At 42.2% G+C, this 72,089-nt stretch overlaps 4 protein-coding genes across 4 annotated transcripts; all 4 read left to right on the top strand.

Moving 5' to 3' along the window:
- Positions 1 to 5,789: 5,789 nt before the first annotated feature.
- On the top strand, positions 5,790 to 13,500 carry LOC112257424 (zinc finger and SCAN domain-containing protein 2). Its single transcript, XM_024430964.2, has 2 exons — positions 5,790 to 6,051; positions 11,380 to 13,500. Exons 1-2 carry the CDS (start codon positions 5,880 to 5,882, stop codon positions 12,312 to 12,314), a joined length of 1,107 nt encoding a protein of 368 aa, XP_024286732.2. The 5' UTR covers positions 5,790 to 5,879; the 3' UTR covers positions 12,315 to 13,500.
- An 11,874-nt stretch (positions 13,501 to 25,374) lies between these two features.
- On the top strand, positions 25,375 to 31,716 carry LOC112257421 (zinc finger protein 8). Its single transcript, XM_024430959.2, has 2 exons — positions 25,375 to 25,643; positions 30,040 to 31,716. The coding sequence occupies exons 1-2, from the start codon at positions 25,481 to 25,483 to the stop codon at positions 31,011 to 31,013; spliced, it is 1,137 nt and encodes a 378-aa protein (XP_024286727.1). The 5' UTR covers positions 25,375 to 25,480; the 3' UTR covers positions 31,014 to 31,716.
- Positions 31,717 to 39,165: 7,449 nt separating this feature from the next.
- LOC121847141 (zinc finger and SCAN domain-containing protein 2-like) lies at positions 39,166 to 44,373 on the top strand. Its single transcript, XM_042326593.1, has 2 exons — positions 39,166 to 40,014; positions 42,169 to 44,373. Exons 1-2 carry the CDS (start codon positions 39,840 to 39,842, stop codon positions 43,110 to 43,112), a joined length of 1,119 nt encoding a protein of 372 aa, XP_042182527.1. The 5' UTR covers positions 39,166 to 39,839; the 3' UTR covers positions 43,113 to 44,373.
- Positions 44,374 to 53,985: 9,612 nt separating this feature from the next.
- LOC112257422 (zinc finger and SCAN domain-containing protein 5B) lies at positions 53,986 to 59,818 on the top strand. The gene is made up of 2 exons (XM_024430961.2): positions 53,986 to 54,241; positions 58,488 to 59,818. The coding sequence occupies exons 1-2, from the start codon at positions 54,067 to 54,069 to the stop codon at positions 59,420 to 59,422; spliced, it is 1,110 nt and encodes a 369-aa protein (XP_024286729.2). The 5' UTR covers positions 53,986 to 54,066; the 3' UTR covers positions 59,423 to 59,818.
- Positions 59,819 to 72,089: the final 12,271 nt, after the last annotated feature.

Here is a 72,089-nt window from a genome sequence, read left to right on the forward strand (position 1 = left end):
AATGTTGTGGATCTCAATGTTTTTCCTCATAATCCTGGACTATCGGACCACCATTTTATTACGTTTGCAATTGCAACAAATAATCTGCTCAGACCCCAACCAAGGAGCATCAAAAGTCGTGCTATAAATTCACAGACAACACAAAGATTCCTTGATGCCCTTCCAGACTCCCTCTGCCTACCCAAGGACGTCAGAGGACAAAAATCAGTTAACCACCTAACTGAGGAACTCAATTTAACCTTGCGCAATACCCTAGATGCAGTTGCACCCCTAAAAACTAAAAACATTTCTCATAAGAAACTAGCTCCCTGGTATACAGAAAATACCCGAGCTCTGAAGCAAGCTTCCAGAAAATTGGAACGGAAATGGCACCACACCAAACTGGAAGTATTCCGACTAGCTTGGAAAGACAGTAACGTGCAGTATCGAAGAGCCCCTACTGCTGCTCGATCATCCTATTTTTCAAACTTAATTGAGGAAAATAAGAACAATCTGAAATGTATTTTTGATACTGTCGCAAAGCTAACTAAACAGCAGCATTCCCCAAGAGAGGATGCCTTTCACTTCAGATCATGATTATTAGAAAGCAAATTACAGACTCCTCTTTAAATCTGCGTATTCCTTCAAAGCTCAGTTGTACTGAGTCTGCACAACTCTGCCATGACCTAGGATCAAGAGAGACACTCAAGTGTTTTAGTACTATACTGTATCTATTGGCACAATGATGAAAATAATAATGGTCTCTAAACCTTCAAGCTGCATACTGGACCCTATTCCAACTAAACTACTGAAAGAGCTGCTTCCTGTGCATGGCCCTCCTATGTTGAACATAATAAATGTCTCTCTATCCACCGGATGTGTACCAAACTCACTAAAAGTGGCAGTAATAAAGCCTCTCTTGAAAAAGCCAAACCTTGACCCAGAAAATATAAAAAACTATCGGCCTATATCAAATCATCCATTCCTCTCAAAATGTTTAGAAAAGGCTGTTGCGCAGCAACTCACTGCCTTCCTGAAGACAAACAATGTATACGAAATGCTTCAGTCTGGTTTTAGACCCCATCATAGCACTGAGACTGCACTTGTGAAGGTGGTATATTACCTTTTAATGGCATCAGACCGAGGCTCTGCATCTATCCTCACGCTCCTTGACCTTAGTGCTGCTTTTGATATCATTGATCACCACATTCTTTTGGAGAGATTGGAAACCAAAATTTGTATATACGGACAAGTTCTGGCCTGGTTTAGATCTTATCTGTCGGAAAGATATCAGTTTGTCTCTGTGAATGGTTTGTCCTCTGACAAATCAACTGTAAATTTCGGTGTTCTTCAAGGTTCCATTTTAGGACCACTATTGTTTTCACTGTATATTTTATCTCTTGGGAATGTCATTCGAAAACATAATGTTAACTTTGTTAATTATGTGGATGACACACAGCTGTACATTTCAATGAAACATGGTGAAGCCCCAAAATTGCCCGCGCTTATGTTTCATACATAAGGAAGTGGATGGCTGCAAACGTTCTACTTTTAAACTCGGACAAAACAGAGATGCAAGCATTTGGTCCCAAGAAACAAAGAGATCATCTGTTGAATCTGACAATTACTCTTAATGGTTGTACAGTCGACTCAAATAAAACTGTGAAGGACCTCGGCATAACTCTGGACCCTGATCTCTCTTTTGACGAACATATCAAGAATGTTTCAAAGACAGCTTTTTTCCATCTACGTAACATTGCAAAAATCAGAAACTTTCTGTCCAAAAATGATGCAGAAAAATGTATCCATGCTTTTGTTACTTCTAGGTTAGACTACTGCGATGCTCTACTTTCCCGCTACCCGGATAAAGCACTAAATACACTTCAGTTAGTGTTAAATACGGCTGCTAGAATCCTGACTAGAACCAAAAAATGTGATCATATTACTCCAGTGCTAGCCTCCCTACACTGGCTTCATGTCAGGGCAAGGGCTGATTTCAAGGTTTTACTGCTAACCTACAAAACATTACATGGGCTTGCTCCTACCTATCTCTCTGATTTGGTCCTGCCGTACATACCTACACGTACGCTACGGTCACAAGACGCAGGCCTCCTAATTGTCCCTAGAATTTCTAAGCAAACAGCTGGAGGCAGGGCTTTCTCATAATGAGCTCCATTTTTATGGAATGGACTGCCTACCCATGTGAGAGACGCAAACTCGGTCTCAACCTTTAAGTCTGTACTGAAGACTCATCTCTTCAGTGGGTCATATGATTGAGTGTAGTCTGGCCCAGGAGTGCGAAGATGAACGGAAAGGATCTGGAGCAACGAACTGCCATTGCTGTCTCTGCCTGGCCGGTTCCCCTCTTTCCACTGGGAATCTCTGCCTCTAACCCTATTACAGGGGCTGAGTCACTGGCTTACTGGTGCTCTTTCATGCCGTCCCTAGGAGGGGTGTGTCACTTGAGTGGGTTGAGTCACTGATATGATCTTCCAGTCTGAGTTGGCACCCCCCCCCCCTTGGGTTGTGCCTTGGCGGAGATCTTTGTGGGCTATACTCGGCCTTGTCTCAGGATGGTAAGTTGGTGGTTGAAGATATCCCTCTCGTGGTGTGGGGGCTGTGCTGGCCACAGTGTCTCCTGACCCCTCCTGTCTCAGACTCCAGTATTTATACTGCAGTGGTTTATGTGTCGGGGGACTAGGGTCAGTTTGTTATATCTGGAGTACTTCTCCTGTCTTATCCGGTGTCCTGTGTGAATTTAAGTATGCTCTCTCTAATTCTCTCTTTCTCTCTTTCTTTCTCTCTCTCGGAGGACCTGAGCCGTAGGACCATGCCTCAGGACTACCTGGCATGATGACTCCTTGCTGTCCCCAGTCCACCTTGCCGTGCTGCTGCTCCAGTTTCAACTGTTCTGCCTGCGGCTATGGAATCCTGACCTGTTCACCGGACGTGCTACCTGTCCCAGACCTATTATTTGACCATGCTGGTCATTTATGAACATTTGAACATCTTGGCCATGTTCTGTTATAATCTCCACCCGGCACAGCCAGAAGAGGACTGGCCACCCCTCATAGCCTGGTTCCTCTCTAGGTTTCTTCCTAGGTTTTGGCCTTTCTAGGGAGTTTTTCCTAGCCAACGTGCTTCAACACCTACATTGCTTGCTGTTTGGGGTTTAGGCTGGGTTTCTGTACAGCACTTTGAGATATCAGCTGATGTATGAAGGGCTATATAAATACATTTGATTTGATTTAATGACTCCAACCTAAGTATATTTAAACTTCCGACTTCAAATGTATATTATCAAGCATTTCACACATATTATCCAGATAATATGACTGACTGTTAGCACTTGGTGGTCTATAGCATCTTCCCATAAGAATTTTGGTGAGGCAGATGACCCTGTAGCCATTTTACTTAAATTGTGTTTAACATGAGATCTTCTCTTAGCTTTACAGGAATGTGGCTCTGAATATAGAAAGCAACACCCCCCCCCCCCCCCCACCCCCCCTATTGGCATATCTGTATTTTCTGTAAATGTTATAACCGTGCATTGCTACCACTGTGGGTAATCACCTCACTATTCAGCCCATTGACTGGTGAGCTAATGTGGCTCATTTCACATTAGTGTCATTTCACAGTGGTGTCAAAGTCCTGCAATAAGAGTTATGACCTTAATGTTTGTGTTAACTCTTCACAGTTGTGTTCTGTGGGTGTCACTGACTAGACTGATATGTATGGATCTTGGGTCTATGAAATTAGGTAAGGCTGTACATTGCAATATGAATGTTCAGTACACAGTAGGTTGACTGGTGAGCTAATGCCAAGAGTGTGTACAGCTGTCATCAAGGCAAAGGGTGGCTACTTTTAAGAATCTCAGTTATAAAATATATTTTGATTTAACACTTTTTTGGTTACTACATGATTCAATATGTGTTATTTCATAGCTTTGATGTCTTCACTATTATTCTACAATGTAGAAAATATAAAAAATAAAGAAAAACCCTTGAATGAGAAGGTGTGTCCAAACTTCTGACTGGTACTGTACACACACACACACACACACACACACTTGAAGTAGTGGCAAGGGGAACCACTACTTCAATGTGTCAAAGCGAGTGATGTCACCGATTGAAATGCTATTAGCGCGCACCACCGCTAACTAGCTAGCCATTTCACATCGGTTACACTAAGATGATTGGAAAATGAACACCTAACATTTTAATGTTGCTTTCAAAACCTATCATTATTAGATCCTGTTCAGAGAAGTACACAAAGTCAATGATAGGCAATATGTCTAAGGTCATGACTGTTATATTGCCTGCAGTACACTTGATGGCTGGCAGGTAGAGTAAGTGCATCTGTTTCTGTTATGCCTTGTTTACATCAAGACATATTTCATTACGCCATATGTCATCTTCACGGAGTCTTGCCCCACTACTGAATGGACAAGTGTAACGCAAGATGCAGGAGAGCCTGTCACTCATTAAATATACAAATATTATTCAATACAGGATAAATATATTTTTTAAGTGGATAATATTTAATTACTTGTTCCTCAACTTGTTTCTCTAACTTTATATCAAGTCAAGCTAACTTGCAATGTAGAGCAGCTAGCTAGCTAAAAGCTAGGCTTGGTTGAAGATACAGTATCTTCAGCCTAGCTTTTAGCTAGCTACTGTGCATTCGGAAAGTATTCAGACCCCTTGACTTTTTAAAAATGTTGTTACGTTACAGCTTTATTCTAAAATTGATTAAATTGCTATTAGCTAGCTAGCTGCTTTGCAGCCTCCCAAAATAAATCTGGTCTCTGAGAGACAGGCTCTCCTCCACCTTGCTACAAACTCTACAGTTGTCCGTTCAGTAGCGGGGCAGAAAATGGTGCAATTGTGGAATCTGCAGAAACCCCTCATTATACTTCTATTGGTACATTTTAAAGCTAGGACAGGCAGAAAGCAGGAGCGCTCCAGTACAGTAGGTGGCATTAATGCACAATAACATTGGATGCCAGCCGCCAATAAACCCCACAGAAGAAGGGTCAGGGGCGACAACAGTAGCTAGTTAACCAGCTGTAGATGATAGACAGTGTTCTTTGTCCCCGCCTGTCGGGCACTGTTTTCCCGTTAGTTCTGATAATGACATGAGGGCAGGTGTTTGGCAGGTAGGAGCGAAGGACCCACATTCAAAAGTGTCACAAGTATGAAGACAAAGACAGTACAGTATGAAACTCTGATGAAATGTTCTGCTCGAGATGGGGGGGCGTTCATGCTGTAACCAATGGGATGCTTGAGGGGGGTGTTCATGAAGGAACCAATGGGAACGCCCCGAATGCAGGCTGCGGTAGCACACTAACAGCGGGTAAGACTCCGTGAAAATGACAAACAGTGTATTGAAATGCGTCACGATGTAAACTGTGCATTAGACTGTAATCAGTGTCAGCAAAACGTTGCATGGATGAGGTAATGGTCAGTACTGCATTGTTATCAAAACATTCCTATTGATATGATTAACCAATACTATGAATGGTTATTTTGAATAAACTTAATGAATTATTAAGTATCCATTCATTAAAAAAAATATATATACTGCAAAGCACTGTAACTGTAATAATTAATGCTTTACTGGTTGAATTCAGAGAGAGACACTCCTTAGGAATGTGTGTGTCCCCTATCAGTAACCACATACAGGAAAATTCAGCAGCTGCCCAAGAAGATAATCAATCTGCTCAATTCTTCCTGTGTGATTGTGTCTGTTCACTGTGACAGAGATTAACAATTAATTTGACGTTCCTATGGTGAATGTGACTAGAGTGCCGACGTCACTTCCGTGCGCACAGCGTTCACGTTTGACAACAAGCTGCGTGTATTTCGGGAAGATATTTTGCCTCCTATAATCGTCCAACGATGACTAAATTACAATATCTGAATGTGTATCTAACTGAGCGTTTGATGCAAGCTGCGGAGGAGATACTTGGAGTGGTCGGAGACACGATCTCCGAGTATCAGGAAGAAATAGCCCGGACAAAGAGAGAAAACCAATACCTGAAACAACACTTGATCACACCGGTCTTACCGGGTATGTAGCTAGCTAGATTACTTTACTGTACTTCTCATTTACACGAATTAGCTAAACAGCTAGAAAAGTTACATTGTTTTCTACAATAGTTGACTCTGTGGGGCAGAAAGACGGTGGATGCCTAGCTCTCAAACTCGTAAGCAGCCAGAAGGCTTCTCCTATAGTTTCAGCCATTAGCTTCGCCCACGACTACCTCACGTGAACTACAATCCGGACGCTGTTTTAACGTTTAGAAACTTCAATAAACATTGCTTTCGATACATATGGCTCTTATCTTTCATCAGCGCGAAATACCGGAGTTCCCACTCGTGCACTAGTGATGGGTCGTTCGCGAACGAACGGCTCTTTTTGGTGAACGTTGGGAATCGCGTCGGTGAAAGAGCCGTTTATTTGGCTCCCTGATTTGCATACTGCTAATACTGCTTTTTGAGCTTTAAAAAAATATTATCTGCAAATAGGGTACAAAATCATTCTCCGAATATGGTAAGTTGGAGACAGCGGAACAATTTGGTGCAGGATTTTTTGGGCCTAATTTAGATATGTTTCTACTTACAATTTCCAACATTTTGGTAGGCTATTTCGAGAGCTTGGGACAAAGTTCTGTCTGCATTTTTGTCAAAAATGAGTTGACATAGCCTTGTTCTGTTCAATGATCTCTACCTATATAGTACTCTAAATACCCCAATCCATGTTGATAAGCTTAAAAGAATCAAATATAAAAATAGCTGACACCATTTAAACCAATGAGGGTTTGGAACTTTAAAGCCAATTATCTCAGAATCATCATCTTGCAGATATAACCTTATAGTCCCAAGCTCTTGATGTGTTAGTGAACTGTCTATAATTAGATACATGTAGCTTCTCTTCTGTCATTATATGTTGCCCTATAAGACTAAATAAACCCTTGCTCACCAGAATGTCATCAATTGATAGATGTAATGCTTCAATCTAGTTGACATTGGTAAAGTTCTCTTCTGCTTCTTTTGTAGAGCAAAGACCTTTAGGCACTGGTGAGAAAATGCAACAACTCAACAAAAAAACGGGACAGGTTTTGTAAAGTTACTAAAATGACATCAGATTGACCGGTTGTAAGGAAATGGAAAGCTATGAAAATGACCCAACATGTTTCTAATACAATTTCAGTTTGGCTTGGATGCATGTTTTATGTGGTTGAAATATTAGCTTTCATGATGCCGATAAAGATAGCACCTCTACAGACTGTGCATTTACATTCTCTCAAGATGCTGAAATAAATCAATCATATTTCTCCACTCCTGTTCCTGAGTCATTTCACATTTGTTGTATAATTTTACTGCAATTAATGCTTAATTCCGCAGGAGTTCATATTAAGGCTATGTGAAAGGTTAGATCTACAGTCAGTGTCCAGATTTCAGTTTCCATTTAAAACATCTGATCAGTAGGCTACAGTTCCCTTGATGTGCCCGTCTTGTGACTTCAAATTTTTATAGCGCCTCACAATGATCACACATAAGATAGCAGTGCTGGCTATCATCCTCTTTTACCACTTCACCAAATCTTTCATTACTTTTCTTGCCCTGCCTTCTTGTTATTTTCAACTCTGAATTTTAAAGCTTTTCTCTTATTGAATTCAACTCAGACATTGTCTTTTTATCCTCCGTGTATCAACTAACTTTTTCTGCCCCTTCACAAAAAACATTTGGTGATTGGCGTGTAGGCTATTTTGCACAGAAGCTTATAGGCTCACGTACTAATGCCAGAAACCCTAAAAAGAATGAAAGAAAAACTTCAATGTACAAGAATAAATTGTACAAAAATGTTATTTTTTTTATGTATCGTTTTCTCTTCATTCAACCAGCCTGTCCTTCATCCACACAATATTTCATGACCCTAAACCTGCCTACACTGCAAATATATCAGCGTGGACAGCTGGTTATGAACTAACCCCCACATCACTACAATAAACCCATCAACTTCAGGACACACTTGTGACTTGAATGATGGAATTCCTGTTCCACTTTTTAAAATAATAAAACATGCATGAAATTCAAAAGAATATATCCCCCTGTTGTTTAACAAGATATAGGGCATTTGGAAAGTATTCAGACCCCTTGACTTTTTTCAAATTTTTGTTATGTTACAGCCTTATTCTAAAATTGATTAAATTGTTTTTTTTCTCATCAATCTACACACAATACCCCATAATGACAAAGCAAAAACAGGTTTTTAGAAATGTTTGCACACACAAAAAAAATGGAAATATCACATTTACATAAGTATTCAGACCCTTTGGCAGCAATTACAGCCATCAGGTTTCTTGGGTATGACGCTACAAGCTAGGCACACCTGTTTTTTGGAGTTTCTCCCATTATTTTCTGCAGACCCTGTCAGGTTGGATGAAGAGCGTCGATGCACAGCTATTTTCAAGTCTCCAGAGATGTTTGACCAGAGTCTGGCCTCTGGCTGCTCAAGGACATTCAGAGACTTGTCACGAAGCCACTCATGCGTAGTCTTGGCTGTGTGCTTAGGATCATTGTCCTGTTTGAAGGTGAACCTTCACCCTGGTTTGAGGTCCTGAGTGCTCCGGTGCAGGTTTTCATCAAGGATCTCTATGTACTCTGCTCCGTAGGGATGGTGCCAGGTTTCCTCCAGACGTGACGTTTGACATTCAGGCCAAATAGTTCAATTTTGTCTACATCAGACCACAGAATCTTGTTTCTCATGGTCTGAGAGTCTTTAGGTGCCTTTTGGCAAACCCCAAGCGGGCTCTCATGTGCCTTTTAGTGAGGAGTGGCATTCGTCTGGCCACTCTACCATAAATACCTGATTGGTGGAGTGCTGCAGTGATGGTTGTCCTTCTAGAAGGGTCTCCCATCCCCACAGAGGAACTCTGGAGCTCTGTCAGAGTGACCATCGGGTTCTTGGTCACCTCCCTGACCAAGGTCCTTCTCCCCTGATTGCTCAGATTGGCTGGGCAGCCAGCTCTAGGAAGAGTCTTGGTGGTGTTCTTGTGCACCTTCCGTTCTGCAGAAATGTTTTGGTGTCCTTCCCCAGATCTGTGCCTTGACACAATCCTGTCTCAGAGCTCTAAGGACAATTCCTTTGACCTCATGGCTTGGTTTTTGCTCTGACATGCACTGTCAACTGTGAGACCATATATAGACAGGTGTGTGCCTTTCCAAATCATGTCCAATCAATTGAATTTACCACAGGTGGACTCCAAGCAAGTTGTAGAAACATCTCAAGGATGATCAATGGAAACAGGATGCACCTGAGCTAAATTTTGAGTCTCATAGCAAAGGGTCTGAATACTTAGATAAATAGGGTAAAAAAAAATTTAAAGCCTGTTTTTGCTTTGTCATTATGGGCTATTGTGTCTAAATTGAGGAAAAATACAATTTAATACATTTTTGATTTAGGCTGTAACGTAACAAAATGTGGACAAAGTCATGGTCTGAATACTTTCCAAATGCACTGTATATAGGGTACTGTATCAATCAATTGTTAATTAGTTAATGTCATTGCACAGCATACGAGTCATTCAATGATTTTAAATGCAATCAAGCATTTTTGCTTTAACAAAATATAGCGTCCCTTGAATAATTAGCATAAACAATAAATAAACCACTCCATTTCGGCAATTGCATTCACGAATGCGTGCGACTGTTTTTAGTCTTTGCTGTAATTAAGGCTTTATTTTTTTTACATACTCTCTGGTACTCTTCGAATTTATTTACTGTTGTTTTCATTGTTTCTGAACGGTCAGAAAATTACATTGTAATCTAACAGCACCTGTTTGACACATAATATGCACACAGCACTTGCTCCTTACCTTATTTTTTATTTATCTCCAGTATTTTCCACAACTACTCAAATTTATTCCACACATCTGACTTCCCCTTTACCTCCTTAGCAACCAGTAAACATTCCCCCGTTTCGAGTTTGTCACCTCCTCTGCATCCATTTTGCTGTGATGTGTTACGGTTCAGAGTTTGTTATAACCAATTTATTGATGTGATTATGATATGCTATAGGGCAGGCCCAATAGGTCACGTGCATGTGATTAAAAACATTCCGAACATCGATTAGTTTAAGAACTGAACTCTCGGGCGGCAAAGTTTTTTTTTTTAAAGTCGGGGACAACCCTACAATCGCGGGAAAACAGTTTGGAAAGCAAATGGCTATTGCTGTAAAGAGAAGATCATGAAAAGACTGTCTTTTAGTCATAAAAATTCTCAACTTAATTGAGCGAACAGTATAGCCTACCTTATTGGATAGTCTATAAGCAATATCAGATACGTTTCTTCTCCTTTCAACTGGAAAAATCTGGCATTTTTATAAACACATTTCATGCCTTTCTACTACGCTTTATATGACTGGAGACATAGCAGAATAATTTTTTAAATAACAAAAGGTTCAGGGTAGCCTACTCTGCTAACAGCTTTGTCTGATTCATATAATAGCCCTATAAGAAGGGGAGAAACAAATACAATGACATCCATCTACCATAGAGGAGGAAATTATTGTCCAAAAATAAACATTCAAGTGGCACTGACCCAACAATGATAGAGTGAATGTGTGCGCTCATCGGGGATATGGCCAATGCTCTCCGATGGTGCCCTACTCTACGCGTTCAGCCATGCTTTTTAAAAAAATATATTATGAGCCAAAATTATGGCTATCCAATCTTTTCATCACATTAGGAATAGCAGGCTAACTAACATAAGTTTGCAAATGTGATGATGTATGGAATGCATTATTACAAAAGGCGCATTTTTAATGGTGACAATTAACTTCAAACTCACTGGCCGCCTATGCGCTGGTACAACACACTCAAATAATGCAGTGCCGTGGCTTGATCCAGGTGGTTATCGGAGGGTCTAATTAAATCCTACACCAGGGGTTCCCAAAATATTTTGGCCTGCGACCCCATTTTGATCAACACTTTTCCGCGACCACACAATGTATAAAAAAAAGAGAGTGATGTAATCAACGGCCAATGTTTACCTTTTTAAATTGGGGATATGACAGTCTATTACAAATCAGTCTGACAGTACTTTTGATAGTATTTCAATTTGTCTGTTTCTTTTTTTCGAACTCTAGTTTGGGAAACGCTGCACTACACCCTCCATAAATTTCACTCCCTCAGCTTTGGTACACTTGTGTGTATGGCAGACGTACGCGTGAATGCCCAAATGGATGGATGGGTGACGGGAAGAGATGACATGGGATTCAGCCAGAGACATAGCTATGTCATTCCCAGAACAAGCTAGCTAACTCACTCAATGGTGGTCTTGCTAATCAAGCGTCAACAGCTGTCATTGATGTAAATTGTCTTCTTTCCCACAGCTCCTCAGCCCATTGTCTCTTGGGTCTCAGAGCAGCAAACTCCCCCTGAGCAACAGCGCTGTGAGCAGGAGTGGAGCCCCAGTCTGGGCCAGAGGGACACAGAGCACATACAGATTAAAGAGGAACAGGGTGAACTCAGGACCCGTCAGGAGGTAGAGCAGATTCAAGGGCCGGAGGCTGATACCAAAGAAGACTCCATAACCATTCCTCCCTGTGTGAAAAGTGACTGTGATCAGGAGCCACCTCAGTCCACACATCTTCTCCAAACTGTGGAGAACAGAGAGAAGTACTCTCTACCGACCAACACAACTGGACAGATCAAAACAGAACCTGATGGAGAGGGCTATGGAGTATCACTATCAGAACCAACCAGTGACTCCCCTCAGTCTCAGTCCCTCTCTGCAGTAAATCCAGACTGTTCTAGAACACAGAGTGAGAACACTGAAAGTGTTCCGAGAGATCCAGAAAGGAGACCAGAGGAGGACACCCAGACACACTCATGTACTCAGTGTGGAGCCGTGTTCTGTGAGCTTTCCCAATTGGATGCACACATGCTATCCCACACAGTACCACACAGTGGTGACACTAGTCACAGGCAAATCCTCTGCACAGTCTGTTGGAAGTCATTCACCTCTACCAGTTACCTCAAGGTCCACCTGTGTTCTCACAATAAGGAGAAGCCCTTCCACTGTGGTGTGTGTGGCAAGAGTTTCAGCTACTCAGGCAGGTTCAGGGAGCACCAACGCATCCACACGGGAGAGAGACCGTACCGCTGCCACGTGTGTGCTAAACGCTTCAACCGGTCTGCCCATCTGAAGACCCACCTGAGGGTCCACACAGGGGAGAAACCCTACTCCTGTCCTGTCTGTGGGAAAGGATTCAGTCAGTCCAGCCATATCAAGGGACACCTCAGAACTCACACCCGAGGGAGGTAGATGAAAGATGCCTTTTTTTATTAGGATCGCCATTCTCCGACGCCAATGGCAACAGCGAGTCTTACTGGGGTCCAACGAAAAAGACATTACAGACAAAAGACTTTACACTTAAACATTAACATGTAGTGTGTGTGCACTCAGTTCCACATACATGTTAGTACATACACGCAACAAGTAGGTCAAATGGGGGAGAGGCATTGTGCCCTGAGGTGTTGCTTTATTTGTTTTTTTAAAACCAGGTTTGCTGTTCACTTTCCCTATATGAGATGGAAGGGAGTTCCATGCAATCATGGCTCTATATAATACTGTAAGTTTCTTTGAATTTGTTCTGGACCTGGCGACTGAAAATATGTCTGGTGGGGTAAGTGCTGTGTGTAAGTTGATTATGCAAACAATTTGTCATTTCGAACACATTGGTGTTTCCTTATAAAAACGAGAAGCCATGCAGTCAGTCTTTCCTCAACACTTAGCCAAGAGAGACTAGCATGCATATTATTGCTTCGGGGATGGCGGTGTCAAAAAGCAGAGCATCTTTTTACCACGGAGAGACCTCTCCCCATCTTTATAGCCATTGAATCAATATGTTTTGACCATGACAATTTACAATATTAAGATAACACCAAATAATTTAGTCTGCTCAACAGCCAAACCATTAATTACCAGATTCAGCTGAGGTCTAGAACTTACGGAATGATTTGTACCAAATACAATGCTCTTAGTTTTTGAGATTTTCAGGACCAGTTTATTACTGGCCTCCCATTCTAAAACTGACCAACTCCTTGTTTAGGGTTGCAGTGATTTCACTAGCTGTGGTTGCTGGCCCATATAGGGTTGAATCATCAGCAGACATGGACACAGGATTTGTTTAATGACAGTGGCAGGTCAGCTTTCCATCGAAGTTGTCAATGCCAGGAGGTTTGTCATTATTGATCGATAACAATTGTTCCGCCTCTTCCACACTAACTTTACAAAATTCAAACTTACAATGCTTTTCTGTCATTATTTTCTTTCAACTGTTCGTGGTTGGCATTTACTGCCTAGGTTTGCCCTCTTTGACAATGAAGTAATTATTAAAATAATTGGCAACATTAAATGGTTTTGTGTTGAATAAGCCATCTGATTTTATGGAAGATGGAGTTAAATTGTTTTATTTACAGTGCCTTGCGAAAGTATTCGGCCCCCTTGAACTTTGCGACCTTTTGCCACATTTCAGGCTTCCAACCTAAAGATATAAAACTGTATTTTTTTGGGAAGAATCAACAACAAGTGGGACACAATCATGAAGTGGAACGACATTTATTGGATATTTCAAACTTTTTTAACAAATCAAAAACTGAAAAATTGGGGGTGCAAAATTATTCAGCCCCCTTAAGTTAATACTTTGTAGCGCCACCTTTTGCTGCGATTACAGCTGTAAGTCGCTTGGGGTATGTCTCTGTCAGTTTTGCACATCGAGAGAGTGAATTTTTTCCCATTCCTCCTTGCAAAACAGCTCGAGCTCAGTGAGGTTGGATGGAGAGCATTTGTGAACAGCAGTTTTCAGTTCTTTCCACAGATTCTCGATTGGATTCAGGTCTGGACTTTGACTTGGCCATTCTAACACCTGGATATGTTTATTTTTGAACCATTCCATTGTAGATTTTGCTTTATGTTTTGGATCATTGTCTTGTTGGAAGACAAATCTCCGTCCCAGTCTCAGGTCTTTTGCAGACTCCATCAGGTTTTCTTCCAGAATGGTCCTGTAATTGGCTCCATCCATCTTCCCATCAATTTTAACCATCTTCCCTGTCCCTGCTGAAGAAAAGCAGGCCCAAACCATGATGCTGCCACCACCATGTTTGACAGTGGGGATGGTGTGTTCAGGGTGATGAGCTGTGTTGCTTTTACGCCAAACATAACGTTTTGCATTGTTGCCAAAAAGTTCAATTTTGGTTTCATCTGACCAGAGCACCTTCTTCCACATGTTTGGTGTGTCTCCCAGGTGGCTTGTGGCAAACTTTAAATGACACTTTTTATGGATATCTTTAAGAAATGGCTTTCTTCTTGCCACTCTTCCATAAAGGCCAGATTTGTGCAATATACGACTGATTGTTGTCCTATGGACAGAGTCTCCCACCTCAGCTGTAGATCTCTGCAGTTCATCCAGAGTGATCATGGGCCTCTTGGCTGCATCTCTGATCAGTCTTCTCCTTGTATGAGCTGAAAGTTTAGAGGGACGGCCAGGTCTTGGTAGATTTGCAGTGGTCTGATACTCCTTCCATTTCAATATTATCGCTTGCACAGTGCTCCTTGGGATGTTTAAAGCTTGGGAAATCTTTTTGTATCCAAATCCGGCTTTAAACTTCTTCACAACAGTATCTCGGACCTGCCTGGTGTGTTCCTTGTTCTTCATGATGCTCTCTGCGCTTTTAACGGACCTCTGAGACTATCACAGTGCAGGTGCATTTATACGGAGACTTGATTACACACAGGTGGATTGTATTTATCATCATTAGTCATTTAGGTCAACATTGGATCATTCAGAGATCCTCACTGAACTTCTGGAGAGAGTTTGCTGCACTGAAAGTAAAGGGGCTGAGTAATTTCCACTTCATGATTGTGTCCCACTTGTTGTTGATTCTTCACAAAAAAATACAGTTTTATATCTTTAGGTTGGAAGCCTGAAATGTGGCAAAAGGTCGCAAAGTTCAAGGGGGCCGAATACTTTCGCAATGCACTGTATTTAACCTTTATTTAACAAGAAAGGGCTCATTGAGATTTAAAATATATTTTTCCAGAGTGTCCTGGCCAAGATAGGCAGCACCAAGTCATTACAAAAATTACAGACAAACAACATGAAAGACTACAAGTAATCAAATAAAAACCATAGAATTCACAGGAGTGTCTTCCTGCCCATAATTGAATTTAAAGTACTCATGTTATTTTCCATCATTATTTTTATCATTGACCTTGTCTTCATAAGTTTCTATTAAGTGACATAATTTCTCAAATCTCAATAAGAGATGTGCAGCCAGACTTATTAACCACTCCTTTTGCCCCATCTCTTTCAACCATCATTCTTCAATTCCTCATCAAATCCTTAACAATTCTAACAGTCAGTTTCTTGACAGGTGGCATGTTTATCAATAATTGGAAGAAGCAATGTCATAAATTCATTAAGTGCAGCATCTGGATGCTTCTTATTAATCACATCAGACCAACAAATATTTTTTACTTCTACATAAGTCACAGCTAAATATTTTGTATGATCTCTTATACACTATTTTAGGCCCAGCTTTTGGAATCTTGTCTTTCCTGGATATAGCCACTATATTGAGATCACTGCATTCAATGGGTACGGATACAGTTTTAGAACAAAGTGCTACAGTATTAGTTCTACATGTGGATTATATAAACTTATCAAAAAAAGAAATGTCCTCTCACTGTCAACTGCATTTATTTTCAGCAAACTTAACGTGTAAATATTTGTATGAACATAAGATTCAACAACTGAGACAGGAACTGAACAAGTTCCACCGGCATGTGACTAACAAAAATTGAATAATGTGTCCCTGAACAAAGGGGCGGTCAAAATCAAAAGTAACAGTCAGTATCTGGTGTGGCCACCATCTGCATTAAGTACTGCAGTGTATCATCTCCTCATGGACTGCACCAGATTTGCCAGTACTTGCAGTGAGATGTTAACCCACTGAGGAGGGACCCTGGGCATCTTTCTTTTTGTGTTTTTCAGAGTCAGTACAAAGGCCTCTTTTGTGTCCTAAGTTTTCATAACTGTGACCTTAATTGCCTACCGTCTGTAAACTGTTACTGTCTTAATGACCAGTCCACAGGGAAACAGTGTTTAAACCCTTTACAATGAAGACCTGTGAAGTTATTTGGATTTTTACGAATTATCTTTGAAAGACAGGGTCCTGAAAAAGGGACATTTATTTTTTTGCAGAGTTTGGTTCCTGTAGTGTAAACACCCTGGTAGGTTGATTGACCTGAACCAGATTACAGGCACTGGTTACAGTGTGAAGCTTCCTCTTGAGCAAACAGCTTGATGGAAACAGTCAATATTCAGGTCCCCAAAAAAGTAGACCTCTGTTTATATTACATACACTATCAAGCATTTCACACACATTATCTAGATACTGACTGTTAGCACTTGGTGGCCTATTGCAACACCCTAAAAGAACAAGCTTTAGTTGAGATAGGTGAACCTGAAGCCACAACACTTCAATATCACTTTACATGAGATCTTCCCTAAGCATTAGAGGGATATGTTTTTGAATATGTATTTGTATTGCTTGTATTGCTACTGCTTTATCAAAGGAATTAGCTGAGTGAGTCTCAGAAATGGCTAATACAGTGCAGTCAGAAAGTATTCAGACCCCTTTCCTTTTTCCACATTTCGTTATGTTACAGCCTTATTCTAAAATGGATTACAAAAATATCAATCTACACACAACACCCCATAATGACAAAACAAAAACAGATGTTTAGAAATGTTTGCAAATGTATTAAAAATGTACAAAATGTACATAAGTATTCAGACCCTTTGCTATGAGACTCGAAATTCAGCTCAGGTGTATCCTGTTTCCATTGATCATCCTTGAGATGTTTCTACAACTTAGAGTCCACCTGTTGTAAATTCAGTTGATTGGACATGATTTGGAAAGGCACACACCTGTCTATATAAGGTCCCACAGTTGACAGTGCATGTCAGCAAAAACCAAGCCATGAGGTCGAGGGAATTGTCCCTAGAGCTCTGAGACAGGATTGTGTCGAGGCACATATCTGGAGAAGGGTATCAAAAAATGTCTGCAGCATTGAAGGTCCCCAAGGACAATGTGGCTTCCATCATTCTTAAATGGAAGAAGTTTGGAACCACCAATACTCTTCCTAGAGTTGGCCACCTGGCTAAACTGAGTAATCAGGGGAGAAGGGCCTTGGTCAGGAAGGTGACCAAGAACCCGATGGTCACTCTGACAGAGCTCCAGGGTTCCTCTGTGGAGATGGGAGAACCTTCCAGAAGGGCAACCATCTCTGCCACACTCCACCAATCGGGCCTTTATGGTAGAGTGGCCAGACGGAAACCACTCCTCACTAAAAGGCGCATGACAGCCCGCTTGGAGTTTGCCAAAAGGCACCTAAAAGGACTCTCAGAGCATGAGAAACAAGATCCTCTGGTCTGATGAAACCAAGATTGTACTCTTTGGCCTGAATGCCAAGTGTCACGTCTGGAGGAAACCTGGCCACCATCCCAACGCTGAAGCATGATGGTGGAAGAATCATGCCGTGGGGATGTTTTTCAGTGGCACGGACTAGGAGACTAGTCAAGATTGAGGGAAAGATGAACGGAGCAAAGTACAGAGAGATCCTTGATGAAAACCTGCTCCTGAGCGCTCAGAACCTCAGACTGGTGTGAAGGTTCACCTTCCAACAGGACAATGACCCTACACACACAGCCAAGACAACGCAGGAGTGGCTTCGGGACAAGTCCCTGAATGTCTTGAGTGTCCCAGCTAGAGCCCGGACTTGAACCCGACCGAACATCTCTGAAGAGACCTAAAAATAGCTGTGCAGTGATGCTCCCCATCCAACCTGACATAGCTTAAGAGGATCTGCAGAGAAGAATGGGAGAAACTTTCCAAATACAGGTGTGCCAAGCTTGTGGCATCATACCAAGAAGACTCAAGGCTGTAATCGCTGCCAAAGGTGCTTCAACAAAGTTGAGTAAAGGATCTGAACACACAATTTGATATTTCTGTTTTTCTTTTTAATAAATTTGCGAAAATTTCTAAACCTGTCTTTGTTTTGTCATTGTGGGGTAGGTTGAGGGGGTGGGAACGATTTTAATTTTAGAATATGACTGTAACATAACAAATTGTGGAAAAAGTCAAGGGGTCTGAATTACTTTCCGATTGCTTGGTAAGTGCTTGAAAATTCACAAAAAGTGACGTTAGCTGATTATCTCATAGAACAAAATGTATAAGATCTCCTTCTCCTTAGCCTGTATTTATCACAGACCTTATTTTTTGGCATTTCTCCTTTTCCTGGGTAGCTTATCAGAGATAGCCTTAGAGTGGAAAGAGCCCACGAGTGAATAGACAGAGCCTTCTGTTCTCAAAGCACCTAGCTTTTGGAAAGAGGAAGATAGACATACCTTCTCTTCAGTGCTACTAATTCTACATAGAATTGTAAGACTAGAGGACTATAGAATGTATGATGTTTTGCAGACTGTAACTAAGGAACCTCATTTCTGCATTGAGTTAAGAGAGCTGCTCTAATACAATGCTATGAAAAGACTTGAACGCATCCCCTTGTATCACTGGAGAAATATAATGTTAATTTGTTAGATTTGCCATTTTTTATTGTTGATGATTTCAATAGGAGCTTGTTGGTCTCCTTGCAAATAAACAATCTCTCTGTCATATTGATTAAGTAGGCCTATGTGTGGGAACATTTTATTTCTAAATGTCTGTTTCTGAAGAAAAACAATACTGTCACATCAGATCAATGTTCTAGTGATCAGTGGGACTGTTACAGACAACCTATCCTCACCAATGTTGTTGTAAAACCGTGTTTGAACACTAGATGGTATACTTTAATTATTTCTCCTCCACAAAAGTGTTACACAAGCTAGGTTTCCACTCTATTGGTGACAGATTTTCTGCATAAAACTGTGTGCGTTTTCCCACCAGATGTGTTCCCATCAAATTTACTTGTGCATAAAAGGCTGTATGTGATGACAGTGCACATGAAAATATTCACATATACCAAATTTAAAAAACAGTTAAATGGTTTGCATCGCATTTAACTATGATTATTATAATATCAATATTTGCGCATAAAATAATTAACACCATTTTTCGCAAAATTAATTTGACTGATTTTACATTTTGAATGGAAACCTAGTTACAGTTGAATATGATTGCACTCACAGGTCCTGCCAAACAACAGCCTTAAATCCAGAAACCCAACTATTGGTAAGTTTATACGTACAAACATAAAAAAAATCTATGATGACTATATAGCAAAAAAAACTTCCCACTAGAGCTCACCAGCTTGTAGTCCTAAAAACAGTTAATTAGTTACCTGTGGTTTGTTCAGCCATTCCTATATGGGAAATGAATGGGGAAAGAATAGAGTTTTGGGATAAACACCGAAAATAAGGTCAGGGTAACACAAGCTTCAATCTTAAATCTTTTGTTCTATGAGATAATATCAGTCAGTTAACTGTTTTGATTACATACAGTGAAATTCAGAAAGTATTCAGACCCCTTGACTTTTTCCACATTTTGTTACGTTACTTACAGCTTCATTCTAAAATTGATTAAATAGTTGTTTTCCTCAATCTACAACAATTTTTGCATATGTATAGCAGGGCTGAGAGGGAGTTTGGAGTTTAGCCAGAGTGAAATTCTCACTCTCCAAGGAGAGAACAAGGCACTCACAGCCAAGGTAAAAATCCACAATTCCAACATGGATTGTCTACTCAGGGAAAACAGGGTGATGAAGGAGTCACTACTAGACATACAAAGTCATAGCATGTGTGAAAATCATTTTTTTTCTGGGATTCCTGGGGACGCATTCCAAAAACTCAGAGGGCGCGATCAGAGAATTCATGCAATCGGCCTTGAAACTTCCTATAGAGACTGTAAACAAGGTGGCTTTCCACCGAGTACTCAGACTTGGAGCTCGGAGCGACAAGACCAAGGATCCCCGACCGATCATTGCAAAATTTGAACAATATCAACAAAAGGAGCTGATCAAAAGTAGGGGAAGGGAGCTTAAAGGGACCAAATTTGGTCTCAATTTCCAAGGGAGATAAACGAACGTCGTAAGAGACCGTATCCGGTACAAAGGGTAAGCATGCCTTTCTCATTGTGGACAAACTATAGATGGACAGCTATTCCCGAGACAGCTCCATAACACCATGGCTGTACTAAATTCTACAGGGACTTCAGGTTACGAAAAAAAGAAAGTATGGGAACTGTAAAAATATCTGAACATTATGAAGTGGGAATGAACACACACATACTCAGTTACATGCTCCTGTACACATATGGACTTATACATGCTGTAGAGTAATGAAAGGTGTCTTTCATGATCATGTGAAATGTCCATTTCTATGGAAATGCTGGGATGTGTTTTTCAATGATGATAAAGGTAATTATGATGGAACTGTGACAGTGATACGATATGGTTTACAATTATCATCATGAATATTAAGGCTTTACGCACTACATTTTACACACACACAGACACTCAACCATGCAAATTGGCAGAGTTATTATTTATTTGGACGGCATACATTATAGTCTTACTCTTATAGAGGCATTGTACACACTCACTAAATCACATCCAATATCATACACATCAACCCACTCAGATTTACTACACACATCATATCTTGTCAAATCTAAGGGTAGAGCTCATATTCAATCCCCTTGGGTGCTGCTGTAGAGTTACATTAGAAGTGCCCTTCCAAGAAAGCTCAAGGTCATCGGCCACATAAAATGATGTCAAATCACATATCTACAGTAGCTTTGATTGGACTGATCATGTCAACATCTTACTTTCAAAATCTTAGCTAGCAGTTATCATCATGAATGAAGTCGACAAATCTACTGGCAAATCATTTTGAATCCTTGTCATATGAAGAGAAATAATGAAAAGAAATTATAGATGAAAAATATCGGTGCTAATCGGCCATTGGATATAAACATTACACAACAAGTTGGAAATCGCAAATTCAACAGTGAGTGGTTTGGAAGGAATCCGTGGCTAACTGCAAGTATTGCAAAGCAATCACTAGCCTCCTATTCAGTTGAGTGGGTGTGTGGTCCCAATTCTAAGTTTAAGGGTCTCTTTTCCAAGCTTAAAATTAAAACATTCAACATTGGCCATGCTGTCAATCCAGCATGATTTCTGCCGCACTCAAAACAACTGTTAACTCGGAACTGGGAAATCTGACCAGTGAGTTCAAGACAACTGGGAACTCAGGGGAAAAAACTAGCTCCGACTGGGAAAATACATTTTGAACGGTCATCCAACTCGGAATTGTAAGTCGGGAACTTGGGCCTCTTTTTAGAGCTACAACCTGAAGATCACTGACATCATCATGATTCAACCTTGTTTTTTTCCGAGTTCCCAGTTGTCTTGAAAACACCACACATCCAGAGAATGCCAGACTTTGATGACAACGTTTTATGACAAAATTTGCCCATGAAGCTCCGCCACACCACCTTTCTGTTCAAGTGAGCACAGAACAACAAGTTGAGTCCAAATATGTATTGTATGTTGCTGCATAAATACTGCAATATGCTAGGGAGATATTTATACTGTAGCTAAGAAAGCAATACTAAGTATATGTTGTGTAGTAAGCTGTTAGTAACCCATGTGCCTCGCCCTAATAATTTGGTAAATTTTGCCCTCTTAATTTAACCTACTGTTCTGACTTGGTGGTGCACATGTAGCCTATAACCTGTTTTAGAGAAATGTAATCACTGAATATTGTAAGAGCTTTCATTGTCTGCTTATATGCCCCCTTTATTTATCCTACGGTTCTGACTTGGTGTACAGTAAGAACACTGTAAGAACGACCTATGTTCTGAATTCTATCTCAAGGCCATCAGACTGTTAAACAGCCACCACTAACATTGAGTGGCTACTGCCAACACACTGTCAATGACACTGACTCTACTCCAGCCACTTTAATCATGGGAATCGATGGGAAATGATGTAAATATATCACTAGCCACTTTAAACAATGCTACCTTATATAATGTTACTTACCCTACATTGTTCATCTCATATGCATACGTTGATACTGTACTCTATATCATCGACTGCATCCTTATGTAATACATGTATCACTAGCCACTTTAACTATGCCACTTGGTTTACATACTTATCTCATATGTATATACTGTACTCGATATCATCTACTGTATCTTGCCTATGCTGCTCTGTACCATCACTCATTCATATATCCTTATGTACATATTCTTTATCCCCTACACTGTGTATGACAGTAGTTTTTTTTTGGAATTGTTAGTTAGATTACTTGCTCGTTATTACTGCATTGTCGGAACTAGAAGCACAAGCATTTCGCTACACTCGCATTAACATCTGCTAACCATGTGTATGTGACAAATAAAATTTGATTTGATTTGATTTGAATTCTGTCTCTGTACATTTTAAAAGTGCTGAACAAATAGTTATATTGACTACGTCCATCCTAGCTCATTAATGTTTTAATCGAAATGACAGATTTCCTCTTATCCACTTGTCGTTCCCTTATGCCATAGTTTGTACATCTCAATTGTCAGTAGAAACCACATTTAAGCAAATCAGCCATATCAGTTATGTTTTTTTAAAGGCAGTAAATGAGGCTGAATTAACTGTTTCGCTGCCAGACAAGGCTCCACTGATAGCCAGGTGTAGCAGTGGTAAGATGTTGGGACTGCTATTGGGACTCTGCTGTTGGGACTGCTATTGGAACAGCTTTCTGTAGGCACTAACAGTTTGTGGGCACCGTTTGTCAACGTTACAGTGCAATTCATGTATTGATCCGTGTTGTGTAGTGGCGCTCAGCCACTATAGTGTCTTCTCCATCAATCAATTAAATGTATTTATAAAGCCCTTTTTACATCAGCAGATGTCACAAAGTGCTGTACAGAAACCCAGCATAAAACCCCAAACAGCAAGCAATGCATATGTTGAAGCAATGTCAGAGACAAACAATCCTTTAGAATTAATACAATACGTTCCTACATTTAAATGGTAAACACGGCCATTTGCGACTAGAGTGCCGACGTCACTTCCGTGCTTACAGCGTTCCAAGTGTGCAACTGCAGCATTTAGAGTGTTCTTCCCTCCCACCGAACACCTGCCCTCGCCGTTGTTAATTGAACTGCGGGAAAACAGACCAGACAGGCGGAGGAGAAAGACACCCCTGCTAGTACAGAAGGCAGGAGCAACACTTAGCACACGGTTTCCATTAGCGCGGGAGGCTGGGGCGACACCGTGTGCTAACTAATTAGCACACCGTATGCTAGCTTGCTTGCTAACAGCCGATAAAGCCCACAGAAGAGGCGGGCGGAAACGGTAGCAAGTACACACCCGTAGTGCCCCTCACCTCCAACTACCTGTGTACTAGCTATAGCAACCCTTTCCACCCCCGCCTCTTCTGTGGGGTTTATCTGTGGTTGTAATCCAACATTATGGTGCATTACCGCCATCTACTGTACTGGAGTGCCCCTGCCTCACGCCTATGTACTGGAGTTATTTCTAGTTTAAAAATGTACCAATAGAATAATAAAGTCGTGGGTTCCTACAGATGTGAAATGGCTAGCTAGTTAGCGGTGGTGTGCGCTAATAGCGTTTCAATCGGTGACGTCACTTGCTCTGAGACCTTGAAGTAGTGGTTCCCCTTGCTCTGCAAGGGCCGCGATGCTTCCTGGGCGTCAGTTGATGTGTGCAGAGGGTCCCTGGTTCGAGCCCGGGTATGGGCGAGGGGATCGACTAAAGTTATACTGTTTCACAGAAACGCCCTGAATTGCGGCCTGCAGTTGCACCCTTCTCTTCAAGTTTGACAACTCAGTTCGGTTAGCAAGAATAGGCAACACCAGTGTTGGAAAAATGTCTCAATTGTCATACTTGAGTAAAAGTAAAGGTACCTTAATAGAAAATGACTCAAGTAAAAGTCAACCAGTAAAATACTACTGAAAGTATTTGGTTTTTAATATACTTAAGTATCAAAAGTGAATGGAATTTCTTAAACGTACTTAAGTTTCAAAAGTACAAGTGTAAACCATTTCAAATTCCTTATATTAAGCAAACCAGACGGCACAATTTTCTTGTTTATTTTTTATTGACAGATAGTCAGGGACACACTAACACTCAAACATAATTTACAAACAAAGCATTTGTGTTTAGTGAGTCTGACAGTTCAGAGGCAGTAGGGATGACCAAAAATGTTCTCTTGATAAGTGTGTGAATTGGACCATTTATCAAGTTTTTTTGTGTGTCAGAGAAAATGTATGGAATAAAAAGTACATTATTTAATTTAGGAATGTAGTGAAGTAAAAGTAGGCAACATTTAAAAAAAGTAAAGTACAAGTACCCCAAAAAACGACTTAAGTGGAACTTTAAAGTTTTTTTACACAACTGAGCAAGACCTAGAAAGAATAAGTCCTAAGGGGTTTTCCTTCAAAATATAAGTCCTACAATGAATAGGGTGAAAAAGAATACAAACCTTCAAAATTGGTAAAATTTTATGAGGAAATATAAGCAGACTTAAAATTTTGTTTAACAATATGAAAAAAAAGAATACAATTAATCGCCTTTATAGCTCAAATATTATTATATCATTGATATCATTGATATTGTAAAAGTAATGATTACTAGATAGGTAACAGTAATACAAATAACAAAACATTAATGATAATATTAATAATAACAATATGAATAATCATCCCATACTTAATTAGCCCATTCGTATTGCACAATGTTTAGTATGTTTTTCACATTGAACATACAAGTATTTACACCATTTGATGTACATTCTGTCAGAGTGGGGTCAATTCTTCTCAGGAGTACTAAACATACTAAACATTGTGCAATACGAGGAGTACTTCGAGTTTTTAAATCGGCAGAGTTTACATCCATAGGAGTGTTGAAGCTCATTTGGCAGCCCTTACAGAGTGGTCCATCAACTTTAAAAAAATATTGGATTTCAAATTGGACATGTATAGCTATTGCACTATACAAAATTATCTGTACGTTGTGTCACAGTAAAAGCTCCTCTGGGTGTAAACTCTGTGGATTTGGAAACTAGAAGTGCTCCTGAATAGAATGAATGGATCCCCTTTTGCTTGCTATGTACAATATGAAAAACGATTGTATTAAAGTGAACAAATAAATCACAATATACATGATTCTTTGAATGATAACTAGTATAAAATATCGATAAGTGTACATTTTCCATAATTTTCGACCTAATTATTCCTTTACAGAGTAAACAGGACGGGACTCTTATTCCGAAGGATTCCAAAAATCCATGAACCGGAAGTACTTATTTATTCTTGCCTGCTTCACAGCGGTAAATTTGACAACAAGCCCTAGCTAGCTACGTGTATTTCAGGAAGATCTTTTGTCCCGTTAATCTGCAAACAATGACTAAATTACAATATCTGAATGTATTTCTAACTGAGCGTTTGATGCAAGCTGCCGAGGATATACTTGGAGTGGTTGGAAACACGATATCCGAGTACCAGGAAGAAATAACCCGGACAAAGAGAGAGAATCAATACCTGAAACGACACTTGATCACACCGGGTATGTAGCCATCAAGACTACTGTACTCTTCTAATTGACACGTATTATCTAGACACGTATTGCATTGTATTCTACAGTATTTGACTCTGTAGGGCAGCGACACGGCGAATACCTAATGTAGCAGGCGTAAAGAGACTCCTGGGCGGAGGTTTGTTTTTTAGGGGAAACGGCCGTTAGGTAAAATACAATCGGTTGTTTCCGGTTCAAGTATCTACTCACGGAGAGTCATCAATCCCAAACCACCCCCACCAACGCGTTTAGAGGGCCCTCGGTGGCGAGGGGATCAATAAACCCATAAAGTTGGGGACACACTGGTGACTTAAGTGCAATACATGTTCCACTTTTAGGTAATAAATACGAGCATTCAAATGAATAACCCCCACACAGTCGTTTTACAATATTTTACTTTTATTTTAAAAGGGAGTCCCATAACTCTTGGAAACCCTTCTCCATATCTAGGGTTTCCAGGTGTTACATTCCACCAACACATTCCTGTGTTTTATTTTTTTTTTTAGAAACTCCAATCATCGCTTTCAAACCAGTTTTCTAAACACATGCTGATATTCCCCTTATCTTTCATATCAGCAATACATAATATTTCAAATAAACAGTCTCAGTTTTGCACAGATGCATAACCTGTGTGCTTCCAGTTGACTAACCACACTACATCCCCTGTTATGCTTACACACAGGTGTTTGTGTAATGCTAGATAGCTATTTATCACAGGTTGCCACCTATGTCTTATAATTAGGTACGCCTCTCCATTATTTTGTGTGAACTTGCACTACATGCCACGACAACTGCCATTGAGTGTACTTGAAACAGTACAAAGCCAATTAGCATTACGTCACTACATGCCGTACATTAGCTAGCTAGTACACACACGCTAGGCCTGCTATACGCACTCAATGAACAGTTTTTTTTTTTGCGAACAGTGTTTGATTGAGTTATATTATGAGACTAAGTTATGACTATCCAATCTACTCATCACATGAATAGTAGGCTATTTTACATAAATCTGACAGCCTGTGCCCAAGGAAGCGAAGGTAACCTGCCTAAATGATTACCGCCCCGTAGCACTAATGTCGGTAACCATGAAGGCTGAAAAGCTGGTCATGGCTCACATCAACAGCAACCTCCCGGATACCGTAGACCCACTCCAATTCGCATACCGCCCCAACAGATCCACAGATGATGCAATCTCAATCGCACTCCACACTGCTCTTTCCCACCTGGACAAAAGGAACACCCATGTGAGAATTCATTGTTCATTGACTACAGCTCAGCGTTCAACACCATAGTGCCCACGAAGCTCATCACTAAGCTAAGGACCCTGGGACTAAACACCTCCCTCTGCAACTGGATCCTGGACTTCCTGATGGGCCTCCCCCAGGTGGTAAGGTTAGGCAACCACACGTATACAACGCTGATCCTCAATACTGGGGCTCCTCAGGGGTGTGTACTTAGTCCCCTCCTGTACTCCCTGTTCACCCATGACTACGAGGCCAAACACGACTCCAACACCCTCATTAAGTTTGCTGACGACACAACAGTGGTAGGCCTGATCACCGACAACGATGAGACAGCTTATTGGAAGGAGGTCAGAGAACTGGCAGAGTGGTGCCAGAACAACAACCTCTCCCTTAATGTGAGCAAGGCAAAGGAGCTGATCATGGACTACAGGAAAAAGCGGGCTGAACAGGCCCCCATTAACATCAACGGGACTGTAGTGGGTTGAGCGTTTCAAGTTTCTTGGTGTCCGCATCACCAATGAACTATCGTGGTCCAAACACACCAAGACAGTCGTGAAGAGGGCACGACAAAACCTTTTCCCCTTCAAGAGACTGAAAAGATTTGGCATGGGTCCCCAGATCCTCAGTTATACAGCTGCATCATCGAGAGCATCCTGACCGGTTGCATCACCGCCTGGTATGGCAACTGCTCGGCATCTGACCATAAGGCGCTACAGAGGGTAGTGCGTACAGCCCAGTACATCACCGGGGTCAAGCTTCCTGCCATCCAGGACCTATATAATAGGTGGTGTCAGAGGAAGGTCCATAAAGTTGTCAGACTCTAGTCACCCAAGTCATAGACTGTTTTCTCTGCTACCGCATGGCAAGCAAGTCTAGGACCAAAAGGCTCCTTAACAGCTTCTACCCCCAAGCCATAAGACTGCTGAACAATTAATCAAATGGCCACCGGATGATTTACATTGACCACCATTTGTTTTGTACACTGCTGCTACTCGCTGTTTATTATCTATGCATAGTCACTTCACCCCTACCTACATGGACAAATGACCTCAGCTAACCTGTACCCCCGTACACTGACTCGGTACCCCCTGTATATGGCCTTGTTATTGTGTTACTTTTTATTATTTTTTACTTTTGTTTATTTGGTAAATATTCTCAACTCTTCTTGAACTGCACTGTTGGTTAATGGCTTGCAAGTAAGCATTTCACAGTAAGGTCTATACTTGTATTTGGCACATGTGACAGTTTGATTTGAAATATGATGACACATCGAATGCTTTATTATAACGGTGCATTTTTATGGTGAAAGTTAGCTTCCTTGGCTCGGTTGAAGTGGTTATCGAAGTAAAGTGGGGCAAAAAAGTATTTTGTCAGCCACCAATTGTGCAAGTTCTCCCACTTAAAAAGATGAGAGAGTCCTGTAATTTTCATCATAGGTACACTTCAACTATGACAGACAAAATGAAAAAAAAAATCCAGAAAATCACATTGTAGGATTTTTAATTAATTAATTTTCAAATTATGGTGGAAAATAAGTATTTGGTCAATAACAAAAGTTTATCTCAATACTTTGTTATATACCCTTTGTTTGCAATGACAGAGGTCAAACGTTTTCTGTAAGTCTTCACAAGGTTTTCACACACTGTAGCTGGTATTTTGGCCCATTCCTCCATGTAGATCTCCTCTAGAGCAGTGATGTTTTGGGGCTGTTGCTGGGCAACACAGACTTTCCACTCCCTCCAAAGATTTTCTATGGGGTTGACATCTGGAGACTGGCTAGGCCACTCCAGGACCTTGAAATGCTTCTTACGAAGCCACTCCTTCGTTGCCCGGGCGGTGTGTTTGGGATCATTGTCATGCTGAAAGACCCAGCCACGTTTCATCTTCAATGCCCTTGCTGATGGAAGGAGGTTTTCACTCAAAATCTCACGATACATGGCCCCATTCATTCTTTCCTTTACACGGATCAGTCGTCCTGGTCCCTTTGCAGAAAAACAGCCACAAAGCATGATGTTTCCACCCCCATGCTTCACAGTAGGTATGGTGTTCTTTGGATGCAACTCGGCATTCTTTGTCCACAACAAGTTGAGTTTTTACCAAAAAAGTTATATTTTGGTTTCATCTGACCATATGACATTCTCCCCATCTTCTTCTGGATCATCCAAATGCTCTCTAGCAAACTTCAGACGGGACATGCACTGGCTTAAGCAGGGGGACACGTCTGGCACTGCAGGATTTGAGTCCCTGGCGGCGTAGTGTGTTACTGATGGTAGGTTTTGTTACTTTGGACCCAGCTCTCTGCAGGTCATTCACTACGTCGACCCCCCCCCCCTTGTGGTTCTGGGATTTTTGCTCACCGTTCTTGTGATCATTTTGACCCCACGGGGTGAGATCTTGCGTGGAGCCCCAGATCGAGGGAGATTATCAGTGGTCTTGTATGTCTTCCATTTCCTAATAATTGCTCCCACAGTTGATTTCTTCAAACCAGGCAGCTGTGCAGGTCTACAATTTTGTTTCTGGTGTTCTTTGACAGCTCTTTGGTCTTGGCCATAGTGGAGTTTGGAGTGTGACTGTTTGGAGTGTGACTTTTATACTGATAACAAGTTCAAACCGGTGCCATTAATACAGGTAACGAGTGGAGGACAGAGGAGCCTCTTAAAGAAGAAGTTACAGGTCTGTGAGAGCCAGAAATCTTGCTTGTTTGTAGGTGACCAAATACTTATTTTCCACCATAATTTGCAAATAAATTCATAAAAAATCCTACAATGTGATTTTCTGGATTTTTTTCTTCTCATTTTGTCTGTCATAGATGAAGTGTACCTATGATTAATTTTTTATTTGTAAGTGGGAGAACTTGCACAATTGGTGGCTGACTAAATACTTTTCTGCCCCACTGTATCTAATTAGCCCCTTCACCATCCATAATTTTCACTCCCTCTGCTTTGGGAGATGTGTGCATATGGCAGTGGCACAGGTGACTGTGCAAATAGAGGAGTGGGGAAATGCTGATATTCAATTCAGCCAGAGATATAGCTATTGCATTTAACAGAACAAGCTAGCTAACACAATGTTGGTCTTGTCAATCAAGTCTCAATAGCTGTCATTGCTTTCATTGATGTCATTTATTGTCTTCTTTCCACCAGCTCCTCAGCCCATTGTCTCTTGGGTCTCGGAGCAGCAAACTCCCCCTGAGCAACAGCACTGTGAGCAGGAGTGGAGCCCAAGTCTGGGGCAGAGGGACCCAAAGCCCACACAGATTAAAGAGGAACAGGGTGAACTCAGGACCCGTCAGGAGGTAGAGCAGATTCAAGGGCCGGAGGCTGATACCAAAGAAGACTCCATAATCATTCCTCTCTGTGTGAAAGGTGACTGTGATCAGGAGCCACCTCAGCCCACACATCTTCTCCAAACTGTGGAGAACAGAGAGAAGTACTCTCTACTGACCAACACAACTGGACAGATCAAAACAGAACCTGATGGAGAGGGCTATGGAGTATCACTATCAGAACCAACCAGTGACTCCCCTCAGTCTCAGCCCCTCTCTGCAGTAAATCCAGACTGTTCTAGAACACAGAGTGAGAACACTGAAAGTGTTCCTGATGTTTCGAGAGATCCAGAAAGGAGACCAGAGGACACACAGACACACTCATGTACTCAGTGTGGTGCCGTGTTCTGTGAGCTATCCCAGCTGGAGGCACACATGCTATCCCACACAGAACCACACAGTGGTGACACTAGTCACAGGCAAATCCTCTGCACAGTCTGTTGGAAGTCATTCACCTCTACCAGTTACCTTAAGGTCCACATGTGTTCTCACAATAAGGAGAAGCCCTTCCACTGTGGTGTGTGTGGCAAGAGTTTCAGCTACTCAGGGAGGTTAAAGGAGCACCAACGTATCCACACGGGAGAGAGACCGTACCGCTGCCACGTGTGTGGTAAACGCTTCAACCAGTCTGTCCATCTGAAGACCCACCTGAGGGTCCACACGGGGGAGAAGCCCTACTCCTGTCCTGTCTGCGGGAAAGGATTCAGTCAGTCCAGCCATATCAAGGGACACCTCAGAACTCACACTGAGGGAGGTAGAAGAAAAATGCCTTGGAGTGGAAAGAGCCCATGAGAGGTTAGACAGTCTTCTATTCTCAAAGTAGCCAGTGTTTGGAAAGAGAATGACACATTCCTTCTCTTCAATGCTACTAATTCTACATATTATTGTGACACTAGAGGACTATAGCATGTGTGATGTTTTCAGACTAACTGAGGCACTTCATGTCTGCATTGATTCGTGAGTTGCTTAATAACATGCTATGAAAATACTTGTGCCTCATGTATCACTAGGTTACACTAACTATGTTAAGAGAGAAATATAATGTTAATTTAGGTTAGATTTGTTTCCTGAAGTGCTCAGTGGGATAATGGTTACAGCCTTTTTTAAATCAATGTTGTAAAACCATGTTTGAACACTAGATGGGATACTTGAGTTCTCTCACCCAGGAACACAGAGGTCAGTCTTCGTATGACAGGAAGTCCATTAGACCAATATTATCCCTGTTTTTATTTTACACACCCTAGTCCCTTTCATTGAAACTGACCGAGAAAGGTTTTCTACTGTACACAAGTTTACCTCAAGTTCTTTCATTATGTCAATTTATCATTCGTTAGAGTAGGCTAAACTTGTCTAGTATGTGAATCGATGTACAGTGTTTATTTTTATGGTAGGTCTAGCTAGGAGCTACTTCTGAGCTGACTAACTGTTAGAGGTTGCCCTCTAGGGGGGAAATAAAGACGAGATCTGAAAAATAAAGTTGGATCAAATCAGGGAACACTGCCCCCTCTCATTGAAGCCACGAAGTTCAAGGCCGACTGCAGTACTGCTGGCATTGTTTGCCGAATACAGGATCCCCCGATTATAGGGAATGGGAAAATGGCAATTTTCGTGTAAATAAATACAAATTAGAAGACATTCATGGAACTAATAATTGCTTCTATTACACCAGATGTATGTCATTTAACCGATTTAATAATAATAAATAATAATTAAAATTCCACACAGAAGAAGTTAAGGATAACTTAGTAGCTAATAGCAGCCTGCAGTACCCCGGTCGGCATTTAACTTGAGATACTCTGAGGGGCAGCAATGAGCTGGGACACGAGAGGTGTCCAGCTGCAACATCGTCCTTCAGGGTCTCTGCTGCCACCTACTGATATGTCATCTCAGTGCAGTGCATCTCTCTGGAAAAGTGGGTGTTTCAAAAGGAGTGGGCGTTTTTCAAAAGCAACCATATAATTAGAAATGGGGGTCTCGAAAGGTGCCACTCGACGTAATTTGGGTTATCGGACGTTAGTCACTGTCTGCAGATGACAGTAAGGAATTCCAGTTATGCAACAAGAAGGCTATTCACTCACTGTGAGCTGTTTTTGAACGTTACCTACCAGTAGCCATGTATGTAATGTTAAGTTCGTAAATGCTAGATAACGTTAGCTACCTTGTAAAGTAAAAAATAATCATTAATTTTACCATGTATTTTTTATTCAACCTTTGATAAATAATAATAATTGAAATATCAAGTCATGGCAGTTTTAGTGTTTTTGAAATCCCCACTTTTCCTGAGAGATGCACTGTCCCATTCCTTTTCAATGGCTGTGCGAAGTTGCTGGATATTGGTGGGAACTAGGAGATGCTGTCATACGCGTCAATCCAGAGCATCTCAAACATGCTCAAGGGGTGACATGTCTGAGTATGCAGGCCATGGAAGAACTGGGACATTTTCAGCTTCCAGGAATTATGTACAGATCCTTGTGACATGGGTCCGTGCATTATCATGCTGAAACATAAGGTGATGGCAGCAGATGAATGGCACGAAAATGGGCCTCAGGATCTTGCCATGGTATCTGTGCATTCAAATTGCCATTGATAAAATGCAATTGTGTTCGTTGTCCGTAGCCTTCCCATACCATAACCACCATGGGGCACCACCGTTGACATCAACAAACTGCTCGCCCACATGACGCCATACACGCTGTCTGTCATCTGCCTGGTACAGTTGAAACCGGGATTAATCTGTGAAGAGCACAAGCGTGCCAGTGGCCATTGAAGGAGAGACTGTTACCACGCCAAACTGCAGTCAGGTCAAGACCCTGGTGAGGACAACGAGCACGCAGATGAGCTTGCCTGAGACTGTTTCTGACCGTTTGTGTATACATTAATTGATTGCACAAACCCACAGTTTCATCAGCTGTCCGAGTGGCCGGTCTGACACAGGGAAAGAAGCTGGATGTAGAGGTCCTGGGCTGGTGTGGTTGCACGTGATCTGCGGTTGTGAGGCCAGTTGGACATACTGTGAAGTTTGAAATGAAATGTTGGCTAATATGACTGTTAATGGGGCAATTGATAGCTGCAACCACCAGACTAGTAATAGTAGTTTAACATATAATACTACTTTTTTAAAAACAGTGGTGCACATTTATAAATGTATCATTCTATTTATTATCAATTCAGGCAATTTATCATATGGATTTTTGTTCATATAGCCAAGCTCGACCTATACATGACGCCAACTTTACCATATTATCCTGGAGGCATACTTACACTCCCAGTCTCACTGTACATCCCTTCATTTGCGTGAATGATCTATTAACTTTAAACTAAGCAAAAATCGAATACAAAATAAATTGTTTAGCATTGGTCTTCCATTCTAAACAAAATGGTTGCTACGCAGGCTTCTTAATGTTCTTCCCGGTAGCTAGCCAAATTCAACTAGGGGTGTGTTCATAAATTCAATCGGGAGTGCAAGAGTGCACTTTTGGCATTGAGAGAACACCTCACTCTGACCATTTTACTTGCCCTTGCAGAGCTGGTCAGGCTGTTTTTATGTTATCCAGAGCATTGGTGACTAACTGCTCCTGGCAACCATTTAATGAAGCTTTTTTGCTGACGTTTACCGACACCTCCCATATTCAAGTGGTGTTGAGAGTTCATAAATTCATCAGTTATTCTGCAATCTGGCACACTCAGATGTGAGTGCTCTGAAATCAGAGTAGATGGCCAGAGTGAATTTACGACCGCACCCTAACTCCGTCACATCAAACATTGAACCTGGAATGACAGTATATTAGCTGCATTTTCATTTGTTTGATCTTTTTTTCTATTGGCATTTATTTGGATATTTCTATGATAATGTTAGAAAGGTGATTTAGATTGGCTCAAAAAGTTGTCTTGTCTGGGCACTGTTCACAGGGATTGAAATTCAGAAGTTGGCCAGGCAGATAGTGAGGCTTATAAATGAACCCCTGATGTACCAAACTAAATGCTGGGCTAGAAGCAAGGTGAAATAATGTGTGCGTTGAGAGAAATATACAAGATATGATTCAGACAGGAACATGGTATTCTTATGGAGGCGCAGTGATAATTTTCAGATGGAACTGTTAGCAAGCAATTGCATAGGTGTGTCTGTGACGGCCAATACAGCACAGCTTGGAACACTGCTCGTCCAATCAGCATCCAGGATCCAAACAACCAGTTTAATAATTAAGCAGTAAGGCCAGAGGAGGTGTGCTATATGGCCAATATAACACCGCTAAGGGCTGTTCTTATGCACGATGAAATGTGGAGTGCCTGGATTACAGCCCTTAGCTGTGGCATATTGGCAATATAACACAAACTCCTGAGGTGCCTTACTGCTATTTTATACCATGGCATTATTGAATACTTGTTTCTGATTGGCTTGAAGGGCATTCTAGTGTGCATTATTTTGCTATTACGCAAGGACCTGTATATCAGCAAGGTAGAATTCAATGGCTAAACAAGCAAGTATGTTTCTTTGGTTACCAAGGCAACTACTGTAGCTATCTATACTGAACAAAAATATAGAAACGCAACATGCACAATTTCAAAGATTTTACTGAATTACACTTCATAGAAGGAAATCAGTCAATTGAAATAAATTCATTAGGCCCTAATTTATGGATTTCACATGACTGGGCAGGGCATAGCCATGGGAGGGCATAGGCCCACCCACTGGGAAGCCAGGCTCAGGCAGGCATAGTTTTTCCCACAAAAGGGCTTTATTAAAGATAGAAATACTTCTCAGCACACCCCTTCTCAGACAATCCCACAGGGGAAGAAGCCCGGATGTCGGCTGTGGAGGTCCTGGGCTGAAGTGGTTACACGTGATCTGCGGTTGTGAGGCCAGTTGGACATACTGCCAAATTCTCTGAAGCGATGTTGGAAGCGGCTTATGGTTTATGGTAAAGAAATTAACATTAAATTCTCTGGCAAAAGCTCTGGTGGATATTCCTGTCGTCAGCATGTCAATTGCACACTCCCTCAAAACTTGAGACATCTGTGGCAATGTGTTGTGTGACAAAACTGCACATTTTAGAGTGGCCTTTTATTGTCCCCAGCACAAGATGCACCTGTGTAATGTCCATGCTAATTTAATCAGCTTCTTGATATACCACACCTTTCTGGTGGATAAACTGTCCACTTTAATAAATAGAACACTAGTCACTGGGGCTCCTGAGTGGCGCTGCTGTCTAAGGCACTGCATCTCAGTGCTAGAGGTGTCACTACAGACCCTGGTTCGATTCCAGGCTGTATCACAACCGGCTGTGATTGGGAGTCCCAGAGGGCGGTGCACAATTGGCCTAGCATCGTCTGGGTTATGGTTTGGTCGGGGTAGGCCATCATTGTAAATAAGAATTTGTTCTTAACTGACTTGCCTAGTTCAATAAAGGTTAAACATTTTTTAGAATAATAATGTTAATTTTGCAATGCAATGCACGGCTCACCATCCAACTCTGCACTCACGCACTGTACAAAATATGTGACCCCCCCCCACCAGACACAGTAAGTTGCTAGCTAGTACTGGCGGGAATTCTCCAAAAACCGCTGCATCTTATGTTTGATGTTTGAATAACATTTACAAACAATTTGATATAAATTGTACATTTAAATCATCACTTGAGAGTATAAAAATCACTTTTGACGTGCAGTGCTTTGCAACCAACAACTTACCGCTGGTTTGGTGCTTGTTCACTGGGACAATTCTAACTTGAACATCCCCCCCTCGTAAGCAAGCTACGCAAACCAGTCAATAAGATGCCATGTTGAGTAGGTGAAGGCAAGACAAACTCAAACCAAAAACCCATTGGCTTAACAATAAAGTGGCAAGGGGAATCACCAATATAACCCTGTTACACATGTCTATGAAAAAACATTTAATTTTACTGTCTAATTATGTTGGAACCAGTTTATGTAAAGTCTAATCAACGAGGAGCTATGCGTTCTATAGAAAATAATGAACGACGTGGAAGGTGTGTTCCACAGAAACGCTAGTGGAGTGGAACGAACCTTCCACGTTGTTCATTAGTGTCTAGTTTGAGAAAAAGATGCCTCACAAGTCTTCAACTGGCAGCTTCATTAAATATACCCGCAAAACACCAGTCTCAACGTCAACAGTGAAGAGGCGACTCTGGGATGCTGGCCTTCTAGGCAGAGTTCCTCTGTCCAGTGTCTGTGTTCTTTTCAAATCCAATTTTATTTGTCACATACACATGGTTAGCAAATGTTAATGCGAGTGTAGCGAAATGCTTGTGCTTCTAGTTCCGACAATGCAGTAATAACCAACAAGTAATCTAGCTAACAATTCCAAAACTACTACCTTATAGACACAAGTGTAAGGGGATAAAGAATATGTACATAAAGATATAAGAATGAGTGATGGTACAGAGCGGCATAGGCAAGATACAGTAGATGGTATTGAGTGCAGTATATACATATGAGATGAGTATGTAAACAAAGTGGCATAGTTAAAGTGGCTAGTGATACATGTATTACATAAAGATGCAGTAGATGATATAGAGTACAGTATATACATATGAGATGAATAATGTAGGGTATGTAAACATTATATTAGGTAGCATTGTTTAAAGTGGCTAGTGATATATTTTACATCATTTCCCATCAATTCCCATTATTAAAGTGGCTGGAGTTGAGTCAGTGTGTTGGCAGCAGTCATCTATATCTTTTTTTTTTATTGGCCAGTCTGAAATATGGCTTTTTCTTTGCAACTCTGTCTAGAAGACCAGCATCCCGGAGTCGCCTCTTCACTGTTGCCGTTGAGACTGGTGTTTTGCGGGTACTAATTAATGAAACTGCCCGTTGAGGACTTGTGAGGCATCTGTTTCTCATACTAGACACTAATGTACATCTTCAGTTTCTTGGCAATTTCTTGCATGGAATAGCCTTAATTTCTCAGAACAACAATAGACTGACGAGTTTCAGAAAAAAGGTATTTATTTCTGGCCATTTTGAGCCTGTAATCGAACCCACAAATGTTGATGCTCCAGATATTCAACTAGTCTGAAGGAGGCAAGTTTTATTGCTTCTTTAGTCAGAACAACAGTTTTCAGCTGTGCTAACATAATTGCAAAAGGGTTTTCTAATGATCAATTAGCATTTTAAAATGATCAACTTGGATTAGCTAACACAACGTGCCATTGGAACACAGGAGTGATGGTTGCTGATAATGGGCCTCTGTATCCCTATGTAGATATTCCATTAAACAAATTGTTCGTTTCCAGCTACAATAGTCATTTATAACATTAACAATGTCTACACTGTATTTCTGATCAATTTGATGTTATTGTAATGGACAAAAAATGTGCTTTTCTTTCAAAAACAAGAACATTTCTAAGTGACCCCAAACTTTTGAACGGTAGTGTTTTTAAAATATTTTTTTCCAAATTGCATCTCTACACTTAAAAAAAATATATATATTGTTTGTTTGTAGAATGAGCAGCGATGCTCCTCGGAGTGTGAACTCTGTGGATTTGGAAACTACAGGTGCTCCTGAGTAGAATGGAGCCTAATTTCACTGAAACACAATTTACTGGAAATTGTGTACTGTGCAATATGTATATGTGCAACATGAAAAAAGTACTGAACATTGTGCAATAGGAATGGGCGAATTAAGAAAGGGAAAGGGGGATACCTAGTCAGTTGTACAACTGAATGCATTCAACTGAAATGTCTTTCGCGTTTAACCCAACCCCTCTGAATCAGAGAGGTGCGGGGGGGGATGCCGTATAGTATAAGTATCTTGTAATCATTACTTCAAAAAGGTTGTTCCAATATGAAATTTAAGTTGATTGGCCACTCTGTAAGGGCCACAAAATGAACAGTGATGCTCGGCTGGCTGTAAACGCTGTGGATTTGGAAACTAGAAGTGCTCCTGATTTAGAATGGACCTCCCTTTATTGTGACATAATGTACATAAACATTGTGTATGGTGCAATATGTATGTCCAATATGAATTTTGGGGGGAATTTAAGCTGATAGACCACTCTTTAAAGGGGCAATCTGCAGTTGTTACATACATTTTTGGACTTTTAAATTAATGATATGTACCCATTGATTCTTAAAGAATATAACATATAAATGCACCATGAGCTTAGTTCAACTGCCGTACCCATTTAGAACCCAAAATATAAGCAAATGTAAACAAGCACTTTATAGCCTCAACTTGGTTAGAACTATAATTTTATAGATGGCCAATCCTTCCATCCATAGCTCTTTCTATGAATTTTACATTTCTCAAGCCCTAAATCTCTGATTTTTACTGAAACAGGGAGGGATCAAATCAAATCAAATTTATTTATATAGCCCTTCGTACATCAGCTGATATCTCAAAGTGCTGTACAGAAACCCAGCCTAAAACCCCAAACAGCAAGCAATGCAGGTGTAGAAGCAAGGTGGCTAGGAAAAACTCCCTTGAAAGGCCAAAACCTAGGAAGAAACCTAGAGGAACCAGGCTATGTGGGGTGGCCAGTCCTCTTCTGGCTGTGCCGGGTGGAGATTATAACAGAACATGGCCAAGATGTTCAAATGTTCATAAATGACCAGCATGGTCGTATAATAATAAGGCAGAACTTTTGAAACTGGAGCAGCAGCACGGTCAGGTAGACTGGGGACAGCAAGGAGTCATGTCAGGTAGTCCTGGGGCATGGTCCTAGGGCTCAGGTCCTCCGAGAGAGAGAAAGAGAGAAAGAGAGAATTAGAGAACGCACACATAGATTCACACAGGACACCGAATAGGACAGGAGAGGTACTCCAGATATAACAAACTGACCCTAGCCCCCCGACACATTAACTACTGCAGCATAAATACAGGAGGGGTCAGGAGACACTGTGGCCCCATCCGAGGACACCCCCAGACAGGGACAAACAGGAAGGATATAACCCCACCCACTTTGCCAAAGCACAGCCCCCACAGGGATGGCTTTATTGTTTCAACACCTGATTGACACTAAGTGCCGAGCATCAACGCTCCTCTGGTTGTAAACTCTGGATTTGGAAACAAGTGCTCTTGAGTAGAATGGACCCTCCCTTTTACTGTGACACAATTTACAGAAAATTATATATGGTGCAATAGGTATTTATTGTTATTCAGCTGATAGGTCACTCTTTTTAAGGGCTGCAAATTGAGCAGCAACGTGTAGCTCTGTTGGTAGAGCATGGCCCCTGCAGCGGCAGGGTGGTGGGTTCGATTCCCACGGGGGACCAGTACGAAACAAATATTCAAACGTATGCACTCACTACTGTAAGTCGCACGCTCCTCTGGCTGTAAACTCTGGATTTGGATACTAGAAGTGCTCCTGAGTAGAATGCACCCTTTGTTGACCATTTAAGCCTTGAAATAATAATAAATCGCATATAAATACTTGTAATTATTATTGATATGATAACTAGTATAAAATATGTAATTGTGCATATTTTCTATCTTCGCCCTAATTATTCGTTTACAAAGCATACAGGTCGGAACTCATATTCTGAAAGATTGTTTTTAAACTCGTGACCCGGAAGTACTTAGTTATTCTTGCCTTCACAGTGGTCTAGTTATCTACGTGTATTTCAGGAATATATTTTGCCCCATATAATAGTCCAATGATGACTAAATTACAATATCTGAATGTGTATCTAACTGAGCGTTTGATGCAAGCTGCGGAGGAGATACTTGGAGTGGTCGGAGACACGATCTCCGAGTACCAGGAAGAAATAGCTCGGACGAAGAGAGAAAACCAATACCTGAAACGACACTTGATCACACCGGTCCTACCTGGTATGTAAGACTACTGCACTTCCCATTTACACGAAATATCTAGATAGCTAGAAACGTGTTATATTGTATTTTACTCAGTAGGGCAGAGGGAGACCGTGAAACCCTAACCAAATGTAGCAGCCTGAGCGGAGTCCCCAAATTCGAATTTTCCGGAGAAATCGGAAGTTAGGTTGAAAATACTGTATCCTTGACAACCGGAAACATTAGCTGCCCTTCAACCCGGCGGAGAGCGTTGACTCCCACACCATCCCTCGCTCCTACCAACTCGTTCGGAGGACTCTCCGTTGTCACGTTTTGCTGACACAGTTTAGAGGTTGACTTCCAGAATGTGGCTCGGGGATCAATAAACCCGTTAACTTCGGGACACTTCGTGACTTGAATGATGCAATTCATGTAACACTTTTAAATAATTTGAATTTCATGTTCTTTTATTAACGAGATTATACTTTATTTATTTTAAAATGGAGGCCCATGCAGGGGTGCCTGGCATCTTACAATTACAAAACAATATCACACAGGAAATACACCAGAAAATGTAAATACAAAGAGAATACCTCAAAATAGATAAACCTCAGTAACAGTTTAACAATACATTTAGGAGGTATTTCATCATTTACATGTGTCAAATGTACATCACATAATTAGGCACACCTCTCCATTCTTTTTTGTGAAATTGCAATCAGATCTATCTGCTGACTGCAGTAACTACACACCGTGCCCACTGCCATTGAGGGTACTTGTAACAGTACGACGTTCATTAGCATTACTTCACTACATACCACGCCCTCAACCATTACTCTAGCTACGCTATATATGCAAAAGAATGTGGACACATTCAAATGAGTGGATTCTGCTATTTCAGCCACACCCGTTGCTGACAGGTTTATAAAATCGCGCACACAGCCATACAATCTCCGTAGACAGACATTGGCAGTAAAATGAGTGTGGAAGAACTTGACTGGCCTGCACAAAACCCTGACCTCAACCCCATTGAACACCTTTGGGATGAATTGGAACACCGAATGCGAGCCAGGCCTAATAGCCAAACATCAGTGCCCGAAACGAACTAATGCTCTTGTGGCTGAATGGAAGCAAGTCCACGCACAATGTTCCAACATCTAGTGGAGGGCCTTCCCAGAAGAGTGGAGGCTGTTATAGCAGCAAAGGTGGGACCAAGTCCATATTAATGCCCATGATTTTGGAATGAGATGTTCGACGAGCAGGTTCCACATACTTTTGGTCAAATAGTGTAGCTGGTACACACTAGCTAGCTAGTTGGCACCTATGCCCACTAGCTAGTGTCTACCGTGTCCATTAGGCTAAAGTAGCCTCAATTTTTTAATTCAATTTTTAAAATTATATAGCATAATTAGCCTAAAATCATTCAAAATAGGCTACTACACCAGGAAGCATGTTTTGGCCGCAGACGTTCATTAGCTTCTGTAAAAAAAAGAAAACCTGTGGATTGTTTTAAATCACATTGCCTACGTTTGGAAGGGCCCCCAATTCAGGCATCGTGGGCGGCAAATACCAAATAGATGATTGTTGAGTTGCAACTGTCAGTAAAAAGTAGAAAAGTCCAGCTAGGCATATCACACAATATTTCAAAATACAATTGCCGGAAAACAGTTTGGAAAGCAAATGGCTATTGATGTAAAGAGAAGACAATGAAAAGACTCTAATCTGTCTTTTAGTTATCAAAATTCAACTTAATTGAGCGAACAGTATAGCCTATCTTATTGGCACCAACGGAGAGCATCGGCAACATCTCCGGTGAGTTTGCATATTCACTCTTTATCATTGTTGCTTTAGTGCCACTTCATATTGTATTTTCTGACAATAATATCCTTCTCCAGGTTAGATGGGTGTCATATTGTATTTGGGTCTCCCTATTATTCATCTGTTTGTATCCAGTCATATTAAGTGTAGAAGAATGGCATGAAATGTGTTTATGAAAAGGCAACATTTTTCCTGTGCAAAGAAATAAGAAACATATCTGATATAGCCTGGGGGAAGGCGTGATATGGGATTCAGCCAGAGACATAGATATTCCATTCCCAGAACAAGCTAGCTAACTCAATGGTGGTCTTGTCAATCAAGCGTCAACAACTGTCATTACTTTCATTGACGTCAAGTATTGTCTTCCTTCCCCAGCTCCTCAGCCCATTGTCTCTTGGGTCTCAGAGCAGCAAACTCCCCCTGAGCAACAGCGCTGTGAGCAGGAGTGGAGCCCCAGTCTGGGCCAGAGGGACACAGAGCACATACAGATTAAAGAGGAACAGGGTGAACTCAGGACCCATCAGGAGGAAGAGCAGATTCAAGGGCCGGAGGCTGATACCAAAGAAGACTCCATAACCATTCCTCCCTGTGTGAAAAGTGACTGTGATCAGGAGCCACCTCAGCCCACACATCTTCTCCAAACTGTGGAGAACAGAGAGAAGTACTCTCTACTGACCAACACAACTGGACAGATCAAAACAGAACCTGATGGAGAGGGCTATGGAGTATCACTATCAGAACCAACCAGTGACTCCCCTCAGTCTCAGCCCCTCTCTGCAGTAAATCCAGACTGTTCTAGAACACAGAGTGAGAACACTGAAAGTGTACCTGATGTTCAGAGAGATCCAGAAAGGAGACCAGAGGAGGACACACAGTCACACTCATGTACTCAGTGTGGAGCCGTGTTCTGTGAGCTATCCCAACTGAAGGCACACATGCTATCCCACACAGAACCACACAGTGGTAACACTAGTCACAGGCAAATCCTCTGCACAGTCTGTTGGAAGTCATTCACCTCTACCAGTTACCTCAAGGTCCACCTGTGTTCTCACAATAAGGAGAAGCCCTTCCACTGTGGTGTGTGTGGCAAGAGTTTCAGCTACTCAGGCAGGTTCAGGGAGCATCAACGCATTCACACGGGAGAGAGACCGTACCGCTGCCACGTGTGTGGTAAACGCTTCAACCGGTCTACCCATCTGAAGACCCACCTGAGGGTCCACACAGGGGAGAAACCCTACTCCTGTCCTGTCTGTGGAAAAGGGTTCAGTCAGTCCAGCCAGATCAAAGGACACCTCAGAACTCACACCCGAGGAAGGTAGGAGAACGATGCCTTGGAGTGGAAAGACCCCATGAGGGGATAGACAGAGCTTTCGGTTCTCACAGTGCCCAGCTTTTAGGAAGAGAAAGGGAAAAACATTACTTCTCTTCAATGCTACTAATTCTACGTACCCTACATGGCAAAATATGTGGACACCCCTTCAAATTAGTGGATTTGGCTATTTCAGCCAATCCCGTTGCTGACAGGTGTATAAAGTGTACTTTTAGTTGACACCATCATAAGATGCCACCTTTCCAGCAAGTCAGTTTGTCAAATTTTTAGAGCTGCCCCAGTCAACTGTAAGTGCAGTTATTGTGAAATGGAAAAGTATAGGAGCAACAATGGCTCAGCCGCGACGCGGTAGGCCATACAAGCTCACAGAACAGGACCGTTGAGTGCTGAAGCACAGAGTGCGTAAAAACGCTTGTCCTTGTCTGCAACACTCACTACCAAGTTCCAAACTCTGGATGTAACGTCAGCACAAGAACTGTTCGTCGAAAGCTTCTTCATTAAATGGGTTTCCATGGCTGAGCAACCGCACACAAGCCCAAGATCACCATGCGCAAAGCCAAGTGTGGGCTGGACTGGTGTGAAGCTCGCCACCATTGGACTCTGGAGCAGTGGGATCGTGTTCTCTAGCATAATGAATCACGCTTCACCATCTGGCAGTCCAACAGACGAATCTGAGTTTGGCGGATGCCAGCAGAACGCTACCTGCCCGAATGCATAGTGCCAACTGTAAAGTTTGGTGGATGATTAATAATGGTTTGTGGCTGTGGAAAGCCTCCCCAGCAGAGTGGAGTCTGTTATAGCAGCAAAGGGGGACCAACTTCATCTTAATGCCCAAGATTTTCGAATTAGATGTTCGACTAGCAGGTGTCCCCATACTTTTGACAATATAGTGTATTATTGTAATACTAGAGGACTATAGAATGTATGATGTTTTGCAGACTGAGGCACCTCATGTCTGCATTGAGTTAAGAGAGCTGCTCTAATACAATGCTATGAAAAGACTTGAATGCATCTCCTCATGTATCACTAGGTTACACTAACTATGTTTCAATTGGAGCTGGTTGGTCTCCTTGCAAACAAACTTTCTCTGTCAAATTGATTAAGCATTTGTGGGAACATTTACTTCTGAATGTTTGAGAAATGTTTGAGAAAAACACATCAGGTCAATGTTAGCTGGAGTGACTAGTGGGACTATTGTTACAGACAGCCCATCCTCACCAATGTTGTTATAAAACCATGTTTGAACACTAGATGGCATATACTTTAATTATTTCTCCTTCACAAAAGTGTTACAGGTTTCAATGCCCTCACAGGTTGCCAAGCAACAGCCTGAAACCCAGAAACAGAGCTATTGGTAAGTTTATGCATACATTCAGAATCTATGATGACGCTATAGCAACAACAAAAAACTTCCCCAATGGGTCTCCTGTTCTGTGTGAACTTGGTGTGGTTACTAGGGTACCATGCAATAGAGCACACTCCAATACTGTTCATTCTGGCTCGATATACACCCAAATGTATACATGTATGACCTTTGACCCCCCCCCCCAAGGTGGGCTCATAAAGATGTCATTACCATTCAAATTGCTTCATACCTCATTATGTGATGTATTCTAAAGTTAAACACATCAAATGGCCTTAGTTTGAGAAGATTATTACATGATAATTCAAAATGACATCTCATACCCTCAATCCTGTTGGCCCAACGAACCGCATAACGTTCATAACATATAGTTGTGTTACAGCCTGACTTCGAAATGGATTAAATCATGTTTTTTCTTACACATCTACACACAATACCCCATAATGACAAATTGAAAACATGTTTTTAGACATTTTTGCAAATGTATTGAAAATGAAATACAGATCAAATTTACATAAGTATTCACACCCCTGAATCAATACTTTGTAGAAGCACCTTTTGGCAGCATTTACAGCTGTGAGTCTCTAAGAGCTTTCCACACCTGGATTGTGCAACAATTGGTTGTTGATCATTGTTAGACAACCATTTTCAGTTCTTGCCATATCATTTAAGTAGATGTGATTTAAGTAGATGTAGCCCTTTCCGAGATGTAGATGTAGCCCTTTCCTAGCCCTTTCCTGCATTCAGTGACCAAAAGAGCCCTCTTTGGCCTCATGGCTACAATCGTATTAATATTTTGCATAATAATAATAAATAATGAATAATTAATAAAGATTTTTATTTTACAACGAAAATCCTGTGTTTTTATGTCACAGTTTTGTTATTTCAGTCTTCTGTGATGTCTATAAAGTGTAATATTGGGACACAAACTCAAAATGTAATGCATCTCAATTCTATATCTGACTTGGTACAGGTGTCTTCTTTTTTTAAAGGACATAACCATGTGTAGTGAGGTGTATACTCTTGTTTCAAAGTATATTTGTTTCAGACTACCAATAACCACTCTGTGACCCTGATTTAGCCCACTGCAGTGAAACTTCAGTGTAGATTTGGCCTTGTGATTTAGGTTATTGTCCTGCTGAAAGATGAATTCATCTCCCAGTGTCTGGTGGAAAGCAGACTGAACCAGGTTTTCCTCTAGGATTTTGCCTGTGCTTAGCTCCATTCCGTCTATTTTTTTATTCTGAAAAACTCCCCAGCCCTTAACAATTAGAAGCATACCCATAACATGATGCGGCCACCAGTATGCTAGAAGATATGGAGAGTGGTATTGGATTTGCCAACATATTACTGATTACAACACTTTGTATTCAGGACAAAAATTGAATTGCTTTGACACATTTTTTTTTCAGTATTACTTTAGTGCCTTGTTGTAAACAGGATGCATGTTTTGGAATATGTTTTATCCTGTACAGACTTTCTTGCTTTCACTCTGTCAATTAGGTTAGTATTGTGGAGTAACTACAATGTTGTTGATCCATCCTCAGTTCTCATATCACAGCCATTAAACTATGTAACTGTTTTAAAGTCACCATTGGCCTCATGGTGAAATCCCTGAGCAGTTTTCTTCCTCTCCATCAACTGAGCTAGGAAGGACGCCTGCATCTGGGTGGGTGTTTAAAAATATATATTTTACCCAAACTGACTTGCCTAGTTAAATAAAGAACAAATTCTTATTTTCAATGACTGCCTCGGAACAATGGGTTAACTGCCTTGTTCAGGGGCAGAACAACATATTTTTTACCTTGTCAGCTCGGGGATTCAATCTTGCAACCTTTCGGTTACTAGTCTAACGCTCTAACCACTAGTTGTGTATTGATACACCATCCACAGTGAAAATTAATAACTTCAGCATGCTCAAAGGGATATTCAATGTCTCCTCTGTTTTTTTACCCATCTAACAGGTGCCCTTCTTTAAAAGGCATTGGAAAGCCTCCCTGGTCTTTGTGGTTGAATCTGTGTTTGAAATTCACTGCTTGACTGAGGGACCTTACAATTATCTGTATGTGTGTGGTACAGAGAGGAGGTAGTCATTCAAAAGTCATGTTAAACACTATTATTGCAAACTGAGTGAGTCCATGCAACTTATGTGACTTGTTAAGCACATTTTTACTCATTAACTTATTTAAGCTGGTCATAACGAAGGGGTTGAATACTTGACTCAAAACATTTCAGCTTTTCATTTGTAATTATATATTTTTTAAATGTTCAAAAACATAATTCCACTTTCACATTTTGGGATATTGTGTGTAGGCCAGTGACCAAAAACATAAATGTAATCCATTTTAAATTCAGGCTGTAACACAACAAAATGTGGAAAAATTCAAGGGATGTGATTACTTTCTGAAGGCACTGTATTTAATTGCCTGCACATTGTGTTGCAGTAAAGGGGGGCCCATTCCACTCAGGAGCACTTTTACTTTCAAAATCAACAGAGTTTTCAACCCAAGGAGCATCACTGCTCATTCTGTGGACCTTAAAGAGTGACCTATCAGAGTTAGAAAGCTGGCTGTCAAACATTTTACAATATAAGTTTACTTTTATTCATCTATCTGTATATTTCTTCATCTATCTGTATATTTCAAGATGGGGAATAGGGAGGTGCCGTGAGATACCCAATGGGTTGAACAATATTTTTTTTCAGCACTTATATTGAAGACGCTATTACTTAAATATTGGAAGTCAAATGATACACCCATGTTAAGAGAATGGAAGAATCAAATGCTTTATTATTTAAATATTGGAGAAAAAAATCTGGCTACAGACAAACAACACAATATGAAGTCATATGGGGCTGAGTCTTACAAGCATTAGAAACAAAGTTGGGTGTGGATACGGTTGGGAACATGTGGGTCTGAGCAAGTGTGATGTCATTTGTTTGTGGAAATGTATTTATATAAATGTTAAGTTGTCTATTTAGTCTATGTACTGTATGTTTTTGCTTGCCCCCCATATAAACTCAGCAAAAAAAGAAACGGCCTCACTGTCAACTGCATTTATTTTCAGCAATCTTAACGTGTAAATATTTGTATTGGCATCAAACATGTCACCCTCCCTAGGAGAGGGGGTGACATTGATAATTTATTGTTAAAACGAGAGGCTGCCTGGATCTTTAACTTAAAGACCCTTGCTCCTTTCGGTCTCAACGTAGACTTTGATCTGAAGCCATTATTGTGACTTTGCCATTGTAATTGTTTGTAAGCTTTTGTAGTCAAATGAATTTATGATCATATGCTACCCATTTGTTGTTTGTATGCTGTTCTTTGTATTCCATTTTAATATTTGATAATTAACCAATGATATTAGGCCACTCTTGGCCATGATTACAGACACCTGTGTCTTTTGACACTACATAAACCAGTCATCCCGCAGTGTTTGATTATACCCTGATGAAGACCGCTTGGCTGTGAACTTGGTAATTCAATTTTTGCATCTGAGCTCCTAGAGTGTGCGGCTCTCTTTAATTTTCAAGTTTTCTCCGCTAGCCAGCACCTCGCCTAAATAGGTGTGTGTTTCTTTTTCTTCTAAATATTTGTATGAACATAAGACTCAACAACAGACAAACTGAACAAGTTCCACAGACTTGTGACTAACAGAAATGGAATATCTGGGAGTCAAAATCTAAAGTAACAGCCAATATCTGGTGTGGCCACCAGCTGCATTAAGTACTGCAGTGCATCGCCTCCTCATGGACTGCACCAGATTTGCCAGTTATTGCTGTGAGATGTTACCCCATTCTTCCACCACGGCACCTGCAAGTTCCCGGACATTTCTGAGGGGAATGGCCTAGCCCTCACCCTCTGATCCAACAGGTCCCAGACGTGCTCAATGGGATTGAGGGTCATGTCAGGATGAGCCTGAAGGAAGGGTACCACATGATGGAGGAGGATGTCTTCCCTGTAACGCACAGCGTTGAGATTGCCTGCAATGACAACAAGCTCAGTCCGATGATGCTGTGACACACCGCCCCAGACCATGACGGGCTCTACACCTCCAAATCGATCCCGCTCCAGAGTACAAACCTCGGTGTAACGCTCATTCCTTCGACGATAAACGCGAATCCGACCATCACCCCAGGTGAGACAAAACTGCGACTCGTCAGTGAAAGCCCTTTTTGCCAGTCCTGTCTGGTCCAGTGATGGTGAGTTTGTGCCTATAGGTGATGTCTGGTGAGGACCTGCCTACAAGCCCTCAATCCAGCCTCTCTCAGCCTATTGAGCACAGTCTGAGCACTGATGGAGGGATTGTGCGTTCCTGGTGTAACTCGGGCAGTTGTTGTTGCCATCCTGTATCTGTTCCGCAGGTGTGATGTTCGGATGTACCGATCCTGTGTAGGTGTTGTTACACGTGGTCTGCCACTGCGAGGATGATCAGCTGTCTGTCCTGTCTCCCTGTAGCATTGTCTTAGGCGTCTCACAGTACGGACATTGCAATTTATTGCCCTGGCCACATCTGCAGTCCTCATGCCTCCTTGCAGCAGGCCCAAGGCACGCTCATCCAGATGAGCAGGTACCCTAGGCAGAGTCAGGGTCAGTAGAAAGGCCTCTTTAGTGTCCTAAGTTTTCATAACTGTGACCTTAATTGCCTACCATCTGTAAGCTGTTAGTGTCTTAATGTTCATTAATTGTTTATGGTTCATTGAACATGGTGTTTAACGGTGTTTAAACCCTTTACAATGAAGATCTGTGAAGTTAATTTGTAAAAATCCAAGTATCTTTGAAAGGGTCCTGAAAAACGTTTCTTTTTTTGCTGAGTTTATATGTACACTACCATTCAAAAGTTTGCGGCCACTTAGAAATATCCTTGTTTTTTAAACAAAAGCATTTTTTTTGTCCATTTTAAAATAACAAAATTTATCAGAAATACAGTGTAGACATTGCAGCTATAATAGTCATTTACAACATTAACAAACGGCTGATTTTGAAATGGAATATAGGCGTACAGAGGCCCGTTATCAGCAACCATCACTCCTATGTTTCAATAGCACGTTGTGATAGCTAATCCAAGTTTATCATTTTAAAAGGATAATTGATCATTATAAAAACCTTTTGCAATTATGTTAGCACAGCTGAAAACTGTTGTGCTTATTAAAGAAGCAATAAAACTGGCCTTCAGACTAGTTGAGTATCTGGAACATCAGCATTTGTGGGTTTGATTACAGGCTCAAAATGCCCAGAAACAAAGGACTTTCTTCTGAAACACGTCAGTCTATTCTTGTTCTGAGAAATGAAGGCTATTCCATGCGAGAAATTGCCAAGAAACTGAAGATCTCGCACAACGCTGTGTACTACTCCCTTCACAGAACAGTGCAAACTGGCTCTAACCAGAGTAGAAAGAGTAGGAGGAGGCCCCGGTGTACACCTGAGCAAGAGGACAAGTACATTAGTGTCTAGTTTGAGAAACAGACACCTCACAAGTCCTCAACTGGCAGCTTCATTAAATAGTTCATTAAATGGCCTTCTAGCCAGAGTTACAAAGAAAAAGCCATATCTCAGACTGGCCAATAAAAATAAAAGATTAAGATGGGCAAAAACACAGACACTGGGCAGAGGAAGATTGGAAAAAAGTGTTATGGACAGAAGAATCTAAGTTTGAGGTGTTCGGATCACAAAGAACATTCATGAGATGCAGAAAAAATGAAAAGATGCTGGAGGAGTGCTTGACGCCATCTGTCAAGCATGGTGGAGGCAATGTGATTGTCTGGTGCTGGTAGAGTGGGAGATTTGTACAGGCTAAAAGGGATCTTGGAAAGCTATCACTCCATTTTGCAACGGCATGCCATACCCTATGGACGGCGCTTAATTGCAGCCAATTTCCTCCTACAACAGGACAATGACCATGGAAATGCAAATGGATGATTCTTTGACAAAAAACAAGTTTGAAGGAAATAATTACTATTTCAATTAAAAATTATTATCTATAACCTTGTCAATGTCTTGACTATATTTCCTATTCATTTTGCAACTCATTTCATGGAAAACAAGGACTTTTCTAAGTGACCCCCAAACTTTTGAACGGTAGTGTATATACAGTACCAGTCAAAAGTTTGGACACCTACTCATTCCAGGGTTTTTCATTTTTTACTATTTTATACATTGTAGATCAATGGTGACTATATCAAAAATATTAAATAACACATGGAGTCATGTAGTAACTGAAAAAGTGTAAAACAATTCAAAATATATTATATATTTGAGATTCTTCAAAGTATCCACCCTTTACTTGCTGACAGCTTTGAACACTTTGCATTCTCTCAACCAGCTTCATGAGGTTGTCATGGTCATGGTCATTTTTATCTTAATGCGTTTGAGCAAATCAGTTGTGTTGTGACAAGGTCGGGTGGTATACAGAAGATAGCCCTATTTGGTAAAAGACCAAGTCAATATTACGACAAGAACAGCTCAAATAAGCAAAAAGAATGACAGTCCATCATTACTTTAAGACATGAAGGTCAATCAATCTGGAAAATTTCAAGAACTTTTAAAGTTTCTTCAAGTGCAGTCGCAAAAACCGCCAAGCTCTATGATGAAACTGGCACTTATGAGGACCACCGCAGGAAAGGAAGACCCAGAGTTACCTCTGCTGCAGAGGATAAGTTCATTAGAGTTACCAGCTTCAGAAATTGCAATCCAAATAAATGCTTCACAGAGTTCAAGTAACAGACATCTACAACATCAACTGTTCAGAGGAGACTGCGTGAATCAGGCCTTTGTGGTTGAATTGCTGCAAAGAAAACACTGATAAAGGACACCAATAAGAAGAGAATTGCTTTGGCCAAGAAACACGTGCAATGGACATTAGACCGGTGGAAATCTGTCCTTTTGTCTGATGAGTCCAAATTTGTGATTTTTGGTTCCAACTGCCGTGTCTTTGTGAGACGCACGGATTATCTCCACGTGTGGTTCCCACCATGAAGCATGGAGGAGGATGTGTGGGGTGCTTTGCTGGTGACACTACAGTATCTGTGTATCTGTATTTATTTAGAATTCAAGGCACACTTAACCAGCGTGGCTACCACAGCATTCTGCAGCGATACGCCATCCCATCTGGTTTGTTTTTCAACAGGACAATGACCCAACACACCTCCAGGCTGTGTACGGGCTATTTAACCAAGAAGAAGAGTTATGGAATGCTGCATCAGATGACCTGGCCTCCACAATCACCGACCTCAACACAATTGAGATAGTTTGGGATGAGTTGGACCGCGGAGTGAAGGAAAAGCAGCCAACAAGTGCTAAGCATATATGGGAACTCCTTCAAGACTGTTGGAAAAGCATTCCAGGTGAAACTGGTTGAGAGAATGCCAAGAGTGTGCAAAGCTGTCATCAAGGCAAAGAGTGGCTAGTACTGTATATAAAAAAGTGGCCTGACAGTTTAAAACCTCTTCAGGATCAGACCCTTTATTCAATTTCTGCCTAAAATGACATACCCAAATCTAACTGCCTGTAGCTCAGGACCTGAAGCAAGCATATGCATATTCTTGATACTATTTGAAAGGAAACACTTTGAAGTTTGTGGAAATGTGAAATTAATGTTGGAGAATATAACACATTAGATCTGATAAAAGATAATACCCCAAATAATACATGTGTTTTCATAGGTTAGTTTCACCCCTATCATCACATTTATTCATGTGGTGAAGGTAGGCAACATTACCTCCTCGACACTGATTTTCAACACCGGGGCCCCACAAGGGTGCCCCCTCAGTCCCCTCTTGTATTCCCTGTATACCCACAACTGCGTGGCCTCACAACAGTTCCAACTCCATCATCAAGTTCGCGGACAATACGACAGTAGTAGGCCTGATTATCAACAATGACGAGACGGCCTACATGGAGGCGGTAGGCATTCTGACGGCGTGGTGCCAGGTTAACAACCTTTCCCTCAATGTCAGCAAAACAAAGGAGCTGATTGTGGACTGCAGGAGGAACCAGGCTGGATATGCCCTCATCCTCATCAACGGGTCTGTTGTGGAGACGTCAATAACTTCAAGTTCCTAGGCTTACACATCTCAGAGAAGCTGTAATGGTCAAGACATGACAGCGACTCTTCAACCTCAGAATGCTGAAGAAAATCTTCCTTTCCCAGAGGGCCCTCAGTGTTCTACAGGAGCACCATCGAGAGCATACTGTTGGGCTGCATTACAGCCTGGTACAGAAACTCCACCGTTGCTGACCGCAAGGTTCTTCACAGGATGATATGTGCAGTCGAACGCACCATTGGGTGCACACTGCCTGCCCTGCAGGACACCTACAACACCAGGTGTTGTAGGAAGGCCAAAAAGATCATCTAGGACCCCAGCTCTCCGAGCCATGCCCTGTTCTACCCACTGTACTTCAGATGCGGGAAGTACAGGAGCATCATGGAAAAACTGGAAGACTGGCCAATAGTTTTTACCCCCAGGCCATCAGGCTGCTGAATAGCCACCACTAGTCAGCTACCTGCTCCCTCATTCCCCTGCTACTCCCCATATGGACATTTTCCCCCCACCCCAATGACATTCATCACTGTTGCAGTTGTTAATATGTATATTATTATTTATATTTGTGTCTGTTTTATTTCCCTTGGTCCCCACACCCCCTCAATGGTAATTTACTCTGACTGCTGCTCCCCTATAGTCATTCTCTCCCACCCCCTCAACAGTCTTTACACTGCCTCCACCCCAATGGACATGTATTCATCACTGATACAGTTGATATTATGTATATGGTGCTATTTATATTTACATGTATGTTTTTGTATTACCATAATCATTATTTTATTTCACTTAGTCCTGCATGTTGGAGCTGGGAGCCTAAGATTTTCACTGTTCCCTGCAATCACACCTTCACCCCTGTAAATTTGACTTACAGTGCCTTCAGAAAGTATTCACCTTCCTTTACTTTTCCCACATTTTGTTGTGTTACAGCCCGAATTTAAAATTGATAAATTTACAAAAACAATTGTCACTGGCCTACAACCAATGCCCCATAATGTCAAAGTAGAATTCTGTTTTTCAGAATTTTCACAAATGAATTAAAAATGAAAAGCTGAAATTCCTAGAGTCAATAAGTATTCAACCCCTTTGTTATGGCAAGCCTAAATAAGTTCAGGAGTAAAAATGTGCTTAACAAGTCACATGGACTCACTCTGTGTGCAATAATAGTGTTTAACATGATTTTGTAATGACTACCTCCCTCAGTCGAGAAATGAATTTCAAACACAGATTCAACCACAAAGACCAGGTTTTCCAATACACCTATTGGTAAAAATAAAAAATAAATATTTTTTAAATCACATATCGCACATAAATACTTTTAATTATTCTTTGTGACAACTAGTATAACATCTATAATTGTGCACATTTCCCATCATATTCGCCTTTATTATTAATTGAAAAAGCATACAGAACGAAACCCATTTTCTGAAAGATTTTCTTTATTTATCCGTGACCCGGAAGTACTTGGTTATTCTTGACTTCTTCACAGCGATCTAGCTATCTACGTGTATTTCGGGATTATTTCTTGCCCCCTATCGTCCAATGATGACTAAATTACAATATCTGAATGTGTATCTAACTGAGCGTTTGATGCAAGCTGCCGAGGAGATACTTGGAGTGGTCGGAGACACGATCTCCGAGTATCAGGAAGAAATAGTCCGGACGAAGAGAGAAAACCAATACCTGAAACGACACTTGAACACACCGGTCTTCCCTGGTATGTAGCTAGCTAAACTTCTTTACTTCTCATTTACACGAATTATCTAGATAGCTAGAAACGTGTTTAAATTGTATTCTACAGTATTTGAAGGATGAAACCCTAACCTAATGTAGCAGGCGTAAAAAGACGCCCGAGCGGAGTCCCCACATCAGTTTTTCAGTCAGGGTTGCCAGGTTACACACTGAAAAAAGGTTATACCTTGCTCAAAAGTCCCGAAAACTACACCCAAAAATGTTCTCAGACAGAGAGTTGTTGTCACAATTATCCAATATACCCATTTTCCATAACGTTATCGAGCGAATTAAGAAGAATATAGTCATTTTTAGTAGGCTAAGAAGCAAACTAGGTTTTCCATCAAAATAGTTCTTGCAAGTTTAATAATATGTCACAAGAGACAATATAAATCGCCCTTATTAAACTCTCCAGATCATTTTCCATCAATGGATGTCGATTAAGCAATGTCCGTGGTATATGGCCAATAAACCGTGGTATATTGTCCATATACCACAACCCCCTGAGGTTTTTGCTATTATAAATTGGTTACCAACCTTAATTAGAATATACCATGACTTTCAACCAATCAGCATTCAGTGCTCAAACTACCCAGTTTGTAATTGTAAATACATTTTTTATTTTTTATTTTTTTATTTTACCCCTTTTTTCGTGGTATCCAATTAGTAGTTAACATCTTGTCTCATTGCTGCAACTCCTGTACGGACTCGGGAGAGGCGAAGGTCGAGAGCCGTGCATCCCACGAAACCCAACCAAGCCGCACTGCTTCTTGACACATTTCCGGCTTAACCCGGAAGCAAGCCGCACCAATGTGTTGGAGAAAACACAGTACACCTGGCGACCGTGTCAGCGTGCACTTTGCCCGGCCCGCCACAGGAGTCACTAGTGCGTGATGGGACAAGGACATCCCTGCCGGCCAAATCCTCCCCTCACCCGGACGACGCTTGGCCAATTGTGCGCCACTCGAAGGGTCTACCGGTCACGGCCAGCTGCGACAGAGCCTGGACTCGAACCCAGAATATCTAGATCACTGCGCCACTCGGGAGGCCCAAATAAATCTTGTTTGCGAATGCGCACAACTATAGATTCACCACTCAAACTCTCCTGTTGAATGTAAATAGGAGAGAGGATCTCAATCTCTGGGGAAGAAACACTTGGACGAATTTCAAAAAATGAATGTTAGGTTATTTTCTGGCAATTGTGATGTTATTATGTGCCAGATGTTAAGACTACAAACCATTATAAATGGCCTATTTGTGAGATTGATTTGTTATTACAATAGGCATAGGCTACTGACTAAAATATGGGTTTATAATTGCAATTCAACTGCCATGGTTTGCTGAGCTAGATGCAGGTAGTGTATAGCGCCTGATAGGCTAACATCTAATTTCAGGGAAAAGTCCACAATGAAACTGACATTAAATGTGGGGAATGATACATTTGAGATAGAGCTCAGACCATGATTACAATTGACCATGATTACAATTGACAACTTCCAAGTTAATTAACTAAACATGGAGATTAATAATTGCATAATAACACAAGGCTACAACAAACTGAGTTATAGGCTATTTATTAAATCTGTTTGCAAGCTCCAGGAAGGCTACACAAGTTGTAAGAATTGATTTGCAATGACTCCAGTGATATCTTCATTTCAATATATTTATTGTATCAAATGGTAAGCACAGTAGCCTGCAATGGAATATAAATTAATAGCCTACATGATGGCCAACAGATGCAAATGTAGCCTACCATTCTCCACATTTTCATGTAATTTTGATTGTGGATTCTTTCCAATAACACAAGCACGATAGGGGGGACCCATTTCAAATTTCTACTCGTGCAGCCATCTAGACCCTAAAACTGAGCCAGAGTAAAAACCCTTCACTTGATACGGTTATCCATAAGAAAAGTAATCATTAGAATATGAATTTATCTAAAGAGCTCTAGTGCGCCTAAATAATTTTCCAATGCTTTGTCGCCGTTATGTCAGTTATAGCATGTTAATGTTTTATAGAAAATGGGTATCTTCATAATTACCAATCTAAATAGCCTACTTACAACTGGTAAAAAGTTGTCTCGATGTGCGCGCGTGCTACACTGTCTCCATGACTCAGCTGCCTCTGCTGCAGCACTCTCTCAACCAACACACACATATTCAGCCCTCTCCCTCTCCATCATTCACTCAGTCACTCACTCAGTAACAGCCTGTTCACTGCCTGATAGTCAGCAGCATCAGGTCACAATGAAATATATACAGTGCCTTCGGAAAGTGTTCAGACCCCTTTACTGTTTCCACATTTTATGTTACAGCCTTATTCTAAAATTGATTTAATAAAAACAAATCCTCAGCAATCTACACACAATACAACATAATGACAAAGCGAAAACAGGTTTTTAGACATTTTTGCTAATTTATAAAACAAACTTATCTTATTTACATAAGTATTCAGACCCTTTGCTATGAGTCTCGAAATTGAGCTCAGGTGTGTCCTGTTTCCATTGATCGTCCTTGATGTTTCTATAACTTGGAGTCCACCTGTGATAGATTCAATTGATTGGACATGATTTGGAAAGGCACACACCTGTCTATATAAGGTCCCACAGTTGACAGTGCATGTCAGAGCAAAAACCAAGCCATGATGTCGAAGGAATTGTCCATAGAGCTCTGAGACAGGATTGTGTCGAGGCACAGATCTGGGGAAGGGTACCAAAAAAATGTCTGCAGCATTGACGGTCTCCAAGAACACAGTGGCCTCCATCATTCTTAAATGGAAGAGATTTGGAACCACCAAGACTCTACTAGAGCTGGCCGACCTGACATACTGAGCAATCGAGGGAGAAAGGCCTTGGTCAGGGAGGTGACCAAGAACCCGATGGTCACTCTGACAGATCTCTAGCGTTCCTATGTGGAAATGGTTGTCCTTCTGGAAGGTTCTCCCATCTCTGCAGCACTCCACCAATGAGGCCTTTATGGTAGTGACCAGACGGAAGCCACTCCTCAGTAAAAGGACACCAAGATGGAACTCTTTGGCCTGAAATGCCAAGCGTCACGTCTGGAGGAAACCTGGCACAATCCCTACGGTGAAGCATGGTGGTGGCAGCATCATGCTGTGGTGATGTTTTTCAGCTGCAGGGACTGGGAGACTAGTCAGGATCAAGGCAAAGATGAATGCAGCAAAGTACAGGGAGATCCTTGATGAAAACCTGCTCCAGAGTGCTCAGGACCTTAGACTGGGGTGAAGGTTCACCTTCCAACAGGACAACAACCCTATTCACACAGCCAATATAATGCAGGAGTGGCTTCAAGTCTCTGAATGTGCATCAGTAGCCCAGCCAGAGCCCGGACTTCAACTCTTGAGAGACCTGAAAATAGCTGTGCAGTGACACTCCCCATCCAATCCGACAGAGCTTGAGAGGATCTGCAGAGAAGCTCCCGAGTGGCGCAGCGGTCTAAGGCACTGCATCTCAGTGCTAGAGGCGCCACTACAGACACTGGTTAAATACTGAAGACTCGAGGTTGTAATCTTTGTCAATGGTGCTTCAACAAAGTACTGAGTAAAGGGTCTGAATACTTATGTAAGTGTGATATTCCAGTTTTTTAAAATTTGTAATACCTTTTCATAAATGTCTAAACCTGTTTTTGCTTTGTCATTATGGGGTATTGTGTATAGATTGATGGGGGGAAATCTATTTAATCCATTTTAGAATAATATTGTAACGTAACAAGATTTTGAAAAAGTAATGGGCTCTGAATACTTTCCAGATGCACTGTATAGTGTATATTATTAGCCTACATTATGACTATCCAATTTACTCAGCCTACTATTGCTAATGTGATATCTTACATAAGTTTACAAAATGTGATAATGCATGCTTTTTGATGGTGAAAATGTACACACTAAAAAGTAATGCATTGCCTTATGGGATTCCACTTCGCTCTGAAGCAGCAGCATTGCTGGTTCGATCGAATTGGTTATCGGAGTGTCTAATTAGCCCCTACACCCTCCATAATTTTCACACCCTCAACTTTGGAACACTTGTGCATATGGCAGAGGAATGTGTGAATGTGCAAATGGATGGGCAAGGGGAAGGGTGATATGGGATTCAGCCAGAGAAATGTTTTGGGAATGTTCTGGGAATGACATAGCTAACTCAATGGTGGTCTTGTCAATCAAGCGTCAACGGCTGTCATTACTTTCATTGATGTCATTTGTCTTCTTTCCACCAGCTCCTCAGCCCATTCTCTCTTGGGTCTTGGAGCAGCAAACTCCCCCTGAGCAACAGTACTGTGAGCAGGAGTGGAGCACCAGTCTGGGGCAGGAGGACACAGAGCCCACACAGATTAAAGAGGAACAGGGTGAACTCAGGACCCGTCAGGAGGTAGAGCAGATTCAAGGGCCGGAGGCTGATACCAAAGAAGACTCCATAACCATTCCTCCCTGTGTGAAAAGTGACTGTGATCAGGAGCCACCTCAGCCCACACATCTTCTCCAAACTGTGGAGAACAGAGAGAAGTACTCTCTACTGACCAACACAACTGGACAGATCAAAACAGAACCTGATGGAGAGGGCTATGGAGTATCACTATCGGAACCAACCAGTGACTCCCCTCGGTCTCAGCCCCTCTCTGCAGTAAATCCAGACTGTTCTAGAACACAGAGTGAGAACACTGAAAGTGTTCAGAGAGATCCAGAAAGGAGTCCAGAGGAGGACACACAGACACACTCATGTACTCAGTGTGGAGCCGTGTTCTGTGAGCTATCCCAACTGGAGGCACACATGCTATCCCACACAGTACCACACCATGGTGACACTAGTCACAGGCAAATCCTCTGCACAGTCTGTTGGAAGTCATTCACCTCTACCAGTTACCTCAAGGTCCACCTGCGTTCTCACACTAATGAGAAGCCCTTCCACTGTGGTGTGTGTGGCAAGAGTTTCAGCTACTCAGGCAGGTTCAGGGAGCACCAACGCATTCACACGGGAGAGAGACCGTACCGCTGCCACGTGTGTGGTAAACGCTTCAACCGGTCTGCCCATCTGAAGACCCACCTGAGGGTCCACACAGGGGAGAAACCCTACTCCTGTCCTGTCTGTGGGAAAGGATTCAGTCAGTCCAGCCAGATCAAGGGACACCTCAGAACTCACACCCGAGGAAGGTAGAAGATTCCTTAGAGTGAGGGGATAGACAGAGCCTTCTGTTCTCAAAGTGCCTCCCTTCTCTTCACTTCTACATATAATTGTAACACTAGAGGACTATAGAATGTGTAATGTTTTGCAGACTGAGGCACCTCATGTCTGCATTGATTTGAGAGTTGCTTAACATGCTATGAAAAGACTTGGCCCTTATGTATCACTAGGTTACACTAACTATTTTAGAGAGAAATATAAAGTTAATTTTGGTTAGATTTAAATATATATATATCTTGATTTTCAATAGAAGTGGGTTGGTCTCCTTGCAAATAAACTAACTGTCGTATTGATTTAGAATGTTTGGGAACATTTATTTCTGAATGTCTGTTTCTGAAGAAAATAAAAACTTGCATCAGCTCAACGTTAGCTGGAGTGACTGTTGCTACAGACAACCTATTCTCACCAATGTTGTTGTACAACCAAGTTTGAACACTAGATGGTATTCTTGAATTATATGTCCTCTACAAAAGTGTTACAATGTTCAATATTACTGCACTCACAGATCTTGCCAAGCAACATAGCCTAAAATCCAGAAACCAATATATTGGTGAAAAAATGTATACATTCTAAATCTATGATGACTCTATATAGCTAAAAAAAACTTCCCCAATAGGTCTCCTTTTTACTGTGTGTGAATTTGGTGTGGTTACTAGGGTACCATGCGAAAATAGAGCACATCCCAATACGGTTAATTCTGGCTCGATATACCCCCAAATGTATACATGTATGACATTTGACCCCCCCCCCCCCAAGGTGGGCCCATAGAGATTTCATTACCATTCAAATTGGTTTTTACCTTAATGTGTTGTATTATGAAGTTTATAACACATCCAATGGCCTTAGTTTGAGAAGATTGTCCTCTGATTATACATTTGTAAATTTCATACCCTCAATGGATTTTAAAGAACTGATTCTAGCACTTAAAGATTACAAAAAAGGTCTGGTACCGTGGTTGGGCTGCGGGTGTGAAAGATTCAGCTACTGGCATTACACACCTGGCTAAAAGATTACTGTAGCTCTTTTCAAAACACTTTTATAGACAACTTTGACACCTGGAAACAAGATACTCTACAGGAATGACTGAGTCCATCCAAATCATCTTGGCTCTTGGACTCTGTCCACACATTTCAAGGCTGCGGTGAGACAATGACTTATGAATGACCCAAGACCTGCTCAGTTAATCCCTACCATTGTGACACTGAGTTTTCATAATGCTGCATCAAATGTACATTATGTAAATAACTTAATTTATGTCACCCTAACGACCATGAATACCTCCGTTGATCCTACAGCTATTGTATGCAGTAATCATGTGCCTATGAACCAGAGTTACACTTTTAGCACTGAGGCGGTGTGCCTTAGCAGGAAGTCCACTGTGTGCAGCTCACCGTCACTATCAGCTCCAATATAAATAACATGAGCAAGTTACTTCTGATAAGCTTCCCAGTAAAGAATTAAAAACAATCAAGCAACCCAGAAAAGTGCTAAAAAGGGCCCATATTAACACACAGTACCAGTCAAAAAGTTTGGACACACCTACTCATTCAAGGGTTTTTCTTTATTTTTACTATTTTCTGCATTGTATAATAATAGTGAAGACATCAAAACTATGAAATAACACACATGAGATTATGTAGTAACCAAAAAAGTGTTAAATCAAAATATTTTAGATTCTTTGAAGTGGCCACCCGTTGACTTTGACAACTTTGCACACTCTTGACATTCTCTCAACCAGCTTCATGAGGAACAATGGTAGATAGCTAGCATAAAAAACAAGATACATAATGCTGTAATAATGACACAAATATTCTTAAACTACTAACAACTTTGTCAGTAAAACAGGAAAAACATATAGCTTACTTACAGTTTTGGTATTCACGCACAGTGATGAATAAATTGGTCAGAAAGGAAATAATGTCCAAAAATGATATGTGTTCACAGCAGTAGGTGGCGAGCTGCACTTGGCAATGAACTGAACACTCTGCCTGCGTGTGATAGCTGTGACGTCATCACTGAGTTCTTACACAGCCGCCCCAAATGTCTGCTATGACATTCTAGCCAGATGGAAAGTCTTCTAGATGAAAGGTTCTTCTGCATCATCATTAAGGATGTCTGGGTGAACTGGAGAGTGGATTGACCGCCCCATGTATGGATCTAGTTGTTGCCTTCATGAGGTCTTCCCATGTATCAAACTTGCAGATATCTGGGAGCTGAGGACTGTAACTGATAGACCCATGTCCGCAGAAGGATAATTTCTTCAGATCGCTGTCATTAGTTTGCTGTCGTCAGGCTCTGGGTCAGCAGAAGGCATTGAAGGCCACTGATCTTCTGAGAGTTGGAGAAACTCGAGGCCTTGGTGACATCAATGTGGTTGGGCCAGCTCTTTCAGGGTCTTGCCCGAGTGATGTCATCCTCTGTTTTTTTTGCGGTGTCCACATGCCACCAGTTGGTTACATCCGTAAGGTTCTAAATCTTTGCAACACGAGTTCCTACGAAGACCTTGTATCTATAAAATTGACTTGAGCCAATGAAGGACTCTGGTGGAATCGGAACAGAGGATGACTTGTCCGATGGGCAGGGTGAGTTCTGCTTGGAGGACACTGACCAGCTGAGCCCCAGTGAGTACAGCACTCAGCTTCAAGCGAAGCATCGTCAGCTGCTTCTTTGGCGCAACGCGAGACCTGGCCAGAACGAAGGAAATGTGCACCTGCTTCTGGTCGTCCGCATGTAGGCAACAGAGCCATATGCTCTCTCTGATGCATCACAGAATATTTGGAGGTCTCTGGTTAATTTTGGATTGTCAGTATATGGTGGTGCGTAAGTTCTGGGGAGTTCCATCTGGGCAAGGTCAGGAATCTCTTGTTTCCAGCCAAGCCTTTTGTCCAGCAGGCTCTGAGGCTGATGGGGTTGTCCCAACCTAACTCTTCTTTCCACAGGTCCTGGATGAGTACCTTGGCTCGGGTTGTGAAAGGCGTGATGTAGCCTAGCGGGTCATATTGATGAGCGAGCATGCTGTAGATATTCCTCATTGTAGGTTTGGAGCACTCCACAGTGCAGTGCTTGTATCGCAAGGAGTCTGAGGCAGATCCAAAGTAGCCCCAGGGTTGGCTCCTGAGATCCATGGTACTTTGGGAAACCCACAGTTCGCTGCTTTCCGATCTGGCCTCGGGTGGTAGGTGATTGATGACAGCTGGTACATTGCTAGCCCACTGGCGTATTTCAAAGCATCCAGCATGGAGGTCCATTAACAAAGTTTCTTGCTTCCTTGGCAGAGGGGATGCTTCATAGGCAGTAGTCCACGTAGAATGACTCCTTCACAAGCTCTTGGTTGACTCCTACATTGTCCTGAACATGTCGCTGCAGAGTGTAGATGGCACAAGAGGAACGACAAGTCATTTTTTAAATATTTTTTTATTTATTTCACCTTTATTTAACCAGGTAGGCCAGTTGAGAACAAGTTCTCATTTGCAACTGCGACCTGGCCAAGATAAAGCATAGCAGTGTGAGCAGACAACACAGAGTTACACATGGAATAAACAATTAACAAGTCAATAACACAGTAGAAAACAAAGGGGGGAGTCTATATACAATGTGTGCAAAAGGCATGAGGAGGTAAAATCAAATTTTATTTGTCACATACACATGGTTAGCAGATGTTAATGCGAGTGTAGCGAAATGCTTGTAAGACGAATAATAGTAGGCGAATAATTACAATTTTGCAGATTAACACTGGAGTGATAAATGATCAGATGGTCATGTACAGGTAGAGATATTGGTGTGCAAAAGAGCAAGTAAATAAATAAAAACAGTATGGGGATGAGGTAGGTGAAAATGGGTGGGCTATTTACCAATAGACTATGTACAGCAGCAGCGATCGGTTAGCTGCTCAGATAGCTGATGTTTGAAGTTGGTGAGGGAGATAAAAGTCTCCAACTTCAGCGATTTTGGCAATTCGTTCCAGTCACAGGCAGCAGAGTACTGGAACGAAAGGCGGCCAAATGAGGTGTTGGCTTTAGGGATGATCAGTGAGATACACCTGCTGGAGCGCGTCCTACGGATGGGTGTTGCCATCGTGACCAGTGAACTGAGATAAGGCGGAGCTTTACCTAGCATGGACTTGTAGATGACCTGGAGCCAGTGGGTCTGGCGACGAATATGTAACGAGGGCCAGCCGACTAGAGCATACAGGTCGCAGTGGTGGGTGGTATAAGGTGCTTTAGTGACAAAACGGATGGCACTGTGATAGACTGCATCCAGTTTGCTGAGTAGAGTGTTGGAAGCCATTTTGTAGATGACATCGCCGAAGTCGAGGATCGGAAGGATAGTCAGTTTTACTAGGGTAAGCTTGGCGGCGTGAGTGAAGGAGGCTTTGTTGCGGAATAGAAAGCCAACTCTTGATTTGATTTTCGATTGGAGATGTTTGATATGAGTCTGGAAGGAGAGTTTGCAGTCTAGCCAGACACCTAGGTACTTATAGATGTCCACATATTCAAGGTCGGAACCATCCAGGGTGGTGATGCTAGTCGGGCATGCGGGTGCAGGCAGCGATCGGTTGAAAAGCATGCATTTGGTTTTACTAGCGTTTAAGAGCAGTTGGAGGCCACGGAAGGAGTGTTGTATGGCATTGAAGCTTGTTTGGAGGTTAGATAGCACAGTGTCCAATGACGGGCCGAAAGTATATAGAATGGTGTCGTCTGCGTAGAGGTGGATCAGGGAATCGCCCGCAGCAAGAGCAACATCATTGATATATACAGAGAAAAGAGTCGGCCCGAGAATTGAACCCTGTGGCACCCCCATAGAGACTGCCAGAGGACCGGACAGCATGCCCTCCGATTTGACACACTGAACTCTGTCTGCAAAGTAATTGGTGAACCAGGCAAGGCAGTCATCCGAAAAACCGAGGCTACTGAGTCTGCCGATAAGAATATGGTGATTGACAGAGTCGAAAGCCTTGGCAAGGTCAATGAAGACGGCTGCACAGTACTGTCTTTTATCGATGGCGGTTATGATATCGTTTAGTACCTTGAGTGTTGCTGAGGTGCACCCGTGACCGGCTCGGAAACCAGATTGCAAAGCGGAGAAGGTACGGTGGGATTCGAGATGGTCAGTGACCTGTTTGTTGACTTGGCTTTCGAAGACCTTAGATAGGCAGGGCAGGATGGATATAGGTCTGTAACAGTTTGGGTCCAGGGTGTCTCCCCTTTTGAAGAGGGGGATGACTGCGGCAGCTTTCCAATCCTTGGGGATCTCAGACGATATGAAAGAGAGGTTGAACAGGCTGGTAATAGGGGTTGCGACAATGGCGGCGGAAAGTTTCAGAAATAGGGGGTCCAGATTGTCAAGCCCAGCTGATTTGTACGGGTCCAGGTTTTGCAGCTCTTTCAGAACATCTGCTATCTGGATTTGGGTAAAGGAGAACCTGGAGAGGCTTGGGCGAGGAGCTGCCAGGGGGGCAGAGCTGTTGGCCGAGGTTGGAGTAGCCAGGCAGAAGGCATGGCCAGCCGTTGAGAAATGCTTATTGAAGTTTTCGATAATCATGGATTTATCGGTGGTGACCGTGTTACCTAGCCTTAGTGCAGTGGGTAGCTGGGAGGAGGTGCTCTTGTTCTCCATGGACTTCACAGTGTCCCAGAACTTTTTGGAGTTGGAGCTACAGGATGCAAACTTCTGCCTGAAGAAGCTGGCCTTAGCTTTCCTGACTGACTGCGTCATGCCGAATGGCAAGACCTGCCACTCATAGATGCTCGGTTTTTAGGTTCTACGCACGTTCTGTCAAATGAAGCATAGCACCGGTTTGTCAGCTGGTAAGAGGCAAATCTGATAAACATGCCTTTGATGTCACCACTTAGTTACGGCATGTTGACGGAATCTGAGAAGGACACCAAGCAGGGATGGTCCCATGGTTGGTCCAGGAAGGAGAAGGTCATTGAGCGACTGTCCTTTATGCTGGAATGAACAGTTAAACACAATCCTATCCTTTCCATTGTGATGCACAATATGGTTGGGTATAAACTCAGTAGATTGTTCAGCTACCTCGGGTGGCACCAGTGACACTTAACCTGCCATCTGCAGATTCTTGATATCCTGGCAGTACACCTCTGCGTGTTTTGAATCTTTGGCGAGTCTTCACTCCATGCTATGGAGGCTTGGCAGTACAGCTTCCTTTGGAGCATGGAGAGTTGCATCGTTGACTCGACGAAGCAGGGGTGTAGCGTAGGGCTGAACGCCATCAACTTCTATCCTAGAGGTGGACGTCATGGCTTGCTGGTCTTGTTTCGACCGAGTCGCCAGCTTCTCACTCATGTAGGAAAGGTTATATATCTGCCAAAGACGCTCAACATTTTTAAGAGCTCGGCAGAAGGCGAAACGGTAGTGGTGAGCAGGCACTATTGTTCAGCGGGTGATGTGTGGACAAAGCTAGTAGAGCCTTGCAGGGACCAGCCATGTTCAGTGTGGATGGTAATGGGTCCACCAGGCAGGCCTGTACACTCTGGCTGTATGGGTATCAGGAAGTGAGGCATGTCTGAACCAATCAGCTTGGTCCACCGGTGGCATGCAGCTTACGGAGGTGGTCGTATCGCATTTGGAGAGCTGCTACTGGTCAGGAGTGTTTGGAAAGGCCTAGGTTGTCTGCGGTGAATGCCTGATGTATCTGATGCTTCTTGAAAGGTTTGAGCAGGGGGGACACCTCAAAGGTAATCGAGGCACCTTGATGTTGCACAACGCCTTGTCGAACTGTCCTAAAGGTGAGGGTCTCAGTCTCAGAATTGGGGTTAAGTTGTTGAACAGCCTGTGGCAGGACGATGCTACGCTCAGGGCCATCATCGAGCATGGCGTGTGTCTCCAGGGCTCGGTCTCCATTGTAAAGTAAGACCTTCACGACCTACAGCATTACTTTCGCTGATCGGTTGGGTCTATCCATGTACACCTTGGTCGTAGGGACACTCATCATGAGCACGCTTTTGTGGTTTTCCTGTATGGCATCATAAAAGATCGTTAGGTGCTGCTCTTTACATGTCTTGCAAGGTCGTCGGAGGGTGCAAGCATCAGCTTTGTGGGATCGTCTGCACTTCCAGCACCTTTTCCAATCCTTTATCCACTTGACCATCTGTCCTGTGATCAGCTTCTTGAAATCTTCACGAGAAGAGAAAGTGTTCTCTATTGTCACAGTGGGGACAGTATAACTTAGGGTTGCATTTCTCCTTGGATTGAGCAGGCTCCTTTGGGTTTGGGTCTTCACTTGCGTTGAAAAGGATTGAAGCAAATTTCTCCTTCTGTCTTGTTAAGGCACGGTGGTCTTAATGGCTTAGGCATGTCACATTGACAGAGGGCTGCAGTTCTGTTTGACCTGGATGTACGTCTGGAGGGTGTACGTCTGGTCCGTGCCAGACCTGAGGATGCCATGATTGAAGCAGTACTCAATGAATTCATCCCGGTAGCTCTGTGGCATGTTGCTCAAGAGCCGGTCGACGTGCGATCCACATCTGAGCTCATAGCCATTCTGCCCCTCAAGGGTCCAGAGGATGCCTACCAGTGAGTGGATAGACAGGGCAAAGGTGTCGAAAGCTTCTGCATCTCCGGACCAGAAGGCGGGGGAGTTTAGGATGGTGGCTAGCTCACACTGGACAAGTTGGCTGACCGTACTTGTCCTGCAGGGCTTGTAAGGCAGCGGTGTAAAGTTTTGGGTCGTGCATGTAGGCCTTAGCGAGCTGTACTGCATTCTGTAGTTTCAGGTGGGCTAGGAGCACTTGATACTTATACCGCTCATTTAGGTGCCTGTGACTGCTCATCAGGTCATCTAGGAACATCTTGAGGAGGGCAAAATCCCTCTCTCTACCGCTCTCAAAGTAGGGCAACGACGTCTTCAGCATGCTGTCTGATGAGGCAATCAGCTGTATGATGAGGCAATCAACTGATCCGTGCCAGATGGCGGAGCAGGCTCCGGGTAGGGTGCCATCTGTCCCGGGGCAGGATGTAGTGCTGCTGGATTGGGATAGGGCATGCCTAAACCTGGATGGAAGCCCGGTGCTGCTGGGACTGGATAAGGCATGTTTTGTTCCGCAGGTAAGTAGGGTTCACCTGGAAAAGGGTATGGTGTAAAACCTGGTGCAGGATGTGGAGCTGCGGATGCTGGTCCAGGGTATGGAGCCACAGGTGCTGATCTGGGTTATGGAGCCACAGGTATTGGTCCTTGGTAAGGAACCACAGGAGCTGGAGCAGGGTGCACAACCACGGGAGCTAAAGCTGGGTGTGGAACCACGGGAGCTGGGTGCGGAACCACAGGAGTTGGAGCTGGGTAAGGAACCACGGGATCTGGGTACGGAACCACAGAAGCTGGAACTGGGTGCGGAACCGCGGGAGCTGGAGCAGGGTGCGGAACCACGGGAGCTGCTGATGAGTGCCTCAGGTAGTAGGCAGGGAGAAGATGTGAGTTTTCATAGGCTCCGCCTTGTTCTCATAGGTTGGCGTGGTTGTGTCAGTGATATAGTCGCAAAGCTGTCACATGATTCATCAGACGGTGCTGGTGAGAGGCACCTCTGCTCTGGCTGAGTCATCTGGGTTCTGGCTGCATCAACACCTTCATCTTTTACATTAAGACAGCATGTGACAAGCTTGGCTAGCTCTAGATCATTAGCTACCTTCTGTAGATGCCGCTGCCTGTTCAGTTATGTAGACTAAGTGAGGCGCAGAGTACTACATAGAGCCATGGCTACATGGTAACTTATTCAAGCAGTAGAATCAGATTTTTTTTTTAACATGGAAAAGCAGGGACTGAAGAGACACACACAGACACACATGATAAGACATGCACTCTACACATACACATACACATGGACGATGTATTGTAAATATGTGATAGGAGTAGTGGCTTGAGGGAACACAAATGTATTGGGTAAAGTGTTATGAAATATAATGTCATGTAATATTTGAAATTGTATATAACTGCCTTAATGTTGCTGGACCCTAGGAAGAGTAGCTACTGCCAAGGATTCTTAATGAATACAAATACTTCCATACATCTTTCAAAGTTCTTAAATCTTTTGTCTTGCCCATTCACCCTCTGAATGGCACACATACGCAATCCATGTCTCAAGGCTCAATTGTCTCTTTAACCGGTCTCCTCCCCTTCATCTACACTGATTGAAGTGGATTTAACAGGTGACATCAATAAGGGATCATAACTTTCACCTGGATTCACCTGGTCGGTCTATGTCATTGAGGGGAGGGGTGCGTCACTTGAGTGGGTTGAGTCACTGATGTGATCTTCCTGTCTGTGTTGGGGTTTTAGGCTGGGTTTCTGTACAGCACTTTGAGATGTCAGCTGATGTATGAAGGGCTATATAAATAAATTTGATTTGATTTGATTGAAAGAGCAGGGGTCCTTAATGTTTTGTACACTCAGTGTAGGTGGATCAAATACTGAAATGCTAAGATGATTGGACAATGAACAACTAAAATGTTAATGTTGCTTTCAGACCCTATTGTTATTAGGTCCTGTGTAGAGGAGCAAACACAAGTCAATGATAGGCTATATGTCCATTCTAAGGTCATGACTGTTACATTGACATCAGTACTCTTGATGGCTGGCAGGTAGAGTAAGTGCATCTGTTTACGTCAGACTGTAATCAGTGTCAGCAAAATGTTGAAGTTGCATGGATGAGGTACTCCATTGTTATCAAATAATTTATTTTGGTAAGATTAATCAATTTGAATCATTTTCAATCAACACCACTTTCTCGACTGCCTCATACTGCAAAGGATAATTGTGATAATGCTTCACTGATTGTATTAAGAGAGAGAAACTCCTCAGGAATGGGACTGTGATTTCTCTGTTTCTGTACACACCATTACCAATCAAGTAGTCCTATTAACCTCCACATATCTACCGTGTGTCCGTCCTCTTAGTAACCACATATCTACCGTGTGTATCCGTCCTCTCAGTAACCACATATCTACCGTGTGTATCCGTCCTCTCAGTAACCACATATCTACCGTGTGTATCCGTCCACTCAGTAACCACATATCTACCGTGTGTGTCCGTCCTCTCAGTAACCACATATCTACCGTGTGTATCCGTCCTCTTAGTAACCACATATCTACCGTGTGTATCCGTCCTCTCAGTAACCACATATCTACTGTGTGTATCCGTCCTCTTAGTATCCACATATCTACCGTGTGTATCCGTCCTCTCAGTAACCACATATCTACCGTGTGTGTCCGTCCTCTTAGTAACCACATATCTACCGTGTGTATCCGTCCTCTCAGTAACCACATATCTACCGTGTGTGTCCGTCCTCTTAGTAACCACATATCTACCGTGTGTGTCCGTCCTCTTAGTAACCACATATCTACCGTGTGTGTCCGTCCTCTTAGTAACCACATATCTACCGTGTGTATCCGTCCTCTCAGTAACCACATATCTACCGTGTGTATCCGTCCTCTCAGTAACCACATATCTACCGTGTGTGTCCGTCCTCTCAGTAACCACATATCTACCGTGTGTGTCCGTCCTCTCAGTAACCACATATCTACCGTGTGTGTCCGTCCTCTCAGTAACCACATATCTCCCGTGTTTCCGTCCTCTCAGTAACCACATATCTACCGTGTGTGTCCGTCCTCTTAGTAACCACATATCTACCGTGTGTGTCCGTCCTCTCAGTAACCACATATCTCCCATGTTTCCGTCCTCTCAGTAACCACATATCTACCGTGTGTGTCCGTCCTCTCAGTAACCACATATCTACCGTGTGTGTCCGTCCTCACAGTAACCACATATCTACCATGTTTCCGTCCTCTCAGTAACCACATATCTACCGTGTGTGTCCGTCCTCTCAGTAACCACATATCTACCGTGTGTGTCCGTCCTCACAGTAACCACATATCTACCGTGTGTGTCCGTCCTCTCAGTAACCACATATCTACCGTGTGTGTCCGTCCTCACAGTAACCACATATCTACCGTGTGTGTCCGTCCTCTCAGTAACCACATATCTCCTGTGTTTCCGTCCTCTCAGTAACCACATATCTACCGTGTGTGTCCGTCCTCTTAGTAACCACATATCTACCGTGTGTGTCCGTCCTCTCAGTAACCACATATCTCCCATGTTTCCGTCCTCTCAGTAACCACATATCTACCGTGTGTGTCCGTCCTCTCAGTAACCACATATCTACCGTGTGTGTCCGTCCTCACAGTAACCACATATCTACCGTGTGTGTCCGTCCTCTCAGTAACCACATATCTCCCATGTTTCCGTCCTCTCAGTAACCACATATCTACCGTGTGTGTCCGTCCTCTTAGTAACCACATATCTACCGTGTGTGTCCGTCCTCTTAGTAACCACATATCTACCGTGTGTTTCCGTCCTCTCAGTAACCACATATCTACCGTGTGTGTCCGTCCTCTCAGTAACCACATATCTACCGTGTGTTTCCGTCCTCTTAGTAACCACATATCTACCGTGTGTTTCCGTCCTCTCAGTAACCACATATCTACCGTGTGTGTCCGTCCTCTCAGTAACCACATATCTCCCATGTTTCCGTCCTCTCAGTAACCACATATCTACCGTGTGTGTCCGTCCTCTTAGTAACCACATATCTACCGTGTGTGTCCGTCCTCTCAGTAACCACATATCTACCGTGTGTTTCCGTCCTCTCAGTAACCACATATCTACCGTGTGTGTCCATCCTCTCAGTAACCACATATCTACCGTGTGTTTCCGTCCTCTCAGTAACCACATATCTACCGTGTGTGTCCATCCTCTCAGTAACCACATATCTACCGTGTGTGTCCATCCTCTCAGTAACCACATATCTACAAGTGTTTGATACACTGCCGATTTAGCAGGTTTTCCTACTTACAAAGCATGTAGAGGTCTGTAATTTTTATCATAGGAACACTTCAACTGTGAGAGACGGAATCGAAAACAAAAATCCAGAAAATAACATTGTATGATTTTTAAGTAATTAATTGGCATTTTATTGCATGACATAAGTATTTCATCACATACCAACCAGTAAAAATTCTCTCTCACAGACCTGTTAGTTTTTCTTTAAGAATCCCTCCTGTTCTCCACTCATTACCTGTATTAACTGCACCTGTTTGAACTCGTTACCTGTATAAAAGACACCTGTCCACACACTCAATCAAACAGACGCCAACCTCTCCACAAAGGCCAAGACCAGAGAGCTGTGTAAGGACATCAGGGTATAATTGTTGACCTGCACAAGACTGGGATGGGCTACAGGACAATAGGCAAGCAGCTTGGTGAGAGGGCAACAACTGTTGGTGCAATTATTTGAAAATGGAAGAAGTTCAAGATGACGGTCATCAATCACCCTCGGTCTGGGGCTCCATGCAAGATCTCACCTCGTGGGGCATCAATGATCATGAGGAAGGTGAGGGATCAGCCCAGAACTATACGGGAGGACCTGAAGAGAACTGGGACCACAGTCTCAAAGAAAACCATTAGTAACACACTACATCATCATTTGATGTCCAATTAGCGGTGTGGTGTTTGTTGCTGCCCACTCAGTTTTAGGTATTTTTTTTATTTTTTTTATTTCACCTTTATTTAACCAGGTAGGCTAGTTGAGAACAAGTTCTCATTTGCAACTGCGACCTGGCCAAGATAAAGCAT

The sequence above is a fragment of the Oncorhynchus tshawytscha genome, linkage group LG09 (genome assembly GCF_018296145.1).
Source record: "Oncorhynchus tshawytscha isolate Ot180627B linkage group LG09, Otsh_v2.0, whole genome shotgun sequence".
Lineage (NCBI taxonomy): Eukaryota > Metazoa > Chordata > Actinopteri > Salmoniformes > Salmonidae > Oncorhynchus > Oncorhynchus tshawytscha.

What these genes read in the sequence shown, in the direction of transcription:
- LOC112257424 (XM_024430964.2), top strand. Translation starts at nt 5,880, where the DNA reads ATGACTAAATTACAATATCTGAATGTGTATCTAACTGAGCGTTTGATG. An exon ending in GATCACACCGGTCTTACCGG is followed by an intron (nt 6,052 to 11,379) that starts GTATGTAGCTAG and finishes TCTTTCCCACAG; the next exon opens with CTCCTCAGCCCATTGTCTCT.
- LOC121847141 (XM_042326593.1), top strand. Translation starts at nt 39,840, where the DNA reads ATGATGACTAAATTACAATATCTGAATGTGTATCTAACTGAGCGTTTG. An exon ending in GATCACACCGGTCCTACCTG is followed by an intron (nt 40,015 to 42,168) that starts GTATGTAAGACT and finishes TTCCTTCCCCAG; the next exon opens with CTCCTCAGCCCATTGTCTCT.
- LOC112257421 (XM_024430959.2), top strand. Translation starts at nt 25,481, where the DNA reads ATGACTAAATTACAATATCTGAATGTATTTCTAACTGAGCGTTTGATG. An exon ending in ACGACACTTGATCACACCGG is followed by an intron (nt 25,644 to 30,039) that starts GTATGTAGCCAT and finishes TCTTTCCACCAG; the next exon opens with CTCCTCAGCCCATTGTCTCT.
- LOC112257422 (XM_024430961.2), top strand. Translation starts at nt 54,067, where the DNA reads ATGATGACTAAATTACAATATCTGAATGTGTATCTAACTGAGCGTTTG. An exon ending in GAACACACCGGTCTTCCCTG is followed by an intron (nt 54,242 to 58,487) that starts GTATGTAGCTAG and finishes TCTTTCCACCAG; the next exon opens with CTCCTCAGCCCATTCTCTCT.